Below are 72,089 nucleotides of genomic sequence, written 5' to 3' on the forward strand. Positions count from 1 at the left end.
GTAGTTCTCAAAAGACCTCGATCAGCAGATAAGAACAAAACACTTTTATTCAGAAAGAAAGAAAGGAAGGAAGAAAGAAAGAAAGAAAGAAAGAAAGAAAGAAAGAAAGAAAGAAAGAAAGAAAGAAAGAAAGAAAGAAAGAAAGAAAGAAAGAAAGAAAGAAAGAAAGAAAGAAAGAGCATTTTGTGGTTGTAATTTGCAATTTTGTGAGGTCCTGTATGGACGATAAAATTCCAATGTGCTGTTTCAGTCAATAGTGAGCCACAGTGCTAGTTCAAACCATCAGCCTAATAGATTACAGAGAAAGCAACTGTGTGCAATAACAAAGCTTCACCCCAGCAAACCTCTTGTCTTCCAGACCTCAAGGCTGGAGTGATCACTTAAGGAAACATTTTCCATTAAACCCATCCAGCAATCACATAACATTTGAATCCAGAACAGGCTATACAAAGCTGTTCCATCATCTTGGTAAACCACAACCTCAAAACGTCAAGGCAATTACCCCTTAAAAAATATGAGAAATAATCCTTGCATGATGCAGTCATATGGAGAATGGAAACTTAAAGGGTTTCAGGAGGTTATATATCACAAAAGAATTACTGTAAACATTGACAAAAAATATGTTTTAACGTATCATATTTCCATTTCACACATATTTTCCTGGTCCAAATCTTGTCAGCACTCACTCATCTAGTGAAAATGAGTCCTCAAGGAATTTTTAAGGTTGATTTATTTTGGTTATTAATAACAAGTCCTGCATGTCAACCCTCCAAAATATATTATGATTACAATTAGCATGGCTTTCTTTGATCTCAGCAAGGGTATGAACATGACACGCCAAACTGCTTGAAACTGAGAGATTCTAGGATCAATCAAATGCAAAAGCACATTCTTATTGTATGATCACCTACTGGGATGATTTACTTGTTTTGTATATATATAATTTGTTACTTTTGGCTATTAATTTGGGTTGTAATAATATGCGGAATGTGAGGACATGTGTGTGTGTGTGTGTGTGTGTGTGTGTGTGTGTGTGTGTGTGTGTGTGTGTGTGTGTGTGTGTGTGTGTGTGTGTGCGTGCGTGCGTGCGTGCGTGCGTGCGTGCGTGCGTGCGTGCGTGCGTGCGTGTGTGTGTGTGTGTGTGTGTACGTGTGTGCGTGTACGTGTGCGTGCGTGCGTGCCTGCGTTTTAATGGATTTGAAAGAAACTCAGATGGTCAACCAAGGCTGCATTCAATTAATCAAAATACAGTAATAACAGTCGTATTTTGAAATATTATTACAATTAAAAATAACCGTTAAATAAATTATTTTCATTAGTATCCCAATTTTGTTTTGGCAATCAAATAATTCATTAAAAAAAGACATTCAAATGTAATATTACACTATAAGTGAAAGTCATCCAGGTTTTCCATGCATATAGAAAATTTGTATAGCTGTACAGTACGCAAACACACTGCAATAAGAGTTTGTTTTTGTGTGTGTTTTTTTAAGTCTGTGCCATATTCCGCATAGCTAACACATAGCTAACACAAACTGACAAAGCACTAACTCCATGAAAGATACTGACAGTAAAGCTCTTTTTGTTTGTCCAGTTTCAACAGGCTATTGCTTCTGTGCTTAACAAGATTAAAAAGTGCTGGACAGATTCATGAAATATTAAGGACAGAAAGAAAAAGAGGTCCTAAGTGCAGAAAAGGAAAGGTCCCATCTCACCATTGGCAATTAGATTTGCCAGAAAAGCCACTGTGGGTCAATAACATCCACTGAGAAGAAGAGCTAATTAGCCAGCAATTAAACTCCCTCAAGAGGGCATAGTGAGACCCAGTCACCCAAAGTCTCCAGGCCCATTTTCATGTGCCGCTGAGTAATAAACAACCATTTACTTTGGTTGGGCGCTTTCTCCAAATTCACTTTGCTCATAGGTCATAATAGTGGAGTGGGACTACATATGACATTATTGCATTACATGTTGTACCTTTACATTCCTTAAAGTAAATGGCCAAGAGCATTTTTTGTGTAGCAGATGTATTTAAACCATACCGGTCTACATTTGGTTTTTAAAATCCGTGAGATTTGTGCTGCGGGGGGCTCATGCTGTAAGAGCTAGGCTCATGCTATTAAGTGTACTGCACGTGTTAAGTGTATTATTTACGTTGCAATACCCATAAATGAAAACATAACTTAATTTATTATATTTTTTATTTGTAAATAGATGTTAGTAAGCATGTGATGAGGTCAAATGTCCAGTTTGGGATATGATAACTTATAATAAGGGGTAGAAATTATGTTGCCCAATCTCAATGGTAAAATGTTGCACAGCAACATTGCCCAAAACGTCACCTGCCATCATGTCTATCGGCTCGCTTTCGGGTTAAACTTTCCGCGACTGCGCGACTGGGTTATAGGTTGCCAGGTTGAGGTGACAAACGGGTTGGAATTGTAAATGGTCTGTGGATTTGCAGACCAATGCATTTAATACAATCTAGCAACTGGTCAACATTAGACAAACATATTGGTCCGATTATTCATAAAGGAGTTTGGGCCATGCAAATTACGGGAGTTTCACAGGAAAAATAAGAAACCGGGAGGGGTCCGGGAGATAGGGCTAAAAAACGGGAGAAACCCGGGAAAAACGGGAGTGTTGACAGGTATGATTTAAATTGTACTGTAAAAACAAAGGTCAGCTAGGTCCGGAATTGGCAACAGTCTTAATAAGTCAAAATAATTATGAATTATTCCACATGCAAACTCTGAAAATAAATATAAAGTTCTGCATGTGGATATCGTTTAATGTCATGAAATTTACAAACGTTCTTAAATCCCGTAATTAGTTAGTAACTCAGAGACAATGGTTTCTTTTATACATGATGCTGCTTTCAAGTCCAAGATGGCAGGCAGCACAATATAAATGACAAGATCACCTTTAAGTGCTCTTAAAGGTGCACATACTGTATGAAATAATTGTCAGAAAAATATTAGTTTTTTTACTAAACGGGACATTTTATTGAAACTTTAGAAAAAAGAAAGTATGAAATTTATATATATATATATATATATATATATATATATATATATATATATATATAAGTTTGCATTTGTGATTTTTGGTATATCAGAATTTTATGGCTCATACATAGTGAGTATGACTCATTTAGGTGAGTATGAAGCTCACAGAAGGGGAAAAACACCTTAATTTTATCCAGAGGCCCACACTGAGCGAAAGATATGCAATTTGGTGCTAATATTATTATGGCCAGAAAGTAAGATGAAATATACTGTATATCTGCCAATAATATGTCTTTCACGCGTTTACATGAAATTAGATATAGTAAATTAAGCATATTTCACGTGCTGTCCGGGGGAGACATACAGTATGTAATGTGAAGTAACATGAACAAACAATGAACAGCTGGATTAACTAACATTAATAAAGATTAAAAAATAATTTAACAGATGTATTGCTCATTCTTGCTCATTCTGAACTTTATTAAATAAACGTTCTCAAGATGTTATTTCAATGCTTAGTTATACGATCAAAGTTCTGTAGTTTTTATTGTGGGGACATTCCTACATTCCTAAACATTCCTTAAACACCTGATCTATCATATTTGATACTGACGTTTTAAAGGTGCAATGTGTAAAAAATGTGAGTATCTATTAACAGAAATGCAATATGACATCCATAACTATGTTTTCAGTGGTGTATAAAGAACTTACTTAATAAACCTTAATGTTTTTATTACCTTAGAATGAGGCATTTATATCTACATAACCGTGGGAATCACCTTCTGAAGGTCGACATATTGTGACGCCATGTTTCTACCGTAGCCGAACGCGAACTAACAGCGTTACAGAGCCCGTTTCGTCACTACCTTGAAAGAGAAGCAGCAGAAAGCTAGAAGCTAGCCATAAACAACGTGAGTAGTGACTTTTCTCTTGTCAGTGGTGTAAAATATGTAGTTGGATTGTTTCATGTAACTTAGTTCTTCTCCCTCGCTGTGTTATGGCTTTACTATGTGGGGATAAATGTGCTGCACGTTCGTGAGACAGCTGTTTAGCACTCTTGTACGTAAAACAGTAACGTTACAGAAATCACCAACCCGTCGATCGCGGTCGACAAGTCGATCTTGGAAGCATTTTAAGTCGATCGCGAAGAGTTTTCAAAATCAGAGAAAAAAAGCCTATTGTGTGTAGTAAATGGTGTCTAGGGGATGCGGAGGCGCGCGCGCTGTTACAATCATGACATTTTTCCCGCGCGCACCTTTGGGCTCACGCTTATGCGTTGAGTTTAAACAAGGCTTTACGCTTTAACCAGCTCAGCCACAGTAACAGCTCATATTGACCCAGCTAAACTTTTACTTTCCTGTTAGAAACAATATATAGTTGCATAGTTTCATGTGGTTCTTCTCCCTCGCTGTATTATGGGTTTGCTATGTGGGGAGAAATGTGCTGGTTACGTTTGTGAGACAATTAGCAGATTACTATTATTATATTATATATTAAGACCCTTGATCCTCACCTGACTATGGGTTTGTAAACTTTATCCATGATGTGGTTTATAATGGACTGTGGTACAGAAACAGTGACAATGTTAAACACTCTTGGTTTACTCTGGCTATTCTCTGCTGTCTCAGACGACGATATGTTTGTCCAGTTTCAGGCACCGTAGCTTCTTCGAAAGGGAGGGGTGAGCAGTGGGCTGAGCCCTCAGTGCAACTCGCAGCCGAACCGCTAGATGTCGCTAAAAATCACACACTGCACCTTTAACATCTTTTTCTAAAAATAATGTATCAGTCCAGTAATTGTTCATCTTGAATTATTACTAACAATAAAAAAGTTTTCTTACGTTTCTTTTATACGGAGCCCCTAAAGGGACATGATGATGGAAAAAATATGAGATGGTAGAAAAAAAATATATATATACATATATATATTTCATGTTGACAGTTCAGAGGCCTTAGAAAGGTGCATATCCAATCTGATACAGTGGGCTTTATAGGGTTAAAAATGACAATGTCGTTCTAACAGCGTTGTAGAATATAGGCACTAGTTATGATGGAAAGTTCTTTAAAGATTCACCTTCATTAAGCATTTTGACTGGTCATTATTGATTTCAATTATTCAGTTCATATTCAATCAGCTTGCAAAGCCTAATGACCCCATATTAACACAATACACTTAATAAGATGTTTCAGAATGTAACAGTTTAATCCGTTTGCTGTCTTCATCACTCTATCTGCATGACAACTTTTTCTCTTTTAATCTTACACCTGTTTTCTTCTATTAATAAGTTGACATTCAGTGCCAATTGTTTCGTAATAAACAACTCTCAGGGAACATTGTGTTTCTCGAAGAGCATCAAACAGCTTTATTTCGATTAGTTCATTAGATATTCAACCACTTTTTTATTTTAGAGTAAAATGTATGAGGCGTTTCAGCCAGTTTCATCATGGGTAGCTGCAATGCTGAAATTTTTACAACCCTTGTTTAAAGACGGAGAGGGTCGTTGTGCCTTAAAAGCAAGTGATGTATGACTGTTTTATCACAGTTAACTCGCTCCAGTGCCTTAACAAATTGAACTATGCCCCGGGGAAACAGTCAAGCTAATTCCTCAGCCTCTTATTATTATTATCACCCCGGCTGCCGTATTATTTTATCGTTTAGTGGGTGCTAGATGCTAGCAGTGTTCATTCCAATATCCAAACCTCAGAGGTCATTACCAATCCTGTTTCCCTCTCCTCCTCCAACCCAAGGATACGGCCGAACTTGCGGACACTAAACAGATGGCTGTGCACCATCCAAGATGACAGCCCATCAGAGCAGATGGCAATCTAAAGGGCACCAACCTCAAGATCCACACAGTGAGAGAGAGCACTGCTGTCACCAGAGCAAGACGTTACACATGATACACCCTAGCATCTCTGTACTGCAAATGACTGTGCTTTTGTTAACAGAGAACAACCCATTCATAATGTGTCACGAGCAGCGTCACACCCCGCAGAAGACATCCGTCATCAAACGGCTGAGGTTAGAGGTTCATTTACGCATTGGACCGGTCATTCCATGGGTAGCACATAAAAAGGGCTTGAACACAAAAGTTTGATTAGAAAAAGAAAAATGAGCTGTAATGTTTCTAAATAAAAGAAAACACTTTAAACAACTCTAAGTAACTTTGCAAATACATGTCAACGTGTTCTACTAACCTGCAACTACGTCAACTTGTTCTACTAATCCGCAACTACGTCCACTTGTTCTACTAGCCCGCAACTACATGTAAACTTGTTGTACTTATATATATATATATATATATATATATATATATATATATTTATTATTTTTTTTTTTTTTTTTTTTTTTACATGAACAGGAAATCTAAAGGATTAGTTCACCCAAAAAATTAAACTCTGTCATCATGTACTCTTACTCGTGACTTTTTTCTTCTGTGGAACATAAAAGAATATTTTTTTTCGTTTAATACATATATACAATGGTAGTCAATGGTCACCAATTTACCACCACTCTACAACATATCTTCTTCTGTGTTCTACAGAAGAAAGAAAGTCTACATGTTTGGAACAGTGAGTAAATTATGACCGCATTTTAATTTTTGGTTGAACTAATCCTCAGAATGTGTTTCATCTTGCATCTAAAAAACATATTGATGTTGAGAAAATGTTTCTGATGAAATAATAATATTTCTTTCTTTATAGACCCATCTCTGCACTAGATCTCTTTATTTCAGTTTGCATATTTTATCAACCAGCCAAGACTGTATTTGTGTTTCCTTTCACTGTGTCTCCATGGAAATAATTGCGACAGAAATGCGACATATGCCAGCTGTCACTTGAAAAGGAGGTCAAATCAGATAAATACGCTTCTTTGAAGTTAGTGCTCAAAAGACCAAGATGTTCTGAGAGAGAGAAAAAGCTGTTATTTCTGAAAAGTGACCAATAAATATGCTGTTTGAAATCATTTTCCCTCTCTTACTTAACTCGTACTAATGGGTAGAACGATTGAGAGAAAAGATGGAGAAAGAGTTCCTGCAAAACTCCCAAGGAATTACTGTCACTTATAAACGCCTTTTCCGCTGTCAAACCGAGGGTGTGTCGGGCTAATTCAATAGCAGCATGACTTTATGTCTGATGTCAGGTGGCATCATTGTCATTTCGGCTGAACCCCAGTACGGCCATTAGAATGACACTTTCTCACCGTTCCCCACACAATCCAAGTCCCACAAATGAGATGTATTAAGAGATAATGAACATCCGTCTCCCCGAACACATATTTTGCTGATGCAAGCCAACTTGCCCTGTCTCTGCGGGCTTGCTTAACCCGATCCAACCAAGACTCTGGCTTGTGGAGTGACATTCCTAAATGCCAACATGGTGCCATGGGAGCATCAGGGGGAAATAATGATGGAGTGCCCATGCCCGCAGGTCGGAGCAAGCTTGCTGCTGGAGTCGCTCCCTGGCTGCGCCAGATGGAGGACATCAGATCCTGGACTATTATGTGCATCACTCTGCCTTGCTTTTTTTTTTGTGTGTGTGTGTGCTTTTTCTCTTTCTCTTGTCTGCTCATTTCCCAACGGAGCTGCACAGTCATTAGCAGGCACTCAGCTGCCAAACACTATTGAGCATGTGGCGGCTCCAACTTTGCCGTTCCTACAGGAAATGGCACTAGCTATGACAACATCCTAATGTAGGTATGTGTGGTTGTGCTTCGTTGTGTCGATTGTGCAAACATAGAGTGTTGCAGGGTTTGTGTTGTTCTGATCTTATTGTGCATGATTCAATGGTGCATGTTGTTACAGGTAATAAAATGTTATTGTCTTTAGGCTTTTATAAAGACTTTCATTTTTGATGAAGAACCAGTTGGTCTATAAAACCTGGAAAAAGCTGTATGTTAGCATTCCCATTTATCTCAATGGCACTTGCTTGGCTGGCACATACTCCCCCAATGACTATATAATTCTGCCATTCTCGCGCATAGGAACCACAGAAGTTTTTGAGCCAATCGTTTGAGTCTTAAGTGCCATGTGATTATTCACTCTGGAGCAGCTGGAGAAAGTCCATGACAGCAGTGTTATACATATGGTCGTGGTCAGAATTATTGCCACCTTTGGTAATGTAGGGTATGGACCAATCAGACACATACTATTTATTCATTATATACAAAGGTTTATGAAACTCCTCACACAGCCCAAATGAACAAACACAAGTGAAAGAAACAGTGTCATGTTACAGGGCATGATAAGGAGATTTTACGACCTCCGAGGAATGTGGCCACATACTCAAGAGAGAGACTATGAAACAGAAACCCTCTTTAAAACAGACTTTGCTGCGTTAATCATGGACTAACTGATCTATAAATGAACATGCATAAAACTGTGAAAGAAACAGTGTAAATGGTTTACTGTCTCGTGTACTATTAGGTATATATTATGGTATGTATCCTGGTATACAACCAACTAACGATCAATGTAACCTCACCTGTATCATGCCTCCTACCTAATTAATCCTCATTTAATGACTCACACTTTGATGTACATCACCTTCTTCTAGAATGCAGTGTGGATGTGTTATAGCTATTTTAGCATTAATGAAGGTATAATCATATTATGGGACAAAGATCCGTAAATCAACTAAGAGCCACTTTCCCTCTCAGACATGTCCCCTTTCTGATTGGTCGAGTTCAACCCTTAGGGGAGGATCTTCTCCAGGCCTTATTAGAGACAGTCTACATGTGACCTCCCTCTCTTAGTTTTTTTCATCCAGCCGCAACACTGTTCTGGTGAGACTGGGGAGCCCCCTCCCCCTCCACGGGGGCCCCAGGGCCCAGCAGGCCTCGATTCCAACCAGATCCGGCCTCATGGAAAAGAGAGAAGACTCTCTCACAAAGAACCAAGGACAATCTCAGGAGTTTTGGAACAAAGACTCCAACCAACAACGACTCCAATCACCCATCCTTTTGACTTCCTCACTTCTCCTAGGTGCTCGGCGTGGCCTCAACGGAGTCCCAGGCCTTGACCAAACCAATCATGCGTTCCTGGAGAAAGAGAACACTCAACCAACTTCCACTTGACACTGCCGGAACCATCAACGACTTCAATTTTCAACAACTTCAAGAATTGTTCCCATTACTAATGCAAGTATTCAATTCAATGAAATGTGAAAATGAAATTCTGATGGTTCTCTTCATAGACCCTCTTCCGGTTTCCAATTTCATCCTATCACTAACCTATTTATGTATTCATGTGTGTATGTTGTTTAGTTTATTTATATTCATATAAATATCTATATTTAGTTAATAAAACTTGTACATAATATGTATTTGGTTCTGTTTTGTTTGTAATACAAGTCACTTTACGATCACGGTTTTTGCTACTGGCTCAAAGTGCTGTACAGGCGAAGAAATAATTATTCTTCTGTGGCCATGGAAGATACCCTTTTCTTAGAATAAATTAATAATCAAAATAGTTCTTTGGACGAACTGATTAATTGATTGTAATATTAATTCAGCCACATCAAGTTAATCCAATTAACTGACCCAAATATTTATAATTAATAATAAAAGGATATTATTGATTATTAATGTTTCCAAAAAGCTGAGTTCCTTACAGTAAATATGATCAAAGAAGGCTGTGGAAATAAATCTGTATTATTTATCCTTGTGATTTTTCATTTAATAACTTTACAAAAAATCTAAACTTTCAAAAAGTAATGCCTGGTAGACATTGTACCATTTTGGGAAGTCCCAGACGAAAGATGAGCAATCGTGGTGATTTCTGTGGTCGTGGTTCCTAAACGGTGGTCTTGCATTGTACAGTGAGAGAGGTTGAACGACAGCCATTCTTGCGATCAAAGATAGCCTGCGATAATTTTCTGACAGTGTCAGAAGTTTAACATGATCATCATCTCACAGTGTGTTTGCTGCTACGACACACTTCTACTGACTTTCTTATTTTTAGTTGAAAAGAAGTTTACTAATAGAACACTTGAATAAACTTATTTTTCTTAAGGGTAGCCATGATGACCCCGTCCATATTCTCCTCTTTCGCATCCTCCTCTCTTTCGGCGCACATAAAAAACACAATTGCCAAAGTGAGATGCATCTTGCTCTATTTTTTAACAGTATATCGCATACTGATAATGTTTTATTATTCTATACTAACTTGAAGCCTACGATTCAATAGGTGTCATCATCGTAAAATGTACATACATATCTAGTTTATTAGATCTATGTCATACAGTGTGATTTAATGATCTTGTAGGATTGTCGAAATCGCAGTCTATAGAAGGCATAATACACATAAAGTGTGTGAGGGGGGGAATCACATTATGAAATAATGATGCCATTTTAAATGGTTTAACTTTAATGAAGAGATGTTTTTTTTTGTGAGTTTTTTTTTATATAAAAGATCAAAACGATTAGGCATATATATCACAGTGGGTTGAGTGCAGGACGAAACAAATGAGTATTCCAAATAAACAGTGCTTTAATAGGCTAATAATTCCAGGGAGATTCACATGAGAGAACAGAATAACACAGCCACACAAAACTCAGACGAGAAAGGACCACGAGCCTGGACTCGAACTCAAAACTGACTCCCTCTGCTTTTTTTTGTTTTTCATGTTGAATATACTGTTTCTCTCTGTAATACGTCAGATCACAGAAGGATAATTCTTTGTTTTTCACGTTGATTTTCAAGCTAGGTTTGCGGCAGCATTTTTGGCGAGCTCCCATATGTTCACCAGCGCTTGTTGCGATATGATTTGGGCACATGATGGGGGTGGCACTGGCCCTGAGGGTGGACGCAGAATTAATCATTCATTCATTCATTCATTTATGTCACTTGTTTAAGTCAATCTAAAAATATATATTTTTTGATTTTTCGACTCGATTGGGGGGCTTCCTGGCCACCAGTAGTTATATACTAGTTGGTGTATATATACTAGTTTGTGTTATATACTAGTATAGTATATAGGTGTCGAAAATAGAAAGAAGAAAAGGACAGAGAAGGAGAAAAAAAGAGCAAGATAAAAGTATATTTGCATGATTATTTACGGTGTGTTTTGTGCAGCAATTGGCCCATTCCTATCTACGGCAAGCCCTGAGGGGAAAAATACATTGCATACACACATATACACATAGACTTAAACAAGCAGCCGCTTAGTTCGCTTATGCCTCGGGCTGGCCCTGGGTGGACGTCACTGAGCCAGCCGGAAAACAGCTTCCCCACCAGGACATTCAGACCACAGGGCCAAGAAATCTGGCCCCAATCTGACTGGAACCATTAAACTCATCTGAGACAGAGAGACTGTGTGTGACCCCTAAGAGCACAATCAGCCAAAGTGCACAAGATGACAGAAAACTGTAAGTGTTAGCGCAGTTTGATACAGACATGCACATGCATGAACAGACTGATTAACCCGTTAAAGCCTACTGTATCATATTTGATACACAAATTTGTACGTCCTATTTGTACGAACTATTAGCATGATCTAACACTACTACATGCTTCTGTTCTTTTTAGTAAAAGGCCTTCTAAAAACGTCCACCTTCAGGTTTTGGTTTACGTGTCTTTTTGCTGTGAAATCTTTACTGACTTTTTGGTCATATAAATATCATCAACTCAAACAAATTGCAAATTTTTGCTCAGTTTGGGCCTCTGAATATTTTTTTTCCCCATTATCGAGTACATATTCTCACTATATAAACCCTAAAAGCCTGATGTATCAAATGGAGGGAAAAAAAGAAACATATAATGCAAACTTTTAATATACATTTCTATTTTGTCTAAAGGTTCAATTAAAAAAAAGAATTCTGACAATAATTTCACATGTCAGGCTTTACTTGGTTAATATAATGCCATAACTGTACTTGACTGCATAGAAATGCATTTTTAGAATTATAAACTGTACATTTATTATTAGCCAGAACCATAACCAAATATCATTTAGAAATTAAATGAGCTGATTAATAATAATAATCATTCATTGGGTAGAAATGTAATAGCACACCTCTCTTAAACAAGCCGTTTGATCTGAGATATTATTCATGTCCGTAGCATGTGATGAGTTACACATCGAATTTTAATGTTTGGTAATGGTTTGTTTAAATCTTTAACCCCAGTGTAAGCAAGAGTCAATGTTATTCTTGGAAATACACTAATGATGAGTAATAATTAACTGTTAACTGTTCTCATTTTTTAACATTTAACATTCATTCAGTTCAGTCTGTACCCTCTGACCCGAAGCTGAAAAACATCATTACACAGTTCTGATTTTGAGATTCTTGTTAATCAGTTTGTTTTGCTGGCTGTTTGTGAGCCTTGTCAGACCACCAGATCTCTGGAGACAGCCCTCTAAAGAATCTCCAAGTTCATTACAAAAGCGTTCATATTCACAAATCTAATTGCAAAAGTAATAGGTCACAGACTGTTTCATAATACAGTCCAGCTGTCTTTTATTGCTCCCATGTCAGAGCTCCAGCAAGCATGGCATTGTTACTTTTCATCCAGGACCATGCGGTTAGAGTTGGGTTCTCAAACAACAGTGTCTGGTTGTTTCCAGAGGATATGGAGGAAGCCTTCAACTTTATAAAACTAACATCACTTTTGCTAAGTGAATGTCGTGTGGGTTCTTACAACACATCAGGTATAAAGCAAACAGAAGAACTTGTGACTATGGGTACTAAGAAAGCCATTCAAAAAAAATTATCACTAATTAATCTGTTGATTCAAATGGGAAATGATATTATATTTAATAATATAATATTCACGTAACAGAGGGATGCAGACAGGTAAGTAATATAAACAAGGTCTTTATTGAGCAGAGGCACAGAGTGGGACAGCAATGGAGACTGGCGAGTATGAGGCAGAGATTCAGAGTTGAACGATGAACTTAGCTGAGTGTTAATCTTGGTTTCTTAATTGCAGGTGGTCGAAGAGGATACGGCTGGCTGAAGGTGGAAGACAGATGACGTATGATACAAGATAAAGTTTGGTTAAGGAATCCTTGAGGTAAGTTATCACAGGTATACATCAGGGTAGAGTCTGTAAGTGTACCCAAGGACGAGACCAGACAAAAAAAGTGTAGGAGAAGTGCCTCTTTATAGAGTGTGCTGATTATGATGTGCAGGTGCAGTGAATCAGAATTCCGGGGAGTGTGAACGAGTGGGTGGAGCGTTCTGATCTGGTGACTTTGTGACAGTACCCCCTCCTCCACAGGCGGCTCCTGATGGCTGGATGGGACAACGACGATGGGGCCTACCTTGACCCCTAGGAGCCGGTCGATCTTGGTGTTCAGTATGGTATTGTGTGAGGATCTGGGATCAAGGATGTCATGACGAGCTACCCAGGAGCGCTCCTCGTAGGACCGTAGTCCTCCCAGTCAATGAGGTACTCCGGCCTAGGACCCTGTCGTCACAAGTCTAAGATAGCTTGGACCCGGTAGATAGCTTCCTCTTCTGCGATGCTGGGAGGAGGTACCTCATCACCACCAGAATCTGTGGGGCGAGAAAACATGGGTTCAGGGTGAGGTTTAAGGAGTGACACGTGGAAAGATGATGAGATTCTGTAGTGAGGTGGAAGGTTTAGCCAGTAGGTGACCTTGTTGAGCTGCCTCTGCACAGTGAATGGACCTATGTACCGGGGACTCAGCTTACGGCAAGGCAGGGGGAGATGGATGTCCCGTGTCGAGAGCCACACCTTCTGGCCTGGTTGGTAACGAGGGGTAGATATTCTACGGGTGTCCACTTGTTTCTTGTGTCTCCACACTGCCTGTTGGAGATGCGCATGAGCTGAGTCCCATACCCTCTCACTCTGCTCGCACCATTGGTTGACAGCTGGAACCTCTGAGGGCTCACCCGACCAGGAGAATAATGGAGGTTGGTACCCCAGGATACATTGGAAAGGGGTGAGCCCTTTGTCATGAGGACTTCTGGGCATATTCCGCCCACAGGAAGAATTGGCTCCAGCTGTTCCGGTTCTGATGGCAGTAGGACCTCAGGTATCTCCCAATTTCCTGGATCTTCTGCTGGTCTTGCCATTAGTTTAAGGATGGTAACCAGAGGAGAGACTTACCCATACTCCGAGGAGCTTGAAGACTTGCCAGACCCAAGAGATAAATTGGGGACCCCGGTCCGATACAATGTGTTCAGGAAGGCCGAAGTGACGGGAAACGTTCTGGAATAATGCTTCGGCCGCTTCGAAGGCAGTAGGTAATCCCTTGAGGGGAATCAACTTACATGCCTTTGAGAAACGATCCACAATGACAAATACACAGGTGTGGTTAGTGGATGGTGGAAGGTCATTCATAAAGTTGATGCCCAGATGTGACCATGGACGATGTGGAATTGGCAGGGGAACCAGCTTTCCTTCAGGAAGTTTCCGGGGAGTGTTGGTAATGGCACAGACTGAGCATCCTTTAATGTACCACAAGATATCCTGAGTCATAGTGGGCCACCAGTAGCATTGACGTAGAAGCGAGAGGGTACGTCGGCTACCTGGGTATCCAGAGCCCAGAGATGTATGAGCTGAGTCCAGAAGGGGAATGCGACAAGTAGGTGGAACGTAGAGGAGCCCTTCGTGACCTCCCGGCTAGCAGGGTTGGAGTGAGTAGCCTAGCTAATTTGCTCATCGATTGCCCATTTGATAGGAATGACGGTCATGGCTGGAGGGAGAATAGGTTCGGGAGAGGAATCTTCAGGATCAGATTGATGAAGACGTGATAAGGCATCTGACCTACAGTTCTTATTCCTAGGTCAATATGAGATGGTGAAATCGAACCTAGTGAAGAGTAAAGCCCACCGGGCTTGACGTGGGTTCAATCTCTTATCTTTCCGCAGATATTCAAGGTTTTGATGATCTGTGATAACCTTGAACCGGTGATGTGCTCCCTCCAGCCAGTGTCTCCACTCCTCCAGAGCTACCTTGATGGCGAGCAGCTCACGATTACTAATTTCGTAGTTCTGGTCCGTAGGGGACAGCTTCTTGGAATAGAAGGCACATGGATGGAGTCTAGGAGGATCACCCTGCCGCTGAGAGAGGACCGCTCCGAACCCAGTAGATGAGGCGTCAACCTCGACAACGATCTGGATTTGGGTGGACCAGGATTGGAGGGGTTTGGAAGGCCTCCTTGAGTTGTCGAAACACTTCAGATGCTGACTGGGTTAAGGACAGAGACTTGTGCTGGCCCTTGAGCGAAGAGGTCAGAGGTGATCTGAGTAGGCTATAATTGTCTGTAACCGTCTGTAGAAGTTTGCGAATGCTAGAAAGCGTTGGAGCTCCTTGATGGTAGTGGGTTGAAGCCAGTTCCGGATGGTATCCACCTTCCTCTGGTCCATCTGGATGCCATGTTGATTGATGACATACCCCAGGAAGTGGATGGAGGTGGTATGGAACTCGCACTTCTCCAGCTTAAGGTAGAGATGGTGATGGCAGAGCTTCTCTAGGACCCGCATCACGGGTAGGCGATGTTCGGCCAGGTTCCGGGAATAGATGAGGATGTCATCTATATAGAGCCATGATGAATCGTTGGAGGAATTCCCGGAACACCTCATTTATATAGCCCTGGAAGACAGAAAGTGAGTTGGACAGGCCATACGGCATGACCTGATATTCTTAGTGTCCTGACGGGGTAACAAAGGCAGTTTTCCTCTCATCACCTCGATGTATACGAATGAGGTTGTATGCGCTCCGCAGGTCCAGCTTGGAGAAGATGCGAGCTTCCGTAGCGGTTCCCGAGCTGCCTGGACCAGAGGAAGTGGATAGCTGTACTTTACAGTCAGGGAGTTGAGGTGACAGTATTCGATGCACGACCTCAAGCCTCTATCCTTTTTAGCAACGGAGAAGCTTGAAGCGGCAGGGGATGTAGATGGACTGATGATTCGTTGTTGAAGTGCCTCCTGAGTTATAGTCCTCCATGGCCTTCTGCTCCAGGATGGACAGTGGATATGCTCTGCCTTTGGGCACAGTAGCCCCAGGTAGTAGGTCGACTGCACAGTCCCATGGCCGATGTGGTGGAAGTTGGGTTGCCAACCACTTACTGAAAACATCCTGTGTGGAACTGGAGAGCGTAGGCACTGACAGAATTATTCGCTTGGCGTAAGTTGATTAATTGGTCGTGAACAGATAGTTCCGGGGCGGTTTGTCCAAACACTTCTTTAAAGTGACTGAAGAAAGCTGATAGTGATGTGATTGGGGCATTGGATTACCCTGCCGCGATCGGTGGTGAACTGGTGAGACTGCATCTCAAAATACAGGGAGCATTGTAGAAGGAACCCTCTGCAATTCTCCACCTCTCCGGTGAATGTCGCAGGTGGGGCCATGGAACTAGAAGAGGCAGCAGGTGCTGGGTAAAGGAGTGATTGACGTGCAGCTTGAATCAGATCATTGGGAAAGGCAGGTGGATTGTCAGACGTAGAGGGGAGAAGGGAATCCACTGCAGTCTCCGTGGGGCTCTGCATGTGGTCTGGTCTTCTGTCACGTAACAGAGGGATGCAGACAGGTAAGTCATATAAACAAGGTCTTTATTAAGCAGAGGCACGGAGTGGGACAGCAATGGAGACTGGTGAATATGAGGCAGAGAATCAGAGTTGAACGATGAACTTAGCTGAGTGTTAATCTTGATTTCTTGATTGCAGGTGGTCGAAGAGGATACGGCTGGCTGAAGGTGGAAGACAGATGACGGATGACGGATGACAGAAGACAAAGTTTGGTTAAGGAATCCTTGAGGTAAGTAATCACGGGTATACATCAGGATAGAGTCTGTAAGTGTACGCAAGGACGAGACCAGACAAGGAAGTGAAGGAGAAGTGCCTCTTTATAGAGTGTGCTGATGATGATGTGCAGGTGCAGTGAATCAGAATTCCGGGGAGAGTGAACGAGTGGGTGGAGCGTTCTGATCTGGTGACTTCGTGACAGTACCACAATAATATAATATAATATAATATAATATAATATAATATAATATAATATAATATAATATAATATAATATAATGTAATATAATATAATATAATATAATATAATATAATATAATATAATATAATATAATATAATATAATACAACAGGACATGGCATAATATAATATTGTATCATATAATATAATAATAACAACATAACACAATACAATACAATACAGTACAATATAATCACCAAGAGTCAGATACAACTGAAATGGTGAATGAGAAGGGTTAGGGTTAGGATCAAGGGTTTGGTTTAGGGTTAGTAACTTAATTTGCTGTTATTATTACTACAATAAGTGCATGTAAGATATGTAACAAGGACACTGTAAAATAAAGTGTTACATAATATAATATAATATAATATAATATAATATAATATAATATAATATAATATAATATAATATAATATAATGGTAAATATGAATGTATAAATTGATTAATAAATGACCAGATTAAAAAGGTATTTAATTCATGTTTTACATTTAAATATAATAAAAATGCAACACTTGTGTGCAGATATCTCCATTTCAGCAGCAAACTTTTATTCCTGTATATATTCTGAAGGGGAATTTGTTTGTATATAGTTGTCTGAGTTTATAAAACATTTTATTTATTTTATTTTTCTGGCTGTTGACAGTATTTTATGATTTATGAAGGCATATTTAATTAATTATGACTCAATTGCATTTTAAGCAGCATTTCCAAAAACGTGTAGCCTAATAAAAAAAATAAAAAAATGTGCAATTCTTAATGTGTTTAATCAACTGGGAAAGTGTGATGATTTCTATTTTTTTTTTTACTGTTCACATGAGGTGTCTTGCTTTAAGTGACTCATAAGTCAAACATTATAAAGGATCCAAAAGTAAGAATTGCATGGCTTTTTGCACTTGTTCATCCAGCGGTTTGTGCATAAGTTGGCCAGCTATTGTTTTTGGTTGCTTTTCTACAACCACTATAAATTTGGAAGAAAATTTGTGGCATTTTAGCCAAGAAAACCCACTGTCAACTCCAGGCGTAATTACTCACATTCTCACTGTGCTTATGGAAATCAATGTTTATTATCCAGAGCAGTGATCCCTAACCATGTGTGCATTGATTCTGTGTTTGAAATCACCCAACATAATGGAGTTAATACAAACCATTTATCATCACCCACTCTAATTCTTAGTCTTAGGGTGTTAGGGAACAAATGTTAAAATAGTACAGTACGTTTAATGTTTGTTGCAACAATCCATGACAGGTTTTGGTCAGTTATTGTCAGTGTTGGTAACACTAGTTACATAATCAGATTACTTTTATAACTAGTAAAGTAGCGCATTACTTTTAAATTTACTAAATATCTGAATTACTTTTTTAAATAAGTAATGCAAGACTGAATACTTTCCTGTCCCCAAGTTGAGAGAAATCAAGAATAAGTACAAATGGTTATTGCATGTTATTGTACTGTATTATATGGTTATTCTAGTTCTAGACTAAATGTGAACATGCATTTACTCATCTAACTTGCGCAAAATACAGTATATATATATATATATATATATATATATATATATATATATATATATATATATATATATATATATATATATATTCAGTGTTCCTCAAGATGAATGTGAACTGCAAACTCAAAATATTATGCAAATCTGCAATATGTTAAATTACAAAAATATACTTTATGTAGCCTATTTAATCTCAATTTATTAACCAATGTCAGGTGTGAATTTGCATTTCCGTCAGCCTGAGTCTTCATTTCACTTCTGGTGTGAAAGGGCCTTTACATTTGCCAAAAACAGTACTTTTGTTTTGTTGTTGTTGTTGTTGTTAAAACAACAAACAAGCAGATTTGGGCCGGATCTGGGCCGAGATTAGCCGCGTTTCCGCTGTGGGGCCAAAAGCGTACATACTAGTGCGTGTCAGGGCCAGTCGGGTTTCCTGATGTGTTGCTGCCTGGGAGCCCAGGTGAGAAAAAAAAAATTACACAAAAGTAAAGCAGTGCATTACTTTCCATAAAAAGTAACTAATGCAATTAGGTACTTTTTAGCAAGAAAAGCAATATTGTAATGCATTACTTTTAAAAATAAATTTGCTGCAACATTGGTTATTGTTTTTTTCTTGATAGAATATCTATTGAAAGTCATTTGAGAGGAGCAATTTAGATTATTTTCATTAGGAAATTTAAAGACTTTTCGATACTAAAGCATCACGGAATCAGATGGTGGACAAGAAAAGCCAAGCAATTTGGTATGAGCAATTAAAATATCAGCTTCAATCAGCCCTGTGGATTCTTCTCCGACTGCCCTGACCTTGCTTTTAGTCGACAAGAAGGGGGGAAAAAAGGGAGACAGCAGTGGAATTTTCCGGACCAGCTGGCAATGAAGCCTGTCTGCTGAAGCTGAATATATTGGCGGTCCCAAAGGATCCCCTCAGTATAACACTCGTGCTGCACTCTTATAAGAACACACTTGAAAAGGGACAGACAGACAGACACAAATATAATGCGCTTGCTTTGTTTTGTTGTTTTTCCTTTTGAGAGAAAGCGAGAAAATGTATTTATGTTGCCACATAAATATTGAAAATATTCCTTCAAAAATACTTCATACTCTGCAGGAGTAAACAATGTGGCATCTGACACCAAAGAGTGTGGGGAATCCAAAATAAACCTGAAAAGAGAAAGCAGGTAGACGTGTTTAAAATGCAGGCTGGTATGGCAAACCGTTTTGACTTTTAATCATTCCCAGGATATGAATTCTTGATATTAACAATTCAGTTTTCACTAGTTAAAATGCTAATTATTGATATCAGGAATATTCTACTAGTGATAATGTTCATTCTTGATATCAACAATGACGTCATCACTCGCAGAAATACGAATTCTTGATACCAGGAATTAAATGTCAACTAGTAAAACATATTATTCTTGATATCAAGAATTTATATCCCAGGAATGGCAAGCCGTTTAGACTTTTAATCATTAGCAGGATATGAATTTGTGATATCAAGAATTACATTTATACTAGTAAAAATGGTTATTTTTGATATCAACAATGATGTCATCACTTGCAGAAATACATATCAACTAGAAAAAATTATAATTATTGAATCTGTAATATCTGTTATCACTAAATGTCATAGGTTGCCATTCAAATTCAATTGTTGATTTTAATTAATTTCTTATAGTTGAAATTCCATTCCATGAATTCTTACAAGTAAAAATCATATTTTTTTATATAAATAAGCATGTCGTTACTAGTGTCTATTCTTTATATCAACATTGAATTGCTACTTTAGTAAACATTTAGTTTTTTAATATCAATAATTCGATTGTCACTTAATTTAAATTGTCACTAATGAATGTGATTGTTACTAGTCCGTGTAATGCTTCACAATTCAGTTTTCAGACCATATAATGCAAATGCAAAAATGAAAAATTGAAACCAGACATTCATTTTTTTTATTATTTTTTTTCCACTTACATTATCAATGAATAGTTGCCGTTTTCTCCCCTTTTCTCAATTTTACTTGTGCTAAATAGTGACTTCAGAAACAAACATTTGAATAAATGAATTTATAAATGTAATTTGCGCCATGGGCGGTACCATCATCACGGGGGTGTGGCCGTGGACTAACTATCATTTCATTGATGCAACTGCTTTATTTACACTGCATATGCACGTTGAGGAGAAGTTTAAAAGATGAAATACAGGATGAAATTTTTCACTCGAAGTGACAGTTTTTATTGATAATAACTGCACTGTTAACCATTGCTGTAAAAAAAGGCCAAATTCTGACAATATCATTTTCCATTAAAACAGTGTTGCCAGTATTTTACTGTAAAAAAAAACCTGGTACGGTGTGTGCAAAATGTAGAATTCAGGTCGACCTGGCCATCGGGAGCAGCGGGCGAAACAGTGGCCTGGCTACTTATTCCCATACTTATTTCGTCCGCGGCGCTGGTTTGTATTTATCTAGGCTAGCCTACTTATTCGTTATTAGTCTACTTTATTATACCAATGCATGCCTCGATGCCCCCGAATGATTTAAGAACACACCATTTAATAATTAATGTTTGTTTGTATGTAGGCTAAATGAGATGTGAATAAAAGCTAACAAAATCAAAAAACATTTGCTAAACCTTTAGGCTAGCTGTAACAAAATTGTGAAGAAAGGAAAAGTGAAAAGACAGCGATAGGGGATCAGTTCAGACCGATTTTAAACATTTTGCCTTATTTAAACATAGACTGTTATTTATATATTAAAAAAATATATTAATTACTATTGCTATTTATTACTTTTTTCTTTTAATTTTGGGCTATAGTCCTATTGAAGGTTCCATGTTCTACAAAAATAATGAAATGTAATACAAAATTAAAGTGCTTCTCACAGCTTCTCGTAGCCTACCCTTAAATTTAGCAGTTATTAACTCGGTTCATTACAATATTAGCCGGGTTCATTACAGTTTATTATTAGCCGAGAATTTCACATGCCTATATGTAGGTATAACGATATGCTGCATGTCAAGAGTAGCGGATTCATAATTTGTTTCGGTTAATTATCAAATGGCAAGTTCTTAAATCATTCGAGGGCATCGAGGCATGCATCAATATAATAAAGTAATAACGAATAAGTAGGCTAGCAGATAAATTACAAACAAATAAGTAGCCAGGCCACCTTTTCGCCCACTGCTCCCAATGGCCAGGTCGACCTGAATTCTACATTTAGCACACTGTTAGACCGTACCAGGTTTTTTTTTTTACAGTAAAATACTGGCAACACTGTTTTAATGGAAAATGTTATGATATTGTCAGAATTTGGCCTTTTTTTACAGCAAGGGTTAACATTGCACTTAAACTGGCACTTAGGGGGAAAAATGTCATCCTGTGTTTCGTCTTTTAAACTTCTCCTCAACCTCCATGGAGTGTAAATAAAGCAGTTGCACCAATGAAATGACAGTAAAGTTAGTCCACAGCCACACCCCCGTGATAATGGTACCGCCCACGGCCCAAATTACAAGACGAAAAATAGAAAATCGTTAAGATTTCATTTATTCAAATGTTTGTTTCCGAAGTCACAATTTAGCACAAGTAAAATTGAAAACAGGGGAGAAAAGGGCAACTATTCATTGATAATGTAACTGGAAAAACAAGAAAAATGAATATCTGGTTTCAATTTTTGCATTTGAATTGTATGGTGTGAAAACTGAATTGTGAAGCGTTACACGGACCAGTTACTAGTAAGAAAGCAATTTTAGATCATTTTAGATTTTCTGAAATTACTCTCTAAATTATTGATTTCATAAATACATTTTCAGATATCAGAAATGACAAGTGTAACATGTAGAAATACATTTACAGATTTCAAGAATTACCATTTCACCTAGTGATAATTGAGTTCTTGATATCATGAATTTATGTTTTTACTAGTAACCACATAATTATTCATATCAAAAATGATTTTACTAGTAAGAAACAACAACTGAATTTGAATGACAGCCTTTGGTGATATTTAACTACTGAAAATACAATTACAGACATCAAGAATTGCAGTTTTTACTAGTTAAAAAATGTAATCTTGATGTCAGGAATTCGTATTTCTGCGAGTGGTGACGTCATTTTTGATTTCAAGAATTGCCTTTGTTACTAGTAGAAATGTAATTCCCAATAACCAGGATTTGCATTTTAAAGGGTAACTAAACCCCTGGGGCCTCATTTATAAACGTTGCGTATGCACAAAACAGGCCCTGAAAGAGGCGTACGCCACTTCCGACGCACAAGTTGTGATTTATAAAATCAAACTTGACGGGAAAATTTGCGCACCTGCACGCAAACTCTGACCCATGCGTACAAACATTTTGGAGATGGAACAGTTTGGCAACACCGATGGTGAGCTGGAATTAAATGTCTTTTTGGTCACTTTTAGACAGAAAATCTAAAGGAAATTCTAGATAATACAAATATAATTTCACTCACCAAGCCTATCACATAAAGCCAACATCCATCCCTTCTTAAATGTCCGCGCCAGCGAGCGCGTTGGGCCGTTAGTGAAACTGACGCATATATAGCCGTACATCTTCATTATAAGTCCTAATCATAAATACAGTGCATGTTTACAATAGCAGTTTAAATAAATAAAATAATGATTTAAACTATGTTTTACTTCTGATGTAAACATTTAGATTAAATATGCCATTCTGATTAATGATGCCATGCTGATTAATGGAGTTAAACAGTTAAATTACATGAAATCATTACTGAGAAGTTACAACATTTTTTATATAATTTATAAATTTAATAAATAGAAATATTTGTTGTGGTTGCAATGCTTTTGAACACTTTTCCTCTGACATGCTGTTTTAATGGTTTAACTACAGAGATAATTGCTTATTATGATAATAGCAGGTTGTCTGAGAAAATAGTTTAATGCAAATAATGCACAACAAGATCTATCTGTTTCCATTAAAAACATAAATCAATTAAAAATACTCTTTGGCCTGTGGAAAAGATAGTGTAAAATACATTTCAGAGAGTTTTTTTCAATTTTATTTATTTATTCAAAAACAAGGCAAGGATAGGCTACAAATTGTTTTTATTTTTTTATTAATGTAACTAATGTGGCAGCACATCCGCATTCCATATTTTCCTAATGTCTTGTACCGTTAAACATGTTATCACGTGGATGAATAATCATATGCAAATGATATGCAGATGAGGATATGCATAGTAAAACTAGGCGTTGTAAGCTCCATATATGGTTGTTTCGGGGAAATTCGGGGAAATGCAGTGGAGGGGGGGGGGGGTGCACCTGTAGGCAAGGGCGTGGTTAGCTGGTACCCTCTGAAGGGTAGACTAACACAACTTTCAACAGGAAAATTCAACTGCAGTAACCACCGTTCAACCTAAAGAGGGCAGCACTCAGACGTTTTTACACTATACAGTATATAGTAGAATTAAAACACTTTAAACCCAAATGTCAAAAAATGTACTCGAATCAATGAACAGCATTAAAGCTCCATTCTTACAGATCATTCACTAAAAAAAGTTGTTTTAGTGTTTAGTTACCCTTTAATTAGTTAAAATTGAATAGTTTATATCAAGAATTCATATCCTTGGAATTAATAAAAGTCAAAACGGCTTGCCATAGTCTTGTGGCATGAAATGAGTCTAGGGAGAAAGCACTCGGTGACGTCACAACATGCAGACGCTGCTAATCTAATAGAAGACGCTGCGGGGGGGGTCCAAGATGGCGTCCTAACCGCTCCTGTTTTACAGAGCGTGTGTGCAAAAATACCAAAACTAAGTAATCGACTGTATTGAGTCTCTGAGCAGAGTCTGGTTGTGATTAATCGGTTACCCATATGTCTACACGGGAAAAAAAGAGAGTGATGAAGGCAGCTAAGCAGGCAGTAGCAACAGGTTCGACAAATCCTCTCGTGTCAAACTGTCATGACTACTCTAACTCGGTAGGCCAGCTATCCTTGATGGCTTCTGAAGATGATTTTCCATAATATCCGGCTACACCTTGTAAGCCTCCTGCATCTAAAAAAGCTCTCATGAGAGTTGATTGTGCGGGCTCTTCTTCTAACTCGGACATTGTTGATACCCTCTCGACATTGATCAACGCGAGATCGGACGCCATTGAAAAAATGGTAGGTGAAAATACCGTGAAGATAGAGGGTCTTAAGATGACAATCGACTTCGCCTGCAGAGAAATAAAGGATGTTAAAAAAAGGGTTAAAAATATGGAGAAATGCGTGAAGAAAGAAGAAGAAGAGGTCGTTCATCTTAAAGTCAGAGTCATAGAGTTGGAAAACTACTCAAGAAGATGGAATTTGAAACTGTATGGAATTCCGGAGTCGATTGTGGATGTTAAGATCGAGTCTATTCAGATCTGCCAAGCCATACTTCCTCAAGATCAGAATAAACTGGCGGAGGCAATTGACATTGTGCATCGTCTAGGAAAGAGGCAACCGGGTGTGTCCAAACCAAGAGGTGTCATACTTCGCTTTCTGTCGAGAACATATCGGGATGCAGTCTGGGCCGCGGCGAAGAACAACTCATTTCTAATGGAAAAGGGCCTCCGATTTGCTGAAGATCTACCACAGGCTGTTAAGGAGATCAGAGCTAAATTATGGCCTGCCATCCAAAAGGCACGTAGTGAAGGGAAATCCGCGTACTTTGTTGGGGCTCGTGCCTTCATCGGTGGTGTCGAACTCCGTCTGCAACAGAACGAGGAAGGCCAGCGGAATGCAATAGGTGACGAAGAAAATATGTCTTAATTTGTTAAATCCCGTACCATTTGTTGCCCATTTGGGAGCTTTTGGAACTTTTCAATTCAGGTAAAGATCATAGTTCTTGTATGCTCAGAGGTTACTTGACTTCACTGTCACTGCTGGTGTTGATGCGCCGCGTTCGGTTAATTCTCTCAAGGTTATTTACGTTCAGTTACAAAGGTGACATTGGATTTTTCTTTCTGTTTTTTCAAATTTGTTGTTAATGTCTTTTTCTATTTTCTCTTTAAATGCCAGAGGATTGCGTCATACTTTAAAGCGTAAAGCTCTTTTTTTGTTCTCTAAGCAATTTAAAACTCACCTTTGTTTTGTACAAGAATCGCATTCTATTCCTGAGGATAGCACATTTTGGAGATCGCAATGGTGGAGTGATGTATGGTTTTCCAATTGTTCTGAGCGTTCAGCTGGTGTTAGTACTATGTCGAATCGTTTTAATGGCAATATTTTACATTCGGAAGGGGATTGTAATGGTCATTTTCTTATTCATGTTTTATCTGTTAATAATATTACGATTTTAGTTATCAATATGTACGGCTACAACTCCAATGCAGAAAATTCACGACTACTTATTTTGATAGAGAGTAGAATGAAACACTGGTTGTCTAAATTTCCTAGTGCATATATTATTGTTGGAGGGGACTTTAACATTACGCTTAATAACCAAATTGATCGCTGGCCCCCTGGAAAGGATTCGTCATCATCTAAGCAATTACGTCTTTTAATGGATAGGTACGATTTAATAGATATTTGGAGGGGAAAATTTCCAGACGATTCAGGGTTTACTTGGTCCAATAAGAATCTTAGTAAATCCTCGCGCATTGATTACTGGTTGATTTCAAAGGTTTTAAATAAAGAAGATATTTCAGTTTCTGTTCACCCGACTCCTTTGACAGACCATAAAGAAATTCTAATACGAATTAATTTTTTCGCACTAGAGAAGGGATTTACCAGAAGGTCTTATTGGATGCTCAATAACTCGTATTCAAAGATTGAGACTGTTAAATTAGAAATTAATCGCTTACTTGATTGCTATTTAAAGAAATCTATTACAGAAAATTCTTATTCGAATAATTGGGAGTTATTTAAGTACGAATGCTCTAAATTTTTAAGTTCTTTTGGTAGCTCTTATATCCGGGCGGGAAGGACAGAGGAGGATAATGTTATTTCAGAGATTTCTTCTTTTATGGAAAAGGGATTAGATATGCTCACAAATGAAGATCACTTAAATCTAGCAAAATTGCAAAACAAATTAGACGAGATCTATAAAAGAAAAGCAGAGGGCGCCTTTATTCGCTCCAGAAAGAAATGGCTAGAGGAGGGGGAGCAGAATTCTGCTTACTTTTCCGCTTGGAAAAACAACGAGCTAATTACAATACTGTACACAAAATCAATATTAATGGCACCGTTACCTCTGATTCGAAGTTGATTTCTAGATTCTGCTCAGCGTTTTATAGTAAGCTTTATACCTCTAATTTTTCTGAACAATCATCTTCCTCCTTTTTTGCCTCTCTAGATAAAACTTAGAGTATACTACCAGCTGATAAAGATCTTTGTGACAAACCTCTAAGTATTAAAGAAATAACAGATTCAATTGATCGATTAAAAAATAACAAATCTCCTGGGACGGAGATGGGCTTACTGGAGAATTTTATAAGTGCTTTGCCCCAAAACTGGCGCCGTTTTTATTTAACGTTTTTAATGAAAGTATTTCTGTTGGCCAACTTCCACCAAGTTTAAATCAGGGTCTTATTACGTTGATACCGAAGTCAAAAAAAGATTTATTACTTATTGATAATTGGCGTCCTATTTGTCTATTGAACAATGACTATAAAATACTTGCGTGTATATTTGCTGAGAGGATTAAGACGGTCCTAGACTCGATTATTGATCAAACACAATCTGGTTTCATGAAGAACATGCATATTTCCAATAATATTAGATTAGTTTTAGATCTTCTTGATTACTCTCATCTAATTTCGGATCAAAGTTATATTTTATTTTTGGATTTCTACAAAGCATTTGATACTCTTTAGCACAATTTTATTTTTCTCAGTTTGGAAAGATTTGGTTTTGGTCCTTTTTTTAGTGATGCGGTGAGAACTTTATATTGTAATTCCAACAGTTCAAATAAATTAAAACATGGGACTTCTTCTAGATTTGATGTCAAAGGGGGTATATGTCAAGGTTGTCCTATCTCTCCTTATCTGTTCTTATTAGCTGCTCAACTCTTAGTAGACCATACCAAGCAAAGCAACCTTGTAGGTATCTCAATTGCTGGAAGGGAGGTGATCATCAGCCAGTTGGCCGATTACACCACACTCTTCTTAAAAAATAGTGATCAAGTTGCAGTAGCTCTAGGGGTAATTGATGCATTCTCTAAGGCTTCTGGTCTATACCTTAATTTATCTAAGTGTGAGTTATTATCTATTACAGAGTGTGATATTTCATCTATATGTAATATTCCTGTCAAAGAAAAGGTCACATATTTAGGAGTTATAATAACTAAGAATCAAGCTACACGATATTCTGATAATTTTATTCCTGCTATTGATAAAACCGGTAAAAAACTCAATCAGTGGCTCCAAAGAAATATTTCATTAAAAGGCAGGGTCTTGCTTACTAAAGCTGAAAGGTTATCTAGATTAACATATGCAGCATTAGCTCTACATTTGGACAATAAAACGTGTAAAATTATAGATAATCTTTTATTCAATTTTGTTTGGAGGAATCGTACCCACTATATTCGAAAAACTGTTGTAATGAACACATATGGTGTTCTAAGGTCTAAATTTTCTAGATTTTAAAACATTAAATTACACTTTGGATTATGGATTAAATTACACTTACAATTGGATGAAACACTTCTTAAAATGCCCCTCCTCAATTTGGAACTTTATCCCGAATCATTTATTCTCCCAGCTGGGTAGCCTACAGTTTCTTTCATTATGCAATTATAGCATTGAGAAATTACCTGGTAAGCTTTCTTCATTCCATAAACAAATGCTTCTGGCCTGGTCTCTTATTTATAAACACAACTTTTCCCCACACTCATTTTTTATTTGGAACAATCGTAATATTCTTTACAAAAACAAGTCCTTATTTTTTCAAAACTGGTATGACAACAATATTACATTAGTATGTGATCTGTTTAATAAAGATGGGTTTTTATATAAATATGGTGAATTCCTGGAAAAATTTAGTTCCCTTTCGTTGTCACTCCGAGTTACGTCGGATGACGACGAATGGGGTTTCGCTTAGAACGCCTATCGACTTCGAGTATTACAAAACGAGCCAATGGCAATGAAATGCCATGGATCTGCGGAATTTGCATAGCGTATCTCCGCCTTACCTCGTGGTTATAAAAGGAGGACGCCAGCAACATGCAGATATGTTTTCGCTTCGGAGCCAAGAGTATTTCTTCACTCCACAGTCATCTCTGACTTCGCTCTACGAGACGAGCTTCTCTCTCCGGTGTTGGTGTGACGGCGATCTGCAGCGAGCTCACAGTGCCTGCTGATCTGTGCAGTGATCTGCCAGTGTGTGTGTGTGTCTCCCTGTGTGCTTCAACATCGCGGAGTTTTTTTTTCTCCTCTCATAAAAGAGCTCGCACGCGGCACGTCTTTTTAAAGACGGCTTGCCCGTGCATTTCTGGTTGCAGCGGACTGGTATCGGACTCTGATGGGCACGAGCGCTGTCTAGTGTGTTTGGGCTTTGATCATGCTTGAACAGCGCTCGTGGGTGACTCATGTTCTCGCTGGGAACGTGATCATCGCGTTATATATAGGTCGAGACTCGGTGAACTCGCAAGAGTGAGAGTCCCCTCATCCACCCCCCGATCTTCGGCTGGTGGCCAGGGTGACCTGAGGATTACGGTCTGGATCAAGGCGCCGACTATGTGTCCGCGACCCCAGCCCCCCTCTTCAATGACGGTGCCCGCTAGTGAACTGCTGATTCCCGCGAGTCTACCCTCTGGTGGCCCGCGTGTTTCAGTTGAAGCTACAGAGGAAGATGCCATGTCTGTTGCTGCATCACTAGGTGGGTTTGAGTCTCCTGGAAGTGAGGGCTCGTCACAGCTGCCACCTTCCGGTGTGCATACGGCTGTGCCTGAGTCTGATCCGGAGATGACGACCATGCTTTCCTGGGACGATGGGTTTTGGGTAAGGCCGCCGATCCTCGTCCACGGCAAACCCCAATACCTCTCTTCCCGGATGTGCATGATGAGATCTCGAAGTCCAAGAAGACCCCCTTGTCTTCTCGGGACCACTCGCTGATCTCATCCGCCTTTCCTCCCCTCGATGGGGCCGCTGCCCATGGGTACACTGGGGTCCCCCCGGCTGAACGCTCTGTTGCGATGCGTCCTCAGAGTGCTTCTTCTCGGCGCAATCCTAAGCACCCGCCCGTGGCCTGTAGTTTTTCGTCTACGCTTGTGGCGAGATCCTATAGCGCCACGGGACTGCCAGCCGCCTCACTGCATGCCATGGTCATTCTGCTGGTCCACCTGACCCAGATGCTCATGGACCTGCACGAGGGACTATTGGACTATTCACTGAGCTGCGCGCCGCCACTGACCTTGCTCTCTGAGCGATGAAAGTGGCCGTACGCTCCCTGGGTCAGGTGATGCTCACCATTCTGTGGCTGAACCTGTCTGATGTGCTGGATGTCGCGCAGACCCGTCTGTCCGACATTCCCATATCCCAGGTCGGCCTCTTCGGCGGTGCGGTTGAGGGCTTGCCCAACAGCTCCCAGCCACCCATGAGCAGACTGAGGTTGATTCTGTCCCGACGGCCCCGGCGTCCGCTCAGATCCCTCGGTCTGCCCACCGCCGAAGGCGCCCTCCCGCGGCTCCCACCCCGCCCGTTCACGGGCCGGCTCTGGGGGGCCGCGGGCGGACGCCACAGCCCTCTCCAGCCCCGCCCCCCGCTACACGCCGGGTTAAGCGGCGCTCGTGAGACGGGCTCCTCGGCGATGGAGCAGACTGAGTTTGATTCTGTCCCGACGGCCCCTGCGCGTCGGCTAGGTGCCTCCCGTGTGCATGGTCCCTCCTCTGAGCGACCCCCACATGTGTATTTCCATTGTAAGCCTCTTTGAGCATGTGTCTTTCCCTTGGCAAGCCACCTTGCCACCCCTGGGGTTGAAATATTCCACCTGCGGCTGGACACCCCAGTGTTCTCCATATGTCTCCTTCGGGTCATATGTGTATTCTCTAAGTCCCCCCCTCTGGGTTGGCAGTAATTGCATATTTCCCCTAAACTTTGGGATATGCTCCCCAGTGTACCTCCCCAGTGTATTCCTGTGCTAAATAGGAGTCCTTCGTCCGTGCCAGTCTCACGACAGGGATCTCAGAATTACGCAGGGCACTGGAAGACAGCTGAGAAGGTGGCGTGATTAGACTGGTAACCCCATTCGTTGTCATCCGACGTAACTCGGAGTGACAACTCCGAGTTGTCATCCGACGTAACGTCTCCGTTCCCTACTCAGGGAACAAGGGTTACATACGTAACCGAGACGTTTTCCTGTCACGCCTTGCCATTGTTTTTGATGCTATTCCCACAGGTGTTATTGCAGTGTTTAGAGGTTTTGAAAGCACTTTGCTCGCCACACCAACTATTCTTGATCCCACTCAAACAATGGTGGGCAAGTTATGTTTAGTTCCATATTCTAGTAATAGGTCCATTCGTGCTCTTTTTCAGAAAGACATTGTTACCAAATCTTATGTAATTACCTATTGGAGCAACTTTATGAATATTGTGGACTGGAGAAAAATTTGGTTATTGCCTCATAAATACCTTATTGTAAATAAAATCAGAGAAGTCTCATTTGAATTAATTCATTGATTCTATCCAGTGAAAAGTTACCTAAAAAAGTTTAAACCTGACATTGACATAAAATGTGCTTTTTGTAATGAACAAGATGAAACTACCGTACACTTATTTTGGGAGTGTAACTTTACCAAATTATTTTGGAAGAGCTTTTGTAGGTATATCACTCATTTTGTATACCCTCATTTTTCTTTATATTGGAAATATGTTTTATTTGGTTTTGTTAATATGGAGAAAAAGTTTGAGAAAGAATCTTACTTTATAAATCTTTTACTTCTCCTAGCAAAATTTCATATTCATAAGTGTAAATTCTCCAATCATAAGCCATTATTCAAAGTCTTTCTCATCGAATTTCACCAATACCTTCAAACGCTTTCTATCTCTGAGAAGTCCAAAGCTAGGAAAACATTATCCTGTTGTGCTCTCTTCAAAATCCCTTTCTAAAATTTGTAACATTTTATTATCTTAAAATGCTGTTGTTTGTATCCATTTATGTATGTGATTATCCTCTCTTGTATTATTATTATTATTGTTAATTTTTTGTTGGTTTTTTTTCCCTTTCATGCCTCCTCTGGTGTTTGTTCTATTCTTTGTATTTCATGTGATTATTAATAAATAAATAAAAAATAAAAATAAAAAAATAGAAGACGCTGCAGCAATCGCTTCCTTTTTTTTAAAGTTTGCCAAAACATTCATCACTGTTAAACTATTCTCTGAGGTGTATCCGGGCAACATCATTTGCAAGTTTTCACATTTAAGCATCTAATTACCTTGGCAACGGGTGCAGTGGGAGCGCATGACTTGAAATTCTATATTTAAGTTGATTTTCATCACGCTGCCTGGAAAACAAGAGCTTAGTGCTGGCAGAGTCTCCGTCGGCCTCCAAGACAAAATACAATTACGACTTAGTGACCTGATAAATTGCTGAAGCAGAGTGTTGTCTGAGCAGAGCTTTCTATTTCTCAGAGACTTAAATTAAACTCATTTCTCACTTAAGTTGACGTTACATCATTTCCATGCATCACTTTCTGAAGGGAACGAGGAAATTGAGTCAATGGACTCATATTTCTCACGATATAACCTTAAATATACCTAACAAGAGTGAATATTACCTTTTATTCTTTTAAGGAAAGTGTTGTGGAAATGTATTGCATTACAACATTATGTACATGATAGCCTAATGATTAAATAAATCAACCAAATCAGCAAATTCTTTTGAATGAGGTTTGAAATCTCTTTTTTAAGGAATCTTAATGCTTAAAATAGGAAAGAAATTCAAAGTGCAAAACAGATACTATAATGCTGTAAGATTTCTTGATTATGTAACATTGCTCAAAATACCGTACATTTGTATTTGGCTGAACCTCACAAAAACATAGGAATATTTCAAGTCCATTGCTATTTTTTGCCTTGTGGCACATGTTAGCCCAAATTCCGCGTTTTAAATTTTTATGATTCTCATAAAATTCGTACTACTCTAATGTAGTTAAAAAAAAAAAGTTTTATTGAAATCAAAATAAATTAGTTATGCTGTCTTTAACATATTATGATTTTAAAATATATGAAAAAATATATATTAAAGTATTTTTCGATGTTATTCCTTTTTATTTTATTCGTATAAAATTAGTGTATTTTAGTACAAAATACAGCAGTACATTTTTATTTAAATCAGAATAAATTAAAGGCAATATAACAAATTCCACCATGATCCACAAATACTTTACCATTTTTATAATAAATTATATTTTCACATTACAGTAATGAGAATGAGAAGTTATTAGCATTATGATCATGATGATTGGTGGGAGAGCTACTTCATTATCATGATAATATGTCAGGAAGCAAAAAAAAAATCTTCAGTGCCCTAAAATATGCTTCATTTTCTGCCTTTCAGTTTTTGATGAAGCATGTCCAGACATGTTTCTTGACAGGTTTTGTTACATAAACATTCCCTTTACCAAATCCCTTTTGATTTCAACCCGCTGCTGAGATACATTATATGATGCTTTAAACTTTCTGTCCATGACGGCAGCATGCCAAGCTTGTGCAACACAGTGGCGTGGTCGAACTCATCAAACAAGTTATTGTCCTCTCCCGGGTCTTCAGCCAGGAGGTACATCTCTCCCGCGTGGATGTCCGTCATGTTGGGCTGACAGTGGAGCGGGTCAAAGCCCACCCATAAAGTGTAGCGGTAGTCAGTGGAGCGGATGGAGTAGCCCATGACACGGATATCGGCGAGGTCAGGCAGGTCCGAGTTCTCTTGGATGGAGTCGGAGGGCCGAGGGAACTGGCTGAATGAGTAGGCTTCTCTGCTGATGCGTCTTTTTGGGATGTGGATGAGACGGGCCAGGCTTAAGCCCTCGGTGCACAGCTCCATCTTAAAGGATGACGCGGGACAGCTGCGCAGGGGACGCAGTTCGGCCAGGTTCGCCAGTGTGGGGAAAACATCCACCAGCTCCACCACACTCTCAACTCCCTGACCTGAGAGATGGAAAATATGATGGAAATTCTCACTGTGAGACTCAGATGCATAGCATTATTCTGTTATGATTATTTATGAGAACCAATCATTTTTACTCAGAAATTGCTGGTAAATTTCACAATTAATTATACAGAAGTGGCAAGTAACACATTGAAATAAATGTGAATTTCGGAAGTAGAGGCACTGAAATAGTTTTTTTCTTGTAGCCTAAAACGTACTCCAATAATCTTTATTTACAACTTCGAAAAATCTTTTTTTAAGTGTAAAAACAAAATGGTTAGCATCATATTCAGTGTAGACAGTTTTGATGCCTTTTTTCCCCCAAAAAAATATACTGTGGTGTTTAACTGCATCACACTTGTTGAAAACAGGGCTTTCGTTTGGCCGGCTAATCATTTTATTATTATTAATATTTTAACTTGCTAAACTATAGAGCAGGCATTCTCAACCCTGGTCCACGAGGGCCACTGTCCTGCAGAGTTTAGCTCTAACCCTAAATCAAACACACCTGAGCCAGCTAATTAAGGCTTTCAGGATTACTGGAAAGCTACAGGCAGGTGAGTTTGATCAAGGTTGGACCTAAACACTGCAGGACAGTGGCCCTCGAGGACCAGGGTTGAGAATGCCTGCTATAGAGCATAAAGGCCCATTCACACCAAAAACTATATTAGCGTCCACACCAGCGGATGATATCGTTCTGTTTATTATAGTGATGGGCCGTTATCGGCGTTAACGTGCTGCGTTAACGTGAGACTCTTATCAGGCGATAAAAAAAATATCGCCGTTAATCTATTCTCAAAGTTGGGTTGGAAGCTGTATACCTAGCTGAATTGCACTGTAGAGGGCATTTAATACCAATATATTGAAACGTATGTTTATTCATACTCCCTTAATAAAGGAGTCTAGACATTAGAAATATATCAGTCTATGCGTTTTATATTTAATATGAGGGAAATACACATCCGTAACGAACGTGACACAAAAAACTTTAACTTTTAGGTGGCAAAAGTACAAAAAGTAATACTACCCACCGGATGAAGTAAGGTTGGCGCTCCACAGAACATAAAATATTCAATTTGTCTTATTTTTTGTGAACGCATTTATGAGGGGAAACAGTGTTACGTGACAGTTCCCCGTTACGGACGTGGCCGCTCTGAAAGCGGCACTGAAAGACTGCTTTAAAACTTTAGCAGCGACATCAAACATAAAGCACAAAGCCGATCATAAAGGTGAATTTCGTTTTGTATTAATTGTATCTTGCTTTTAATCAATGTTTCATCAACCAATTGCCTGGATTTAATAAATAAGAAGTAAATATAGCAGACAATAGATAATCACGACACAGAGGCGCCGGCGCGTGAACTGGAGCTCTTCTTGCGAGTTATATGAACCGAAACAGCGTATAAGGTAGGCCTACTTGCCTCAGGAGTACAGTGTGTGGCGTGAGGTGCGAATGTATAATGTAGAGAATGGTTTCGAAAATGGAAAGAAAATATAAATCGGGCGCATTAAAAAGAAAAGAACAAGATAGTCTTTGTGTTTTATTGAACAGTAGCTTACTTGGCTTAACAAGTGACACATTATTACATATGCATTCATCAGATTTTTTACGTTTTTTTACGGTTTTAATTTAAAATTACTTGGTAGCAGAGGGCCCAATGATGAAGCACTGTACCCCCATAGAGTCTAGCTCCGCCCCTGCCCATCTTACAAACTACCTGCGAGGTTATTTATCTGGGTAGCACACATTCTGAATGCCTTCGGCAGAATTCAAATGAGCCATTTTAATCTAGATTAATTCCAAGATTACAGTGAGATTAATCTAGATTAAAAAGATTAATCTATGCCCACCTCTAGTTTATTATAAGCGCATGCTTGTCTGCCGCAGCAGGATAGATTCTGATTGGCTGTCAAAGTTTTTATTGTTCATCATCTGGATGAAATCATTCGAAAGTGATTCCAATGATATAGTTTCTTTGTGCCGTTATCGCTATAGCTTTGATGTGAACTCTTTTATTCTTAAATACTGAGAACGACGTTTAGAACTATATCTTTACATTTATCGTCCTTGGTGTGAACAGGTCTTAACAGTGAACACCCACACAGCCGCCTTATCTCAAAAGTATTTTTCCCCATTCATCTTCACCATAGGTATTTGAAAACAATCTTCGGTAATGACTTTAACGCCATGAACTAAATTAGCTAGTTTCGAGATGAATCACAGCCTTAAAAAAATTAAAAAACTAAACAAATGGAAGTACTGTGTACTTAATGTCTTTTATGAGGAAATGAACTACATGCATTGCAACGCAATTCAATCTGAAATTATGGTATAAAATAAAACTGTATGAAATCAATGACTTATAAGCATTGATTATAAGCATAAAATGCAATATTGGATGATTCCCAATTTCATAAGTATACACTAACATTCAAAAGTAAAAACAATGATATTGTAAACTATTGTAGCGATTTAAACTAACCGTTATTCTATTTTAATACATTTTAAAATGTAATTTATCTTTTAGCAGCCAGACTTTAGTGTACTGTTGGGGAAAGTTACTTTTAAAAGTAATGCGTAACAATATTGTGTTACTCCCTAAAAAAACGAACTAATTGTGTTAGTTGCTTTTTTATGGAAAGAAATGTGTACCTTGAAATACAATGCAAGTCGCTTTGGATAAAAGTGTCTGCCAAATGCATAAATATAAAATGTAAGTAGTGTTACATTACTTTTGTGTTACTTTTTCTCACCTGGGCTGGGCTTTCTTGTTTGTTTTTTAATAACAAAAATTCTATTTTTGGCAAAATAGAGGCTATTTCACACCAAAAGTGAAATGAATAAGCCTCAGGCTGAAGGAAATGAGAGGGATAAGGAAAAGAATAGGACGCAGGAGAAGTAAATGTGATGTATATGTGTATATGTGATGTATATCTAAAGTTATTTTTGCGTATTCGTATGGTTGAATTGGATTATCGGAGGTCAGCAGCAAAGATATTGCGTAATAAGTGAGATTAAATACATTAAGTGTAACATTTAATAACTGCAGGTTTGCATAATATTCAGAGTTTACATTTCAATGTTTTTATTCAGGGGAAGGAATACTGAATCTGTTATTGTGCGAGTGAGATAAGTTTGTAGAAACAGCATGTTTCTTTTTCAGGATTCTTTGATGAATAGAGACTTTTTACAGTGACTCTTCTAATTGTGCAATTAAAACAGAATTATAAAAATTAAGCTGAAAACACGGTGACGGCACATCTTTTTGTACAAACCACATTAAATAGCCAAAGGCCTCATAACATGTCTGTCTTTAAACTGTACACATTACCGCTAAAATATTTCTGTATGGAGTAAATTAACGCCGTTGTTGTTTTTACTTATGAAAGCCATAACAAACCATGAAATATAAATAAATGCATGAAATCCTCACACTGAATGTCGTCACTATTCTGGCCCCAGCTCTGAAATCTCCATGAAATTTACTGATACGGTTACTGAATATAGCACAGTTTATTAGAGCAACAACAAGCAACAATCCAGAGCCCACTGTGAGAGCAATAACTCTCAGGACTTATTAGCTTCTCTATGCTGTGGCATTATCATTACAGTCATTACTCCAGCTGCTTATGCTGGGTGTTTTCTAAAGATTGCCACAAATGTGCACTTGAGAGCCGAAAGCGAGAACCCCCACCAGATGCGTGTGCTCTCGGCAAAACCTTTACACTGCACAAAAGCAAAAATAAGAATCAAAGCTCTAAATGGGCCGAAACTTTAGCCATAACATCGTTTCCAGTAAGTTGATATCACACGCTTGAGTGACTTCGGTTGGAGTCTCGGATACTTGCGGAGGAGCCTTGCGGTCTTTGCGTGATGACAGCTGCTTTGAGTAACATTACCTTTGCCAAACTGCTCCCATGTGCCCTGAAACACGTCGATGAAGGGGAACGTCTTCTCCCCGGGCCGAGAGAGAGGTGAGGTCACACCTGGCTTGTACACGATCAATGGCACTCGGGTGGCCACATCAAAGTTGCTGTATTTGGCCCACTCGCCGTGTTCTCCTAATGACCAACCTGAGAGAGAGAGAGAGAGAGAGAGAGAGAGAGCGAGAGAGAGAGAGAGAGTTAACCGTGAGAAAACTGCTCCGAGTCACACAGAACGAGCAGTTCAAACGCTCTTTGCGGACAGTTTCTCTCATTTAAGGTATAGCATAATTGTGGCATAACAAATGGACGCAGAAACTAGAATTAAAAAAGGAGTCCAATTTGACTTATTAGCTTCAAGAGTTTTTTAAATAAAATGTTATTATTCAACATATGGGGTATTTCCAGAAACATTAGATATTGAAACCAATAATGTTCGACATTTGGTAAGACTTTACAATAAGGTTTCGTTCGTTAACATTCGTTAGTTAACATGAGCTAAGTATAAACTGCACTTCTACAGCATCAAAGTTAATCTCAACACTTATTAAATACATTTTTAAGATCAAATGTTAACATAGTTAATGCACTGTGAACTAACATGAACATTTTTATTAAACAACATTAAAGGTTAATAAATGCTGTAAAAATATATTTACTAATTGTTAGTTCATGTAAGTTAATAAATTAACTATTGTTAACCAATTAGACTTATTGTAAATTGTTGCCATGTATTTATATATAAATGTTGCAGCTGCTTATTATAATTAATGTAATAATGAATGAATAATGTATAATGTAATATTTAAGAACATTTTATACTATTATTATTATTATAGATCTTTTTAAGAGGTTATCTGTTTTGTTCATGTCAGGGATAATATTATTTTTATTCAAACTTTTCATTTAAAACATTGTGACTTAAAAAATAAACGTTAACTTAAATAAATAAATACAATTTAAAAGGCAACATTTGTCATTTTATATAGTTTAGCCTGATGTACTAAAATAATTAATAATAATAATAATTATAATAACAACAACTTTAGACATGTTAAAAACACACACACACACCAAAATTACTAAAACTTTAACTGAAATTAAACTGTAAATATAAACATAAAATCTAATTCAAAATATTAATAAAACATATAATAGTATCGCATTGATTCTAAATCAAACCTGCTTCATATTGCCGATGTTTAATTTCTTTGAAAATAATTCTCTTGCTGTCATTTCAATCCAGCATTCTGGGCCAATTCAATACAAATGTATGCATTAAAAGTGAGCCTATTAATATATTCAGAATTTTATACTTGCACCACCCTGTATAAGAGCCACTTAATGCACCTCATGAATGTTAGCATTATGACAAGAAATAATAAAAAAAACATGTCAGCCATATGACAAACTGAACCGACAATTCAAAATGCAATTTTTGCTTAATGAGACAAAAACGTGACAGCATCATTTCTGAAAAGAACTTACCAGGATGTGAATTCAGAATAATATGGAAGCCCACAGAACAGACTAAAAATCTCCGCATTAATATAAACCAAATGCATCAATACTGCCATCTAATGGATGTACGGTAACACTTTACAATAAGGTTCATTAGTTAACTACCTTACTTAACATGAATAATACTTCCTCGGCATTTATTAATCTTAGTTAATATTAATTTCAACATTTACTAATACATTATTAAATCAAATGTTGTATTTGTTAACATTAGTTAATGTGCCATGAATAAACAATGAACAGCTGGATTTTTATGAACTAACATTAACAAAGATTAATAAATACTGTAACAAATGTATTTCTCATTGTTAGTCCGTGTTAGTTAATACATTAACTAATGTTAACTAATTAACCTTATTGTAAAGTGTTATCGGATGTACTATCTAACAACAGGCTGAATTGATTCTTCAACGAACCGTGATCGGAGCTAAACACCACTATAGTGTTCCTGGCGAGGCCGAAATCATCGAGGGCTTGCAGAATTATTCCCACCTGAGCATCCACATATGACACCGAGGCAAAGTAGTGCTGTCGTATCTGCAGCTACGAAATGAGGAGGGAAAAAACATCATGTATGATTCTACGAGACATCAAACTAGCTATAACAAACCAATGATACACTAGTACAAAATCTCTAAATGTGACTACTGTTTTTCTGCATGGTACCTGAAAATCTTTAGGGATGGGGCCGTAAGGAAAGCTCAGATTCAACGCTTGAACATCTTCCCTCTTGCGGATGTCAGTCCAGGGGTTGTAGGCCACATCAGGAAGTTTCTTAGGAACATCCGGGTCTGGAGCCAGAGTCATATTCTCAATAGGATAGAGCTTTAGGTACTCCTATAAAAATGCAATATTTCCCAGATTTAACAGCAGCTGCTCATACAGTGTCATATGCTTCACTAAAAACAAACACACACACACACACACCCGTGGGATTCTGAAAGGAATGTGAGGCTTATAGAAGCCAACAGCCAGGAAGAATGGATTCTGGGAGTCCTTCATGGAGTCCAGGAGTCGTACGGCCTCTGCTGTATTCTCAATGTCAGGAAGGGTTCCTAGAGGCATCTCGGATACATCCACGGGACACAGTAAATTACTGTGCAGTGTGCCATCTTTATCTTTGCAAACCTAAAAGATGAATATAAGATACTGGTAATTGGTAATTTCGACTTTTTATCTCACAATCTTGACTTTATTTAATATGCGAGGTGGAAACTAGTGAGAATTGCAAGATATAAACTCGCAATTTCTTTATTTATTTCTCACAATTCTGAGTTTATTTTAATTGTGAGATTTTTAAAAATTCACTATTGCCTTTTTAATTGTTTTGTTCTGTGTTGGAAACAAGCTTCCGTAGGAAATAAACATTACAAACATTTAGATATCAAGCTAACAAGTTGAATCATGCTCTCATGAACTTACAGATTAAATATTATTTAAATGTGGGTCATTTTTCTATGTGACATATTTTACATTGAAGGTGATCCATGCTTTAACTTAAAGGGATATTTCACCCAAAATGGAAGTCAATGGGTGCCATCAACTGTCTGCTTACACACATTCTTCAAAATATCTTCTTTTATGTTCAACGGAATAAAGAATTTCAGGTTTGGAAGAACATGAGGATAAATTATTTAAATTATGACAGCATTGTACTTTTATGGTGAACTATCCCTTTAAGTATAAAGTCCAACAGTATTTTTTTTACTAATCTTTTTTTATTGATTTACTTGTTGTCCTTGTATCTGATACTACCTTCATTTTCACAGCAGACTTTAGAAACACAAGAAGCTCTCAAATGATTATGTGACAGATTAACCAGCAGGTGTCAGAATTGTATAAAAGTGAGAGAGATCAGAGATAAAATAATGGTTTAACAATGGTTTTTCTAATGGTGGGATATATATATTAGGGTTGCAACGGTACCCTCATGTCACGATTCGATACATATCACAATACGAAATTATTGCGATACTCCAAGACATATGGTAAAAGGTTAACAAAAAAGTAACTGTGGATTAAAATGCTAAATTTGGTTTTACATTGTGGGTGTTAATGAATAGGCTTAGACTTGGTGTTGGAAACACAATTCACAAGACAATAGTGACACCAGAATAAAAATATGATTCATGATTCTAAAGCTGAATATACAGAATTATCTTAGATGAATATGCTTGCACTCTTTCACTGACTAGATATATATTTAAATGTATAGGCTATTTTTTTACTGTTGTCATAAGACATTTGGCCTTATCAGGACCCACAAATATTCCTACACTGCATTATTATACATTATATTCAACATTATATATAGTAGTTTAATGTAGTACTGATACTAAAAATCTGTACTCTTGAATGTTGTCACACAAAGTAAGTATACACAATACATATTGTCACTATCCATGATACACATTGTTGCATTTTTTGTACTGCAATATTATTATTTTGACACAATATAATTTTACAACCCTAATATATATATATATATATATATATATATATATATATATATATATATATATATATATATATGCGCGTGTATGTGTATATGTATGTATGCATGTGTGTATGTATGCATGTATGTGTATGTGTGGCAGGACAGCATGGGTTTGAAAGCACAGACATTGAGGAAGTGTGTACACATATCCACACTAACTCACACACTGACCTTCCTCTTTTCATATTTAAAAGAGGGTGGATGATACGGCGGTACAGACCAGCTGTACGGGTAATCATCCGAGTGGTTGGAGGCAATGCCTTGAGGACGAGCACGTAAAAGAGAAACATTATTAGATAAACATCAAACCAGACAGTTAACACGTGAAAGGGTTACAGGGCAACTCTCAACAAAAATAAATGCCAAAAATGAAAAAGAAGAAATTTGGCATAACAAAATACACTTTTTTAGGATTTTGTGCATTTTGACATCATGCATACAGACAGTACATCATGTGGTCTAGTTACCAGGATGGAAGACTTTTCCCACTGATAAAGTGGTGTATCCATTAGATTTGAAGTACTGAGGGAGTGTAGTGTAGTTCCCTGCATGAACTCTCCAGTATGAGTTAAAATCATACAGCTTTGTGGTGTCTGGTCTTCGACTTGTTAGGAAAGACACCCTACTAGGTCCACAAACAGCTTGCTTTAAAAGAACATAATAACAATGTACACCTGTAACTTGTACACTACTAATAAAGCTTTAGATTGTATCATGCATCTTTATGTTTTTCATGACCAATATTTCAACATACCTGCGCATAGGCGTTATGAAACACTGTGCTCATGGATGCAAGCTGATCGATGTTTGGTGATTTGACCACTGGATCAGAGTAGCAGCCTAAAGTTGGTCTCAAATCATCAGCAAGTAGATACAAAATGTTGACCTTTTTGCTATCTTTTGCAAACACAGTTTGCTCCAAAACGTGTAAAATTAAAACAAACAACCACATCTGAGTATTTACAAACATTATATTAATATATGTGTATTTAATAAAGCGATATAATTTAAAGTCAATACTATCGCATCTGCATCTTTATTGTATGTTGTAACTAGTCCAGCTACTCCCAGTGTTTTCTGTTTTGCTTCCTGGTTTTCATAGACTGGCTGCGATCAATGAGACTGTCCTTAAAGGCACAGTACATGGTTTTGGTCTGGGTTTGGAGCCGACAGCCGAGAAAAAAGCTCGTTTGAGCTGCAAATTTTTTTTAAATAAAATGCATCTCCGTCAGAATAGAGACCAATACAGTACTACATATAAAATATTAGATCTCCCGAGGTTGACCACATCGAATGTATCTTACAGCCAATTTGTTTGGAAAAGCGTTTTAATCTCTGCATTTTAAATTTGAAAGCAAAATCGCCTGCATTGTCTTTTCAATGGAGTGCATGCTGCATTTTAAAATAATGAAAATAATGATATTGTTTTTGCATTGTGGTTGAATTTACGCAGTCTTATGCAATGCTAAAAGTGTATTGATTGTAACCTATTCTATTCCATGTTTGGTAAATGCATTATAACGTGAACCAACAATGAGTAAGGCATTTATTAACCTTTTACTTAATGCAAAGGTTCGTGTTCATGTTAGTTCACAGGGAATTAACTAATGTTAAACAATTTTTTCTACGATTTATTTTTTTATTTTATTTTTGCTAAACTTTTATTAGCTAAGATTAGCTTGCTTTCATTAAGATAATATAAGATAATAAATTCTGTAGACGTATGCCTATTGTATTTCATGTTAACTAAAGGGGGTAACAAATGAAACCTTATTTAATCATCGAACCGTCTCTTGTGACTAAATAAAGGGAATTCCACAATGTCAACACTTGATTTTGCCCCACCCCCACAGAAGAACTGCGAAAACTGAAAGAGAAACCAGTTCAACTACGATCACAAGTTCACAAAATTAAGCGACCTTGATTGTTTTGTTTTGTTCTCAACATAGTCATCATGGGTAAGACAAATAATATGTTATGCCAAATAATACCTACTTAATGTGATACTAATAGTAGCCTATCATGCTAATTACATTAATGTTCTGTTTGTAAATCAATTATTTATTGACTTCTTATAGGCCTTCTGACAATACTTGCCATGTTTGTTGTAGCATGCATTTATGGAGACGTCATGAAAATAGACACCACCGGTGCTTCAGAGGTGACAGCAAAACAGGATAAATTAACCGTAAAGGGTATGACTGACTAACTGTGTCCAGTAACCAAACTTTACCAATATAAATGCACCACATTGTATTTTATATTAACAATGATGTATTATTTTCAAAGGTGTTGAAGCCTCCAAAAAGCTGGCTGAAGTTGATCTGGCCCGCATGGAGAATTACAAGAGTATAATCACTAAAGTTGGCAGAGCAAAGCAGATGGAGCCGGCTGTGATCGCGGGGATCATATCCAGAGAGTCCAGAGCCGGAGCTGCTCTGAAGGACGGGTGGGGCGACCATGGCAATGGATTTGGTCTCATGCAGGTTGGTTAGAGGAATAGATCTTATCTATTTGAAAACAATAACCCCAGGACAGGGAGATCTTAGTATGGGATATACTTATGTGCAAGTGCACATAAGATGACATTTAGGGTGTTTAAACTAAATCTGAAAATAAAATGTAAATACATATCAGAGATAATACATGCAAAGTTTAAAGAAAGCATTAATCTTTATCTAAAGCATTAATATATTGTTTTGCATTAAGGAACCTAAAAACCATGAGCATTCTTTGGTCTTTTTGTAGACAGTTAATGAGAAAATGTTTGGATAGTTGGGAGGGAATGGGAAATAACACAATATCAACCGCATGAATTCAACACGTCAACGCATGTACACAGTTTGTCAGGCCATGCCTCCACCTAATGAGCAAATCCAAAGACTTGTGTTACATAAAAAGAAGATGTTGGGTTGTTGTTGTTTTTTCAATTATTGTGTAAACTTGATTTTCCCAACTTCCCCTTTCAAAGCAACAGTTCCCCTGCAGTGCTTCCTTAATTTGCCACATGTTGACCCAATTTATTAACCTGTAACATATTTAGTTGTTATTCTCTTTATTACCGATGTGTTTTTTTTTTCAGGTTGACAAACGCTACCACAAGCTAGTAGGTGCATGGGACAGTGAGGAACATGTCACACAAGGAACTGAGATTCTCATTGGCTTCATTAAAGAAATTAAAGCCAAGTTTCCCCAGTGGACTCAAGAACAATGCTTTAAAGGTATAGGGTTAGAATACACTAGTATCTCAGAGTATCCATAAATTAACTCTAATAAAAACTTTGATTAACTTACAAGTAGTGGATAAGTACACAAGGTCTTGTTTTTTCCAGTTTATTAGATTTTTGTTGATTTATTGATTAATTGGATTGTTGAATTTAACTATAAAATGTACATTTAGAAAATTTCACAAATGTTTTAGAAGTAATGTTAACTTTGCAGAGTATAAATGTAAATAGTATGTGATCGCTTAGTTTGATTTGAAGTGAGTGTTTCATGTGTAATTTATAATATCTGTTCCAGGGGGAATATCAGCCTACAACGCTGGTGTGAAGAACGTCCGTACATACGAGCGCATGGACGTGGGCACCACAGGCGGTGATTACGCCAATGATGTTGTGGCCCGAGCCCAGTGGTTCAAAAGCAAGGGTTACTGAAGTACAGTAGTTATAATCTTTTTTTATTAATTCTAACCATTGTTCACTGTTCTGTATTCTGTTTTTTTTTGTATTTTTGGGAATAAAACTCATTTATTCATTTGATCATGTGTCTTTCATGTAACATAAATTTAATGAACAGCCTTTCTTCTCTGTAAAGCACAAAAAGTCTGAGAAGGGAACGGAAACACGTTTGCAACCATTCCAATCCTGATTGCCGCAGCGTCACTGTGACGGCGTACTACTTTTTAATAGGTGTTGTTTGTAAAGGTATAGGCCATTCACTTTTACATGATGTTTAATTAAATATGAAAAATACACTAATTTTCACATACTGTAGGTTCTCTATGCCTTGTCTTTCTAAAACACGAAGATTTCTACAAAGCCCTTCTTTCCGAAAAGTGTGGTGTGCTCTGATTGGCCAGCTGACCAAGTGTGTTGTCATTGGTTGAACACCTCAATCGTTTGTCTGAAATGTAACGTCCCTTACCATAGTCGCAGCTTCAGCTCTGCTTAAGCGGGCAGTGTGAGACAGAGCACGTAGTGCATCTATATTTGTCATCTTTTCACCACAAGTTATAAGCGGAGATCACTTTTTTGTAAACACAAATCCATTTCTGCAATTTTGATCGGTGGAACGACAAACAATACGTTTTACTCTACACTGCACAAAACTCTGCATTTGAACAGTCAGTAGAAAATACTTTAACAAATAATTAAAAATACTTACAGGCTCTGATTCAGTAGCACTTTTTTTTTTTTTTTTTTTGAAATAGCCTTCATGCACAGCCCGCCTTGTACTCTCCTAGGTTCAGGAAACTGTCCTCCGTAAAATGCGTTGCACACACAAGAACATTTGGATTGTACACAATACATATTGTTTCAAAGCAGCTTTACAGAAAGTGCATTTCAGAAATGTACATAGAAAAATACAGTTAGTTAATCATGTATTAATTTAGGGCATAACATATCGCCGGCATTGAGTCGTCTCTTCACAGGCGTTTAGTCATCTCATCACAGGTGTTGGGTCATCTGAAGTCTCCGTGAGAGGCTGGATACAAACTGGAGCTGACGAACGCTAGCGTCCCGAGATAACAGCAGAAGAGCAGATGGGAGATAATTAGCATAAATGCTGTTCATAATATTAATGCATTCAATCTGATTCAACAGTAGTATAAAAGGTAAGCATTATGTGAATGCTTGGCTAAAGAGATGTGTCTTTAATCTAGTTTTAAACTGGGACAGCGAGTCTGAGCCTCGAACAATATCAGGAAGGCTATTCCAGAGTTTAGGAGCTAAATGTGAGAACGCCCTCCCTCCTTTAGTGGATATCCTAGGAATGACCAGAAGCCTCGATTTTAGTGATCTTAAAGAACGCGATGGATTGTAGGGCGATAGAAGGTCCATTAAATACACAGGAGCTAAACCATTTAGGGCTTTATAGGTCAGTAGTAATACTTTGTAATTGATACGGAACTTAATAGGTAACCAGTGTAGAGATGATAAAATTGGTGTTATATGATCATATTTTCTTGACCTAGTAAGAACTCTAGCAGCTGCATTTTGCACTAACTGTAGCTTGTTTATTGAGGATGCAGGACAGCCAGCTAATAAAGGATTACAGAAATCTAGTCTCGAGGTCATGAATGCATGAACTAACTTTTCTGCATCAGAAACAGATAGCATGTTACTGTCAGGGACCAATCAAGCTCGGTTCCATTCACCACACAGAGATCGCTCTCTCCAGAGTACTAATCACCCACACCTGCTAACTATTAACAACCTCATTTACCAACACTCAAAACACTCACGATAGCTCCAGTCTATGTCAAGCCTCCAACAGGAACTGACCTTATCCCGTTGTATCCTGAACCTTAGCGTCTCCTGAGTTGTCTTAATGTCACGTATGCCCTCTTGGAAAGAAACACTAACCTTTGTGGCTTTATTCTGCTTTATTCTGTTCTCTGATGTCTGTGATCCAGCGTTCTCCTGAGTATCCTATTCCTCTACGAATCCGAGTGACTCTCATCTGATAGAAAGAAGATAAGGATTAACGGACTGAGACTGTTTTGTTTCAACATTTCTGAAGTAATCCGGCTGACCTGCTGTTATCCCCACGCCAAGAGATTTTCACAGAATCTGCACCTGAATTCACAATACTCACCTTGCACTTGTTTCACTTGTAAATAAAGTTGTGAAATTCACTTACCTCGATCTCCGTGCCTGAATCCTGACAGGAGGCTTGACCTATAAAAAGAAAGGAAAGAGCGCTGCTATGGACCCTGCGCAACCTGCAATCGCCGCCGCGAATCCTATGCAACCTGCAGTCAGTACTTCCGCGAACCCCGCTTCCTCACTGGTTTGCTTCGCCAATCCCGCCTCCCGACCAGCGCCATTCTCTGGTCGGGCGGAGGATTGCAATGGATTTCTGCTGCAATGCTCACTTGCTCTTGAACAACAAATCCAGTTATTTCCAACAGAAAGGTCGAAGGTTTCTTTCATCATTCAACAGCTATCTGGATCGGCATTAAGATGGGCTGAAACGTTGTGGATGCAGGAATCTGCAGCTACATCCTCAGTACAGAATTTCGTGAGTCATTTCAAAGAAGTTTTTGGACTTCCTGTAGAAGACTCCTCTGTTAGCGAGAAGTTGTTACAGTTACGCCAAGGTAAAAGATCTGTTTCTGATTATTCAGTGGAATTCCGTACTCTAGCCTCTGCAAGCGGTTGGAATGAAAAAGCTCTTCTCTCTGTCTATCGACGTGGTCTTTAACCCTGCACTTCGCCTCCAGCTAGCAATCTATGATGATACCCTGGGACTAGAGAAATTTAAACAACAAGCTCTCCGCGTACACCAAAGATCTCAGAGTTGTTATCGTGTGGTTCAACAATCAACTTTTGCACCACTACCAAATTCCTCTGAACTATACCCAGAATCAACTGTGGAGAAGATGCAAGTGGACACTCATCGATTCTCTCAGGCTGAGCATGCACGACGCCGGGAATTAAATTTATGCCTGTACTGTGGAGTTTAGGGTCATTTCCTACTTTCTGTCCTACGCGGCCTCCTCGGCTACTTGTGAGTTCGGTTCTCGCGTCCCTCTCAGTTTCAGTTCCATTAATGATATCTGTGATTCTAAAATCTACGAATTTCCATATTTCCGTCACAGCCATCGTGGACTTCGGACTCAGCACGGGACTTCATTTCCGGAAACCACTGTAAGAAGCTCCAGCTCCAGAAATCCGACACCTCCAAGCCATACTCAATCCATGAAGTAACGGGTATCCGTGAAACCATCAATAAGGGGTACGTAACATCCCAGATAACACCCATCATATTATGTGTTGAAGACACACACCATAAACTATTTAACCCATTTGTGCTAGAAAACAGTCAGACTGATATCATTCTTGGTCGACCATGGCTTATACGACACCAACCTTCCTTTGATTGGAAATCGGGCAAGATCTTGACATGGGGTTGCAAATGTTCTTGGACTGATACTGAGTTGCCAAGCTCGTCCATAGCCGAATTACCAGAATCAATCCCAGTGAGTTCAACGTCCATCGAGAGTCCCACTGAAAATCTGTCAATGTCAGTCCCTTCATGTTACTCCTCGTACTCCGATGTGTTCAATCCCATTGCAGCATCCAAGTTACCTCCACACAGACCCTGGGATTGTGCCATTGACTTGATTCCTGGGGAGTCCATTCCCAAGGGCCGGATTTACGCTTTGTCCATCCCCGAACAAATGGCCATGCAACAGTACGTCGAAGAGGCTCTACAACAGGGGTATATCCGACCATCCACTTCACCTGCTGCTGCTAGTTTTTTCTTCGTTCCTAAGAAGGATGGAGGGTTACGTCCATGTATAGACTACAGAGCGCTTAATAGGAGCACTGTAAGATTCAGCTACCCACTCCCGTTGGTCCCATCCGCTCTTGAGCAACTCAGAGAAGCCAAGATATTCACTAAACTTGATCTAAGGAGTGCATATAATCTCATTAGAATACGAGAAGGGGATGAGTGGAAGACAGCGTTCATCACTCCCGCAGGGCACTATGAGTATCTGGTGATGCCATTTGGACTTGTAAACGCCCCATCAGTCTTTCAGAGTTTCATGGACGAAATTATTCCGAGACTATCTGAATCATTTTGTGATAATCTATATTGACAACATCTTGATCTTTTCAAAGAATCCACGTCACTTACCTGCTAGAAAACTCATGCCTCTACCCATTCCTCATCAACCTTGGTCCCATATTGGAGTCGATTTCGTAACAGACCTACCACCCTCTGATGGACATACTGGTATCCTTGTGGCCATTGATCGCTTTTCTAAGGCCTGTAAACTAATCCCTCTGGAAATACATGCCTACTGCCTTTGTCACCGCAGAACTATTGATGGAACATGTCTTTCGTAACTTTGGCATACCAGAGGATATTGTGTCTGACAGAGGACCCCAGTTCATTTCCAAGGTGTGGCGGGCATTCTTCGAGTTTAACCTCGGGCTATCACCCACAATCAAACGGTCAAGCTGAACGAAAGATTCAAGATGTCAGTCGGTTCCTTCGTACCTTTTGTCATTCAAATCAGAACAGCTGGAGCCGCTATCTAGTGTGGGCAGAGTATGCCCAAAACTCCTTCCGGCAGACATCCACGAACCTAACACCATTTCAATGTGTACTTGGTTACCAACCCCCATTGTTCCCCTGGTCTGGTGAGCCATCAGAAGTACCCGCGGTCAACTCATTGTTCCAAGACAGCGAAAGAGTATGGAACCAAGCACACCATCATCTCCAGCAAGCTCTGAATCAACAAAAACGCTTTGCAGATACTCACCGCCGCGACACTCCTAAATACCAACCAGGACAACTAGTTTGGCTTTCCACTCGAGACACCAGTTTAAGACAACCTTGTCGCAAACTGATTCCAAAGTACATTGGTCCATTCCCCATTGAAAAACAAGTCAGTCCAGTCACCTACAAACTCTGTCTTCCTGCTCAGTACCGCATCCATCCCACATTGCACGTCTCTCTCCTAAAACCTCATCATTCACCCGCATCTGTCCCCTCTGCAGACCCTATCCCAGACGACAACCCTTTAATACCACCCATTGAAGCCGATCCCATCTACTCTGTAAAGGAGATTTTGGACTCCCGACGTCAAAGGGGTCGACTTGAATATTTGGTGGATTGGGAGAGTTACGGACCAGAAGAAAGGTGTTGGGTACATCGTAATGACATCCTTGATCCCAATTTACTCACTGAATTTCATGATCAACATTCTGAGAAACCTGCACCACGACCTCGAGGTAGACCCCCACGACGTCGACTGGGGGGGGGGGGGGTAGTGTCAGGGACCAATCAAGCTTGGTTCCATTCACCACACAGAGATCGCTCTCTCCAGAGTACTAATCACCCACACCTGCTCACTTTTAACAACCTCATTTACCAACACTCAAAACACTCACGATAGCTCAAGTCTATGTCAAGCCTCCAACAGGAGCTGACCTTATCCCGTTGTATCCTGAACCTTAACGTCTCCTGAGTTGTCTTAATGTCACGTATGCCCTCTTGGAAAGAAACACTAACCTTTGTGCCTTTATTCTGCTGTCTCCAGATCTGTTCTCTGATGTCTGTGATCCAGCGTTCTCCTGAGTATCCTATTCCTCTTCGAATCCGAGTGACTCTCATCTGATAGAAAGAAGATAAGGATTAACGGACTGAGACTGTTTTGTTACAACATTTCTGAAGTAATCCGGCTGACCTGCTGTTATCCCCACGCCAAGAGATTTTCACAGAATCTGCACCTGAATTCACAATACTCACCTTGCACTTGTTTCACTTGTAAATAAAGTTGTGAAATTCACTTACCTCGACCTCCGTGCCTGAATCCTGACAGTTAAGTAGCTTAGCAATGTTTCTAAGGTGGAAAAAGGCTGTTCTTGTAACATATGAAATATGATTTTCGAAAGACAAGCTGTGGTCTAGTATAACACCCAGGTCTTTTATTGTAGTGGATAAAGTAACAGGACATCCTTCTAAATTAAAGTTGTATTGTACGAGGTTTTGTGGGTAGTTTTATGGACCAATAAGCAATACCTCAGTTTTATCTGAATTTAATAGCAGGAAATTACACGTCATCCAGCATTTTATATCTTTAAGACACTCTATATATTTAGATAAGTTACTGTTTTCATCTGGACGTGATGAAATATATAATTAAGTGTCTTCAGCATAACAGTGGAAATTGATTCCATGTTTTCTTATTATATTACCAAGTGGCAGCATATATATTGAGAATAGCAGAGGGCCTAACACCGATCATTGCGACACTCCATAGTCTACTGACGTTATCTTAGATTTTCCCCCATTTAAACAGATAAAATGGTAACGGTCTGATAAGTACGATCTAAACCAGCTTAATACCTGTCCCTGAACACCAGTGTTGTTTTGTAGTCGATCCAAGTGTATTTTATGATCTATAGTGTCGAACTCAGCGCTAAGATCGAGTAGAATTACTATTGAGAAACAGCCTCGTCAGAAGCTAAAAGTAAATCATTTATAATTTTAACTAGCGCAGTTTCTGTGCTATGATGCGGTCTGATTTCTGACTGAAATTTTCACTTCACTTCAAGAACAGGGTTGTAAATACATTTTTACCACTGATACCTAATTGCGGCCACTTTTGGTATAGGCTAAATAAAGTGCTGCTTTTGCTTTCGCATAGAAACACGCAGCATTACACGACATGGCAGTGACAACACTACTACGACAACTGAAGCCACGCCTTCTTTCTTTGCTTATGCATTTGGGCGATATTATGCAAATATTTCCGATCGAGGCGTTAGGTCTGAATCTGCCTTGTCTTTTAGATGGAATCAATCTTTTTGTAGGAGACTTTGCAGATCTTATACATGCAGAAACAGCAACATACACTGAAGAAAAAGGAAAACATGAAAACGCATCATGTGACCACTTTAACAAAGTTCAGGAGGAGCACTTTTAGATAATCAAACAAAATTGCACGGGAGGAGAACGTTCGGATAATTAACTCAATTAACATGATTAGAGTTATACAGCCCACATACCTCTGTCCCACGACAGTCCAGCATTCCTCCACCACCCCAGCTCCTCACTAACTATTCCTATCCCAGCCTGGGATATGGGAGAGTACTCTGGGTCTGGGCTAAATTCTAAGCTCGGATCCCTCCCTTTTGACAGCTCGCCAAATATACATACTCTATGCTCTGGCTAATGGGGCCCATAATTAAAAATTCCTACAATCATTTAATAAACAAAGTTTTAATTGTGCATGATTTTAATCTGGTACAAATGCTAACATTTCCAGAAAGAAAAAAAACTTTTCACACAAGCTTTTATTTCACGTTACTTCCTTCTCTTGCCTGCACATGCAAATTAAGGGATTTATCTAATACATTTCAAGTATGTTTATCAAAAGCCTCCACCTAATAAATCTGCCAACTTATGATTCACTGGCTTTTGTGTGCTCTAATAATAAATTTGCGTTTGCAAAATTTTGTAAGCTTACATTTCTCCACACCTTAGTGGAAAATTTACATTTTGACATCTCATCCAAGATCAATTAACAGAGACAAGTGTTGAGCAACCGTCGCCTTCAAAGCATCCCTGTGGTAAGCGGTCCAACTGAGTGTGGGTGGTGTCAATTCTGTCAGCCTAAGAAAAGAGTTATCAGCATTAGTATTGTATTATTTTTCCTCTCAAACATAAATTATAATATTGCTTACCTTTTTGGATAGGATAGGAAGTATTTACTGAAAAAAAATGTCTCCCAGTTAAGAATTTTTAGTTTGTTTCTTTCTTTCTTTCTTTCCATTGAGATTTGTTTTAACCTTTTTCTCTCTCTTTCCCTTACTCAGTTGAGTGACGAAGTCTTCACATTACTAGCCTATTTGTCTACACTGAGACCAACACTTAGTACTAACCACACTTCACTATTGGTGCACAATCACTAAAATGACACTTAGCTGTTCAACCACACACAGGCTTATACCCCACACAGATCTGTGTCATTCTCTTCTCCACTGCGTGCCAACATGTCGCAGACGACAAACTCCACTACCCAAAAGGAAGACGTGGACGCTTGACTCAGAGACATTTCTGACTGCCTCGCACCAAAGACAATTCAACTGTTATTATTTTTAATAATAATCAGAATTATGAGTAGACTCCTGACACACAATTCAAACCAGAACCACAACCATGTGAAACTAGCCAAGATCACCAGTTCCCTAAGCAATGCCTTCACAGCCCAGCTGAAACTGAGCATAAAGCACATCACCCACATTCAGGAGGAGCTGACACGTGCTCAGAGCCGCATAGACAAGATGGAAGTGAAACTGAGTTTCTGAAAGAGCAAATGCACACCCTACCCTGCACATACCAGTTCAAAACGAAAGCTCAAGACCAACTCAAAGTGCCCAACGAAGTGGATCAAGAGACAAAGAAACAAGTTGAGAAGCTCCAAAAAGGTAATTTTATTTACAGTACTCTGGCACTGTAAATAAAATTGCACCTTGAACGAGAGTGCTCTGCGAGTAAGAAGACTTACAAGAAGACAAAACTTAAAGTACCAAAAATAAATCAAATCTCCACAATGTATCCAACATAGGCTACACAAAAGGTTTGCTTGAGGCACCGCAGTTGCACTCTCTGCACTGACTTGGTTAACAAGTCCTGATTGTGAGTCTGGCCTCCCTTTTTATAGGCCAGAGTCCGCCTTCTTTCGCAATCCCCCATTGAGAGGTACAGATTATATATATATATATATATATATATATATATATATATATATATATATATATATATATATCTCTTACAAGTGACATAATACACGCCACGCCCCTACTGCATGCTAGAAATTCCGAAAACAAGCCAATTTCAACCTCAAAATGTAAGCTTTTAAATATACCAATACTGCTATCTCAAACATGGAGAGGCTTCTTCGTGATTTCAATTAACAGATTCGGCAAAAAAATTGAAATTCACCAATTTTGAAAAAAAACTCTTCTTTCTCTTTTTGCTCGAAAGTTGTGCTGCCGACTTGTGTCCCTGGTTTCTGTGACGGGTCACATTTGTCCTTGGTAATTATCAAATAAATACATCTATCATTATCAACAACACAGAAACACATAAATAGCAAACACTTAATTCACACATAATCCCCCCTTAATCACACGACAATGGTTTCATATAAAAATTATAAGTCATAAACATCCGCTCTTCATCTGCTCTGTTTGGCCGACGCAGCGTTTACCCAACAAACCCAGACTACTCCCATACAACAAACAAACGAACGAACGAACGAAGACACGCGAACAAGACACAGACGATGTGTGTGTGTGTGTGTGTGTGTGTGTGTGTGTGTGTGTGTGTGTGTGTGTGTGTGTGTGTGTGTGTGTGTGTGTGTGTGTGTGTGTGTGTGTGTGTGTGTGTGTGTGAAATAATCTGGTATGCGACTGACTGAAGGGAAACGTGGTGTGGATAAATGTCCGCGAGCCATCGGACCGGCGTGTGCACCCGCATTGCCGACGGCACAGTCAACAGGTGAGGACGGGAATGATAGTCGGCCACCACGTTTAGCCTTCCAGGTCTGTGCCGGATCTTAAAGTTAAAGGGCTGCAGTGTAAGGTACCATCTCATTACTCTGGCATTGCGATCTTTCATAGAGTGTATCCAGGTCAAGGCTCGGACTCGAACACATTTTCTCCTTCAGAGCACGAAATGCCGTCTCACAGTCTTCAGTCCACGGGACAGGGTTTGCCATGCCTTTGCTCAGTAGGTTGGTCAGGGGTGCGGCTACAGAGGCAAAGTTTGGGACAAACCGTCGGTACCAATCCACTAGTCCTAGAAATGACCTCGCTTCCTTCTTGGTATTTGGTCTTGGACTTTGACGGATGGCCTCCATCTTGTCAACTTGAGGACGTAATTGCCCATTGCCCAGATGATAACCCAGATAGTTTGCCTCTTGTTTTGCCCACTCACACTTTGCCACATTTGGTGTCAGAGGTGGGATGGCGCAAGAAAGCGCCAAAAGGCAGAAAATCCAGGACTAGGTTGCGATCACAGAGGAAGATAGCGACGATGGAGGATGAGGCTTGGAATTCAGGTGGGACTTCAGAGGAGGAGATTCTCTTTTTAAATTTAGCAGCTGATATTATTGCCTCACCTCTGACTCATATTTTTAACCTTTCATTTGTCTTAAATGAAATTCCACTTAAATGGAAATCAGCTTTTGTTGTTCCCCTGTTTAAAGGCGGAGATATCACATACCCAAATAATTACCGGCCCATTTCCAAGCTGTCAGTCTTGGCCAAAGTCCTCAAAACATTTGTCAACAATCAATTCAAGGATTTTCTGTCTGTTAATAATACCCTGTCTGATTTTCAATCTGGTTTTAGAAAACAACATAGCAGAACTACGGCAGCCTTATTCATTGATCAATCAAAAGCATTTGATACTGTTGATCATACTTTACTGATACAACGACTTATCGGTATTGGATTATCTAAACATACGATTGAATGGTTTAATAACTATCTTTCAAACAGAACTCAATGTGTACAGGCAGAAGGTTTTATCTCTGGTTCACTCAATGTAACTAAAGGTGTGCCACAGGGGTCAGTCCTAGGACCACTCCTATTTACTCTCTATATAAATAATATTGATCAAAATGTTCATGATATAAATTTTCATTATTACGCTGATGATAATGTTATACATAGTTCAGCACCGACACACAATCTGGCTCTCTCTCAGTTACAGCTTTCATTTAATATTGTTCAGCGTAACTTTTTTGAATTAAAACTAGTTTTAAATGTTGATAAAACTAAATTCATGTTGTTTTCTAAATCTAAATCAAAATCAATCAGTCAATCATAATCTTTTGCCTATTACTACGCCCCAAGGCTCGGGGATTGAGTTTGTGTCTCAGTATAGATATCTTGGGATTTTAATTGATGACACTCTCTCCTTTGGCTCTCATGTTCAGCAACTGGAGAAAAGATTGAAAGTGAAATTGGGTCTTTACTTTAGAATCAAATCCTGTCTTTCCTTTGAGGCAAAAAAGAGGCTTGTTGCAGCCACTTTCATGTCTGTACTGGACTACTATGGTGATGTTATATATATGCATGCACCTTTCACAGTGTTTACATGCTTTAGACACAGTTTATCATGGTGCACTGAGGTTTATAACAAATCTTAAAACCCTCACTCATCATTGTGTGTTGTATGCTCGGGTTGGATGGTCTGCGTTGTCCATCCAAAGACAAAAACACTGGCATGTTTTTATTTATAAATCTATCCTGGGTCTACTTCCTTCATATCTTTGTACATACATCTGTAAAAGTATGTTTGTAGCTATAGCCTACGGTCCCAGGAATTATTCGTACTATCTGTTACAGTGGAACGTACTGAATTCGGGAAAAAATGCATTTAAATTTGCTGCTCCCTTTGCCTGAAATAATTTGCAAAGTACTTTGAAACTGAGGAAGCTGGTTTTTATTGACACTTTTAAAGTAGTTTTAAACGATTTGGAGAATGACACATCGGGCTGTAGATGTTTTAACTAGTTATGAATTGATATTGAAACTGATTGGATTTGCTTGTGTGTGTATATGTGTATGTATTGATGGATGTTATTTGTTAAACTCAAACGAGCTGTGGCTGTGAATCTTGGCCAGGACGCTCTTGTAAAAGAGATTCTTAATCTCAATGTGCTTCTTTTCCTGGTAAAATAAAGGTTAAAGAAAATAAAAAAAAATAAAAAATGCAAACAAGGTCTATCTATTAAAAATATAAATCAATTAAAAATACTATTTGGCCAGTGGAAAAAATTGAGAAAAACTTTCTCTGGAATGTATTTTACACTTTTTATTAATGTAATGTGACAGCACATCCGTATTTCTTATTTTCCTAATGTCTTGTACCGTTAAACATGTTATCAGGTGGATAAATAAGCATATGCAAATGATATGCAGATGAGGATATGCATACTCGTTGTAAGCTCAAGACGCAAGCCCAAGACGCATGTGCGCACAATCTTCCGCTGACTGGGATTTATAAAGTGAATTCTGCGCAGGTTCTGGTGAATGCACGGTTTTATAAGACTTAATTTTTTTTGCCATTTTTGGTTTTCGGGCGCACGTACACTTTTAGGGAGGATCCTACAAACAGTTTTATAAATGAGAACCCAGGAAACATTATTCTGATTCAAGGGCAATCAGAATGCCATACTGACGAATGAATGATGAAAGGTGGAGCTGTGGATGGAGGAGGGTAATTAGCTCCTGAGAAATGCGATAGCTGCTGATAATACTGAAGGAGCTAATGTATGTATACAGTGATAGGAGTCGTATTCCTATAGGTAGACGTGGATCAGCTGAGAGTCAGCTGATGTGAACTTGACTAACGTGACCTACCAGAACTGACGCTACGCTTAATAGTAACACGGTCTCAACCTAGAACAATTTAGAAGAGAAGAAAACAAAACAAATTTAATCACAGAATTTGATCAAAGAATCACCGTACCGAAACAAATTAGAATGACAATCTCAAAATTGAACAAAACTAAATTCAATGTGATAAATTATATTGAGAAAGTGAACTTAAACTGATCTTAACTAATCTTAACTAATCTACTACCCTGCACCAGTACAGTGGCCAGTCATGGAGATGGTGTTTGCTGTGTATGCGTCTTCTGCCCTTGTTTCTCCAGCGTTCGCCAATGTCTTCATCTCAACACATTGCCTTAATTAATTAATTAATTAACAAATTAATTAATAATTCCGTTTGAGCTCAATTGACCTGTTTCCCTTGCATTATTTAACTACTTTAGTTAACATGAACTAAGAATTAACAACAATTCTACAGCATTTATCATATTAATCTTTATTTTAATATATAATAATCTACATTATTAAAATCAAAAGTTGTATTTGTTAACATTAGTCAATGCACTGTGAACATAAAGGACTGTATTTTTATAACATTAACAAAGATTAATGAATACTATAACAAATGTACTGCTCATTGTTAGTTCATGTTAGTTAACACATTAAATAATGTTAACAAATGAGACCTTATTGTAAAGTGCTACCAAATAAATCAATAAATGACTTAAACTGGCTTTGTATTTGTATTATATTAAAGGAGAACTCCGGGCAATTTTTAAGTTAATCTTGATCGTTATACCTTTGTGAGTACTGTCTATTGAAAAAAAAATGAACCGGATTGGTGCTTGCAACACGGAGCTGTTCCCGCAAATGCCCAGAACTCCCCCTCAGCTAAAACGGCAGTTATGGGGGCATATACATAAAGAGTGTCTTTGTGCCTCTTAACAGACACAAAATGTAATTAAAATGCCTGTCCAACATGAACAGGGCCCTTACATGTGAACAAGACGTGTTTAGCAACTTAGCTAATGTTTAAATTCACCTAAATAGTGTTTTAGACGACTAGCTGTAGTCTCGCGCTGAAGTCCCATGGTAACTCAGTTGTTGCCAAAGGTAAATAGCAGTGTGTAAGTGAAGAAGAAATGGTTCGCGTTTGTGTCGTTCAAGGATGACTACACAGACACAACACACCTCTTCAGTGGTTGCACACGTCTTCGTCCATGGAATCACTTTTATCTTCAACCGGCCCCGCTGTGTTGTGTCTGTCTAGTCATCCTTGTCAAAGTGTTTGCTGCAAATGCGGTAATCTTTAGCGCGTAGTAGGCTACTTGTATGGGATTTTGCGCATCAAGTTGTAGTACAACTAGACACAACTGCAGAATCTCAAGGTCATGGAAAGGAATACGATGAAAATAAGTTATTGTATTTTCGCATTCTGTTGCCATAATTCGGAACGGCACAAACGCGAACCATTTCTTGAACCATCGGTTCATTGAAACAAACTGTCCGAAAGAACCGGTTCGCGGAAAAGAACCGGACTCCCCATCACTACTATTTACCTTTGGCTACAACTGAGTTCCCACGGGACTTCAGCGCGAGACTACAGCTAGCCGTCTAAAACACTATTTAGGTGAATTTAAACAATGGTTGTTGCTAAACGCATCTTCTTCACATGTAAGGGCCCTGTTCATGTTGGACAGACATTTTAATTGCATTTTGTGTCTGTTAAGGGGCACAAAGACACTCTTTATGTATATGCCCCCATAACTGCCGTTTTAGCTGAGGGGGAGCTCTGGGCATTTGCGGGAACAGCTCCGTGTTGCAAGCACCAATCCGGTTCGTTTTTTTTTTTTTTTTCTATAGACAGTACTCACAAAGGTATGACGATCAAGATTAACTTAAAAATTGCCCGGAGTTCTCCTTTAAGTGCTAGAAGATTTCTATTGGGGCCCATATCTAAACAAACAACCATTTGATCAAGGAAGTTGAAATGTGGCATGCTTTTACACTGGTACGAGTGCCAACATTTCCAGATAAAAATACATTTTTATCACAACCTTTTTTCTCTCTTCACTTTCTTTTACTGTCTGTACTTGCAAAGTAAGGGATTACCTTGTCATCAAGTTGGTTAATCAAAAGTAGCTAAACCTTTCTGAGGTGTATGAAGCCTCCACATGATAAATCTGCCAACTTATGATTCACTGCGCTCGGGTGTACTTAGACTTATAATAAAAAAAAGGATTCTGAATTTTGCAACATTCACAGTTGCAAATTTTGTAACCTTACATTTCTCCACACCTCAGTAGAAGAACATCTGAGGAAAAGAAGAGAGACCACTCCCTCTGTGATTGTATATAAACACTTCCTGCAGAGGTCTGATTTAGTGACAGGACTCATCAAACTCAGTGATTTGATCTCACACAGCAGTTCTAAGTCATGGGTAAGTTATAAAATATCAGGTACTGCGTGTTTTTATCTGATATTGAATTATGAGGAACTTTTTGTGATTGTGTGCATAAATGTATTGTGTGCATAATTACTTAATGATTTAAAAAGCTTCAGGACATATTTTCCATGTTGTTTCTAGCATGCATTTATGGAGACGTCATGAAGATAGACACCACCGGTGCATCAGAGGTGACAGCAAAACAGGATAAATTAACCGTAAAGGGTGAGAATTAATGTCTGCATCCAACTACATGTACTTTTTTTAATTACCAAAATATGGAATATATATTAACAATAATTTAAACTAGGGGTTGAAGCCTCTAAAAAGCTGGCTGAGCATGATCTGACCCGGATGGAGAAATACAAGAGTATAATCACTAAAGTTGGCAAGGCAAAGAAGATGGACCCGGCTGTGATCGCGGGGATCATATCCAGAGAGTCCAGAGCTGGAAATTTACTGAAGAATGGATGGGATCCTACAGGCAACGGGTTTGGCCTCATGCAGGTTTAGATCTAATTTATTTGAAAATAATTCACAGATAGACTTTATGAGGTTCATATAAGAGTTTGCATAAAATAAGGTTCAAACTAAAGTTTTAGTCTAAACATAGTCCGAAGATAACTGTTAAGTTTAAGTTTTATAAACTAAAGTTTACTAATCACCCATGCAACAATTACCTTTTTTTTTCTTCCAGGTTGACAAACGCTACCACAGTCCAGCAGGTGCATGGGACAGTGAGCAGCATATCACACAAGCTACTGAGATTCTCATTGGCTTCATTAAAGACATTAAAGCAAAGTATTCCCAGTGGACTCAAGAGCAATGTTTTAAAGGTAAAAAAAATAAACAAAAAATTCTACTCAGAGAAACCACAGATGCATTTTGTTTCAGAAACTACATACATCAGATATATATCACCAAAGAAATGCAAAAAAAATATTATTTGATAGCTTTTCATAGATGAATATTGATGAATCAATTGATAAATAAATGTATTTACTTTGATGCATTAACTAAAAACCTTTATTATAAAACGTAAAAAAAAATTATTCTATATAGGTATTCAAAAATAAATGTAAATATAATGTCATTGTTCTGATTAAGTTCGTGTTTCATGTCTCAGTTATAGTATAATGTTTGTTCCAGGTGGAATAGCAGCCTACAACAAAGGTGTGAGTAGAGTCACTGCTCAGTATGAGAATATTGATGTGAAAACCTCACACCTTGATTACTCCAATGATGTTGTTGCCAGATCCCAGTGGTTCCGAAGCAAGGGTTACTGAAGAACAGCGGTTTCTCAGCTGTTAAACTCTAACATTTATTAAATAGACACAGTATTTTAACTTCACTTGATTACTCTATATTGCAGTTTATGTATTAGTATGATCAGTTAAATATACATACAGGTCAAAAGTTTGGGATAATTAAGATTTGTTAACGTTTTTGAAAAATGTCTTATGCTCAACTGCATGTATTTGATTAAAAATACAGTAAAAACTGTAATCTGAAATATTAGTATTACCATTTATAATAACTTTTTTCTATTGTAATACATCTTAAAATGTATTAATTATTATGATGAAAAAGCTGAATTTCCAGCAGCCATTATTTTTTGTTTCAGTATTTTTTTCTTTTCAGTAATCTATCCAAATTGCAAATGGCATTGCATATGGCATGATAAAATAAAATTAAAAATTCACTCAAATCATCATTGCTATGAACATTCTTTCCATATCCACATTAAAATGACCTCATATTCTACATTGCTCTTGGAAGTCAATAGTATCCAACTGGAGAGCTGTAAAATACATCCGTTTCTGACCAGCAGAGACAGGCCAGCAGGTTCAGTACACTAGAATGCTTTCATGCTAGGTTTGATTGCTTGGTTCAAAGCAAGCCCTCCCCTGCCTCCACTAGATTCTATTCAGACTCTGGTTTTGGGTCAGAGCTGTACAGTTTGCTATGCAGTTTGCTTTCATTGTGACTAGACTGGCTGGAAAGTATCTTTACACTGGGAATTCCAACATGGAATCTAGTTTCCCCTATTTGGACCAAATGGGTGGAGTTTGAAGGTTAAGTGAGACCTTAACTCTACCCCTAAACCTAACTGGGTCAAGCTCCACTTGATTTCAGCAGTACTGATTACAACATGATTACAATGGGAAATTTTCAAGCTTTGTTTCCAAATGTCCAAAGTACAGATACCGTGTCAATGGTGAAACTTTTAGATGCAGCCTCTTATGCAATGTCTCGTTCCCATTATCTCAGGGGATAACCGGGAAACAGGACAATTTAGCTGATAGGGACTTAATATTTATGTTAAAAGAGAATTTTGAAAGAAGCACTTGTTTTACGGTTGAACAAATTAATCGTCCAGCGCTCAATTGAACAGGCTGTAACTATCAACTTTGCAGCAGATATTAATATCCAAATTATAGTGAAAACACTATTTATTAGTATGGTAACTAGATAAGCAGTTTAAGACATTAAATTCATGAGCACATAACACAAGACACTTCTCTTTAACCCTTGTGTGGTGTTCATATTTTTGTTATTCAGCCAGTGTTCGTGGGTCTGGTGGACCTGCTGCATTTTGGGGGTTTTAATTCAACACAATCAAACAATTTTATGATAAAATACTCAACAGATGTTTACTTCATCCCAATTACAAGCAATATAAACAGCATATATGGTTAATATTTTCTCTTTACCTTTGTTAGATCACAATTAAGAATTAAAGTGCTACTCGTTTTTTTGTTTATTTTTTTACTAAAATTACATTAAAAAAATCAATTATAATCAAGATATGAGTAGAAAAATTCAACAAATTTACAAATGAAGCAAGGTTTTTCATAACTATTGACTTTTATTTATTTGAACTTCATTAGAAATTTAACCCATTCAGGTCAGTTTACACAACACAAGCTGAACACATACAGTAGCCATGTCAGTCTAGATGACACATCAGCCCCATTGAGCACATTGCCTTTACATTCCAGGCTATACAACACATGAGGGGCGGAGTTTTACTGTGTGTGTTACATATGTACTTCTTGCACTTGATGCATGTATATTGCATGTTATATATATATATATATTCTGATGTACAAACTGTATAATCTACTCCCTACACTAACCCCACCCCTAAACCTGCCAAACACAGAAAACGTTGGCATTTTTTGAATTACAAAAAACACCATGTAGTATGTTTTTTTTAAGCTGTTTGTTTTATGAGGACACAGATGTCCTCATAAACCATGTTTATGTTGTAATACCCATTATACACACCATATAAAGAACACAGAAACACACACACACAATAACAGCAGGCCCGGACAGAGTGAAGGTACACAGAACCTACAATTTTCACCACACTGGCAAAGCTTATTATTTATTATTATTTATTGTGTCCCGTGCCCAATTCACAGCTGGGATAGTATGAGAAAAGAAAGATTGGTTCCCGCAAGACAGAGGGTAAAATGTGCGGGAATGTGAGAGCAGACGGCGGCCGTGCTTGAATTTTGCAAGAATGTTGTGACCTTGTGTGGGAACGGCAGGTGCAGAAACACAAAACTCACACTCACACACACACACACACAAACACACACACACACACACACACAGACACACACACACTGACAGGAGGACCTACAGTTTCCACACTTTTATTAGCCGGAAGCATCAGGAAGCATGAAGTGCTCTAAAACTTCCTGGTAGACGGCTGCGTTGACCTTGGACCTCAGAAAACACAGTGGACCAACACCAACAGATGACATGGCACCCCAAACCATCACATAGGGGGCTTTTCCACTGGGCTCGTTTGCTGCGGTCCGAGCCCGAGCGCGTTTGTTCCCGGCGCCCCCCGCAGCGTTGGTCTGGTTTCACACTCAACTTGATTCTATCGAACTCTGGTGCGTTTGCGTGCATCTTACGTCATTGCAAACGTGCACGGCGCATGATAGAAAACACGACGCGGGTCAATATATTGTGTTTTTTATTAATTTGGTGCCATTATTCATAGCTGAGTAAACAACCCAGGTTAACTGTGTGTGTGTGTGTGTGTGTGTTTCGCATAAGCTGTTTTTTCCGCTGCTTGCAAATGGACTCTTTTGAGGAGACAGTGGATTTCCATTAATTTGTTGCCCTGATTGCACGCACTATGCGCGAATACACTGCAGACTCACTCTTGCTCGTATCCAGGGTAAATCTTCATCCCTTACGTGTGTTTTATTTAACTAAATACATCATAATCGACTAAAACGCATGCGCAGGATACTTTACTTCCTGAACAAGTGCGCACCCGAGTCCGTGTAGTTTTCACATACACGCGAATCGCAGCACGGTTCGGGAGCAACCGAACTCAGACCACCTCCTCCAGGTAGTCTCGGGTTCGGTACCCCAGTGCGCACCCGGGTCCCATGACAGGGTTCACATTAGCGATTTTTCATGCGAACCGTGCCCCGTTCCGAACTAAACTGCCAGTGTGAAAGCCCCCTTACTGTGGAAACTTTACACTGGACTTCAAGCAACGTGGATTCTGTGCCTCTCCACTCTTCCTCCAGACTCTGGGACCTTGATTTCCAAAGGAAATGCAAAATTTACTTTCATCAGAGAACATAACTTTGGACGACTCAGCAGCAGTTTTTGTCTTTAGTCCAGGTGAGACGCTTCTGACGCTGTGTCTTGTTCAAGAGTGGCTTGACACAAGGAATGCGACAGCTGAAACCCATGTCTTGCATACGTTTGTGCGTGGTGGTTCTTGAAGCACTGACTCCAGCTGCAGTTCACTCTTTGTGAATCTCCCCCACATTTTTGAATGGGTTTTGTTTCACAATCCTCTCCAGGGTGCGGTTATCCATATTGCTTGTACACTTTTTCTACCACATCTTTTCCTTCCCTTCGGCTCTCTATTAATGTGCTTGGACACAGAGCTCTGTGAACAGCCAGCCTCTTTAGCAATGACCTTTTGTGGTTTGCCCTCCTTGTGGAAGATGTCAATGGTCGTCTTTTGGACAGCTGTCAATTCAGCACTCTTCCCCATGATTGTGTAGCGTACAGAACTAGACTGAGAGACCATTTAAAGGCCTTTGCAGGTGTTTTGAGTTAATTAGCTGATTAGAGTGTGGCACCAGGTATCTTCAATATTGAATCTTTTCACAATATTCTAAGATATTAGTTACACAATATTTTCTGAGATACTGATTTGGGGGTTTTCATTAGTTGTCAGTTATAAGTTTTTTTTTTACGTTTGTTTTATTAGCTAGATATTTGAGTAAGTTGAAACCCAATACTTATGTTTAAAAGTGTAATTCAACAATTTCTCTCAAATAAATCCTGTCGTCACTGGCACGCAATACATTTTAGGCTAGGCAAGGCCACGAAGGAACCATCTGCTGTATCCTTCATTGCACAGGAAACGAAGGACGCATTTAGAAGCCGCATTTGAAAGAGCCTTCGAATTGGGCCGCCGTTACGGAATCAGCCTTCAAATGCATCTTTCGAAGGATGCAGCCTCTGAATTGAGACTAAAGTTTGAAGTTTGAGGCGAGGAAAGACTATAGAGTCGTTGACTGAAGCTTTGCAGCAAAAACTTGACTCAAGCCCTTTTCGGACGGACTAGTTTAAAGTAACACTATGTAGTTTTTCAACCTTCATGATATATTTCCAAGACCCTTGTGATGGTACATCGACTTACAATAGGTTAAATGGTCTGTATCGCTTTTACTGGCACTATGTAACTTCGGGTTTCGGGTAGTAACCGGAGCACAAAAATTCTACAAACTGTTGACTACAAAATTCGACTGCTTTACGGCATACATAGTTTTTCTTCGTTTGTGATGTCTTTCATAAAATCATGCATCATACTCTACCTTGTCTTTGGCCATTGTTGATTCAAAAGCCGGTGCTGGATAAACAGAGAGCGAGCGCGTGCGCGTGCGACAGTAGGCTGCGGTAGGCTAAATTATTTACGACAGCGGTAATGGACAATTCCGCTTCCAACCTGTAGGGCGACCGCAGAGGAAAAGTTCCTTGGTGTTGTTTTAAGTCCGTAAAGTAATTATCACCAGAGCTTCTCAGTGATTTTAGTCCCGTCCGAATGTGCATCTCAGTAATCATTACGGGCAATGTCAGTAAAGATTACGGCGAGTTTTACCTTCTGTAAAAAGTGACCTCAGGTAATACTAATCCCGTGCGAACAGACCTGCTGTAAATATGTACGTAAATATTCCGTAATTTCCTGTTTTAAAGTAGTTTTACACGGTTTTTCAAGTATGGAGGCACTTGAAAAAGCATTCAGTTGTGTTCTAGGCGGTGGGACAAGTCTGTTGCAAAACTTAAGTGTTTTCCACACACCATTCAGATCAAAGAGGTCAAACGCACTTTTTAGAGGCACAGAACTTCTTTTAGCGTTAGGTAAGTGCCTATTACCAACATTATTGAATCTAAAGTTAATTAATACATAGTTCGACCGGACATAACTGTTTTATATATATATAAATATAGGTTATATGTGTTTGCGCACGTGATATCAGGAAGCAATGTAATACTAACATGACGACAGGACGGTGACGACGGTGTGCAAATCGCGTTTCCCCTCCCACTTCTTCTGGTTTTACTGAGATCTCTTATCCCATCCGAATTGGCCATCATTATTACAATAATGGTCAATGGAAGAGAGTAAGATCAGTTTCCTTATCAGGTCAACATATGATGTTCTCCCATCACCACAGAACCTAAACCTCTGGGTAGGAGAGAATCCCTCTTGTCCTTTGTGTTCATCACCTGCCACATTAAGGCACATTTTGACAGGATGTAAGGTGGCTCTTAGCCAAGGTTGATTTACTTGGCGCCATGACCAAGTACTGCGATGTTTGGCTTTAGCACTGGAAGACAAGCGTAACATGACCAATAAGTTGCCACCTGTTCTAGCAAAACATTACACACAGAAGACAATATTCCTCCACCCAGGCGAGCAATCACCAAGAAAAGGTGTTAGAACCAATTCTCGCCCAGGACAACTAGAAGCTGCTAGGGACTGGAAAATGCTGGCTGATCTTGATCAGCGGAAGCAGAACAGCGAGGACGGAGAGTCCGGGTTTATCCAGTGGAAGTGGGTTGTCGAGGATTTGTGGCACACACTACAACCCGGTTCCTTAGAGACGTCGGATTCAGTGGCCAAGAGTTGCGTCGCACAGTAAAGAACTTATCTGAAGCAGCAGAAAGGAGCAGCAACTGGCTGTGGTTGAGACGGAAAGATTCTGGCTGGCAGTGTACTGGCCGCCGCGCTACAGTTTTGAAGAATTCTTGAAAAACTCAAAGAGTCTGTTGGTTTAGGTGTATAGTTTGCATAGTAGTTACAGTTATTGCGTCCTGTGTACAGCCTTAGTCAAACGGGTTGGCGTGTATGGTCGGGTTGCGGAGAGATTGTGGGTAGGTCACATGTGAACCTACAACAGCAACATCAGCAGCAGGAGGGATGTAAAGGTCAGTAAGCTGGGCTGAGTTGAGTGGGGGACGGAGGGGGGTGACTCTGGGACGCCAGAGTCACTGTCGAGCCCTCTTGAGGTGTCGTGGGCTAGTCGACGAAACACTGAGGACGGAAGGTGCCCACTTGAAGACCCTAGAGATGTCCCCTACTCAGCTCAATCCAGATGGTTGTCATGCTGATCCACTGGGGAGACCGCACTGTGGTTGCAGCCGTTGTGTGTGCTGACGCGCCAAATACACTGCAGCCCTTAACACCAGACAGAAGGAGATTCACATCACCAGATGGAAAGAGGCGTAAATGGATGGAGAAGCATAGGTTACTGTAAAGCTACGTCTTAGTTGGTGCTTATCTTGGCGAAAGTTGAGTACAAATCAGCATGAAGTTTTAGCATCTACTCTCGTGTAATGGAAATCACACATCCTGTGGTAAATAAAGAATATAGTCGCAGTAATTAATTTACCAAAAAGAAAAAAACTAAACAAAACTCTAATAAGTAAAGGTAAACCACAGAAGGGAGTGGAAAACCACAAAATAATGCAAATAGAACTGATTAATCACAACTGAAACAGATGGTGGTGGTGGTGGTGGTAGTGGTGATGGTGGGGAAGGAGTGTTGATGTCCATAGTGTAGCAGGAAGGAGGGTCCAGTCCTCCAATAGGCAGAGTCCATCTGGGAGCTAGACTAGGGTGAAGCCAGGGGGCAGAAGACCAAGGCAGAGTCAGCAAGGCTGGAGAGCAAAGCTTGGAGGACCAAGGTGGACAATAAGGCCGCATTTGAGCCAAATGGTTGTGAGACTTGAACTGAGGTCTAGATTCCTTCGACCACATTTGGATGGGCTGGCCCAGGGACCGTGGTCTCGCAAGTGGAGTAGGAGGGTTGAGGAGAGTTGGTGGATCCAGAGGATGAGGCGAAGTCAAGAGCCTGGGGAGACCTAGAGGAGGCAAAGACAGGGCCAGTGAACTGGATTAAGCCAACAGAGGGTAAGGAGCCTGGAAGCCAGGCGGAACCAGTAGAGGAGGCGGAGCCAGATAGCTGGGCTGAACCAAAGGAGGAGGCAGAGTTACTGTTACAGAATTACAGAGTTACTAAAGAAGCTTGCAGGCTGGGCGGGCGGGACCACCGAAGATGAAGGACCTTGGAGGCTATGTATATTGTTTGAGTGTATGACAACTGAGTGTGGTTCTACAATAAACAAATAAATCTAACTCGTAACATAAAAACAACATAAATGTGCAATTAACCTAAACAACTAAACAAAAAAATTTGAGTCATGACAGCTCTATACAACAATTAACAAAATTAATTTTTGCCGTAGCTCAGAATATACCCATCAAGGTCCTAGATGAAATAGCGGGGTGATATAGTGCTGAATTATGAAATGAACAGGATGTAAAACCTCTTTGCGGTAGTGGCTCAGTGGTTCATGTACGTTGTCTACAAACCAGAATGTTGGTGGTTCCATCCCCAGTTCCACATGACCAAGTGTCGAGGTGTTCATGAGCAAGACACCTAACCCCAGCTGCTCCTGACGAGCTGAATGGCGCCTTGCATGGCTGACACCGCTGTTGGAGTGTGAATAAATGGGTGAATGTGAGGCAATATGTAAAGCACTTTGGTGGCCATGGGTCTGTTAAAGCGCTATATAAATGCAGTCCATTTACCATTTGTCCAGGTTGTCACATATTCTGAGTCTGCCACCCTCTCTGATCAGGTCAGAGTCTATTTCATTTTCAGGTGGAAGTTTTATCAGTTGACTGCTGGTTGGGAGAATCTTTGCAACCCTGAATACCCACTGCGCAATGTGACGTCGGAGTGACGTCCAAAAATGACATGGAAAAGACGTCACTCCGACGTCACATTGTGCAGTGGGTAGTGGTGCGAGATCTTCAAAAGGCATTTTTGATGCTCCCGTTTCACAGGGTGGCCTTTTCGGCGACACTGTCAAGGAGTGTGCCCAAAAGTTCTCGGCAGTCCAGAAGCAGGCTGAGGCAATCAAGAGCCTGCTCTGAAATGCTACCAGGCCATCGTAAGCTGCCCCTCAGCATACTCGTCATACTCTTTTAGCATACTCTCATACTCTTTTTTCGACGTCTACCGCACGTCTAATGTTGACGTCGGTGGGACCTCCGTGTAAGGGCTATTTATAGTCCAAAAGTGGTCGTTTGTGGACGTCTTTTCAACATCAAATGTAAACTTACTTTACCCGTAATTTCTATACAACTTCTATAACTGTAGTCCTATGTTTCAAGAGGGTGGAGGACATGTTCTCTGTACCATACAAAGGTGTAATGCATTTCCAATTCAAATTAGCTGCTGAGCTAAACAAAGCTACAGGAAAATAAAATGGCATAGAAAACATGTACTCCACCCTCTGGAAACATGGGACTACATACAACACTATACACATACAAATAAATCACAATTCAATATCGCCATTTCCATCTTTATTCAAAAATAAAATTCCCTGAATGGCATCAGAAGGGCACCAGACATATTAAGCACCATGTACAGTGGAGGCAGAATTATGAACAAATAATTAGATTGTAATTAAACTCTTTTAATTCAAGTCCTGTAGTCTTGGCTCATCAGGGCGTAGTGAATCCTCCACCTCCAAGTCTTTGCAGCGCGTGCTTGAGGTGCTCAGACACGTTCACCTTGATGTACTCCTCAGTGGCTGTGGAATCGAACTTCATGATCCCTTCTGCACAAGCAGAAATAGACAAATGATTTAGATATGGAAAGGCAATCTGCAGTCATACACCCAAGTCCCCACATGTTTAAGCAAAAATATGTTTCCTGTGCATCCACTATCAGTACTGGATTAAAGCAAAGCCATCTCCACAACTGTTAACTGTAACAATTACGCTGTCAAGAAGGGACAAAGCAGACTGTACTTTTTTAGAAAGCTTAGATGTGTTTAATGTGTGCATTTGAATGTTAAGTGTTTTATCAGCCTGTTGTGCTTAGTGCAATTTACAAAAGCTGGTTCTGTGCTTGCAAACACATTGGACTCCATAGAAATTACTATTGAGAAGAGTTTTGCACAAAAAAAAGTTTTATATTCTGGATAATACAACACATCCACTACATGTTCTACTTGTCAGAGAACAGACTGTTCAGTTGGAGGCTGCTTCAGCTTCAATGTAATAAGGACCGCCACAGGAAGTCATTCATACCCATTGGTATAACAGTTTGTAATGACTCACACCTTTGTGCCGTGAGAGGAGAATAATATTTTGAGAGAATTGTGACTATTATTTACCATCTTTTACTTTCAACTTTGCTGTCTTTTGTTTCTTTCTTAATGCTGTAACACCTCTTGTGGATGAATAGTCTACCAAGATAGATAATTGGCATTGCTTTTTTTAAAAGTCAGAAGGGAAGGAAATGTTTTGTCCAAAGTTAATTATAGATTGGTCAACATGAAACTTGGGCTTACCTTGTATTGCTCTATAAAGCTTTGTTCCCTCTAAAGGGCGTTTCCCCCTTTTCCCCTTGCCCTTCAAATTAAATTTGGCCATGAGGCTCTTGGTGAAGAGCCAAAAGAAAAATAAATTTCATTAAATTAAAGTGAAGGATATATGTAGGAACAACATTACAAATGCACTAAACCCTTTACAGTAGTTGATCAGTCCCCCCTAGGGTGTTCATCCTTTTATCCCTCTACTTATCTCCTTGTCAAGAACAGCTGGTCTATCTCACAATGCATCTGGTAATGAACTTGTGTTTTCATTTAAATTTTACCTATTCTGACATGCTCAGAAAGAAGGCAAATGAGAACATGCAAAAAATGTTGTAGACACCTGTCCAACACTTTGTGGACACAGTCCTTGGTGCTCTGCCCACCAATTCTTGAAATTTGCAGCACCTGTTGAAATAAGTCCATAATAAAGTTGACTGACACTCCCCAGAGGAATCTAACAATGTGCGAGTGCACTGTATTATTTTATTCTAGACTATCCATTACTTCCAGACTTGTAAAACCTACCAGGGTATCAAAGGCCTGTGCATCAGAGAGGTGTTGCTCCTGTAACTCAAAGTCCTTCATGGTGTCAATCCTCTCTATATGGACAGCTGAAGAGGCAGGCTGCGTTTCCTTCAGGCGATGGCGGATGTCGACTAGTAGGCTCAGGACCTTTTTCTGGAACACTGAACACACATTTGTTGATGATTACAATGCTCCAATAAGAATAGCAAGGTTATCTAGCTCACAATTGTTTTTGTAATCAGCTTCAGCGTTTGTTAGAAGTACAGCAGTGTTGGAGAAAGAAACAAAAGTCCATAGAAATTTAATCATCTGACATGATAGAAACCAAGCCAAGGCTATAATTGAAAAACAGTTTTTGTGGACAGAGAGAACAGTGCAAGAAGAGAAAAGGTGGTACTATTAAAAGTGTGTTCTCCACTGCCAATAGATCAATACTTACCACCCCAAGGCAATGGGAAGGCCCATCTCCCAGTCTCAGTTACTGCATCTGCATCTGCACCACAAAATAAAATCTGTTTTAGAAGGTGTCAAATGATGAAACTGAACAGATTTATTAGAAAATAATAATAAA

The 72,089-nt window shown here is 39.0% G+C and overlaps 3 protein-coding genes and 1 long non-coding RNA gene across 4 annotated transcripts; 3 read left to right on the forward strand and 1 right to left on the reverse strand.

Moving 5' to 3' along the window:
- Positions 1-16,438: 16,438 nt before the first annotated feature.
- On the forward strand, positions 16,439-43,444 carry LOC143744336 (uncharacterized). Its single transcript, XR_013205835.1, has 3 exons — positions 16,439-16,510; positions 16,647-16,737; positions 43,351-43,444. It is a non-coding gene; the product is annotated as an uncharacterized LOC143744336 (long non-coding RNA).
- On the reverse strand, positions 32,658-42,651 carry ids (iduronate 2-sulfatase). Its single transcript, XM_077235757.1, has 8 exons — positions 42,252-42,651; positions 41,965-42,142; positions 41,669-41,757; positions 39,928-40,128; positions 39,667-39,837; positions 39,417-39,543; positions 37,456-37,629; positions 32,658-33,554 (listed from the first exon to the last, which is right to left on the reverse strand). Exons 1-8 carry the CDS (start codon positions 42,465-42,467, stop codon positions 33,028-33,030), a joined length of 1,683 nt encoding a protein of 560 aa, XP_077091872.1. The 5' UTR covers positions 42,468-42,651; the 3' UTR covers positions 32,658-33,027.
- Positions 43,445-43,551: 107 nt separating the features above from the next.
- LOC143744335 (lysozyme g-like) lies at positions 43,552-45,258 on the forward strand. The gene is made up of 4 exons (XM_077235758.1): positions 43,552-43,692; positions 43,787-43,983; positions 44,580-44,718; positions 45,020-45,258. The coding sequence occupies exons 1-4, from the start codon at positions 43,596-43,598 to the stop codon at positions 45,151-45,153; spliced, it is 567 nt and encodes a 188-aa protein (XP_077091873.1). The 5' UTR covers positions 43,552-43,595; the 3' UTR covers positions 45,154-45,258.
- A 14,634-nt stretch (positions 45,259-59,892) lies between these two features.
- LOC143744337 (lysozyme g-like) lies at positions 59,893-61,748 on the forward strand. The gene is made up of 5 exons (XM_077235759.1): positions 59,893-60,031; positions 60,179-60,262; positions 60,348-60,544; positions 60,735-60,873; positions 61,187-61,748. The coding sequence occupies exons 1-5, from the start codon at positions 60,028-60,030 to the stop codon at positions 61,321-61,323; spliced, it is 561 nt and encodes a 186-aa protein (XP_077091874.1). The 5' UTR covers positions 59,893-60,027; the 3' UTR covers positions 61,324-61,748.
- Positions 61,749-72,089: the final 10,341 nt, after the last annotated feature.

The sequence above is a fragment of the Siphateles boraxobius genome, unplaced genomic scaffold, assembly GCF_051911475.1.
Source record: "Siphateles boraxobius isolate OS27281-9 unplaced genomic scaffold, OSU_SipBor_1 2, whole genome shotgun sequence".
Classification (NCBI taxonomy): domain Eukaryota; kingdom Metazoa; phylum Chordata; class Actinopteri; order Cypriniformes; family Leuciscidae; genus Siphateles; species Siphateles boraxobius.

Excerpts from the sequence above, each read along its gene's own strand:
- LOC143744335 (XM_077235758.1), top strand. The coding sequence starts at position 43,596 with ATGTTTGTTGTAGCATGCATTTATGGAGACGTCATGAAAATAGACACC. Across the intron at positions 43,693-43,786 it reads GGATAAATTAACCGTAAAGG|GTGTTGAAGCCTCCAAAAAG; the intron begins GTATGACTGACT and ends TTATTTTCAAAG. Across the intron at positions 44,719-45,019 it reads TCAAGAACAATGCTTTAAAG|GGGGAATATCAGCCTACAAC; the intron begins GTATAGGGTTAG and ends TATCTGTTCCAG.
- ids (XM_077235757.1), bottom strand. The coding sequence starts at position 42,467 with ATGTTTGTAAATACTCAGATGTGGTTGTTTGTTTTAATTTTACACGTT. Across the intron at positions 39,838-39,927 it reads TTCCTTTCAGAATCCCACGG|GAGTACCTAAAGCTCTATCC; the intron begins GTGTGTGTGTGT and ends GCATTTTTATAG. Across the intron at positions 33,555-37,455 it reads ATGGGAGCAGTTTGGCAAAG|GTCAGGGAGTTGAGAGTGTG; the intron begins GTAATGTTACTC and ends TCCATCTCTCAG.
- LOC143744337 (XM_077235759.1), top strand. Across the intron at positions 60,263-60,347 it reads GGATAAATTAACCGTAAAGG|GGGTTGAAGCCTCTAAAAAG; the intron begins GTGAGAATTAAT and ends AATTTAAACTAG. Across the intron at positions 60,874-61,186 it reads TCAAGAGCAATGTTTTAAAG|GTGGAATAGCAGCCTACAAC; the intron begins GTAAAAAAAATA and ends TGTTTGTTCCAG.